The 53,794-nt window shown below is 41.5% G+C and overlaps 3 protein-coding genes across 5 annotated transcripts; all 3 read right to left on the bottom strand.

Annotated features, from left to right (window-relative positions):
* Positions 1–11,644: 11,644 nt before the first annotated feature.
* On the bottom strand, positions 11,645–22,377 carry impdh2 (IMP (inosine 5'-monophosphate) dehydrogenase 2). 2 transcript variants are annotated; one of them, XM_079273401.1, is made up of 15 exons: positions 21,897–22,377; positions 20,605–20,653; positions 19,927–20,028; positions 19,728–19,802; positions 19,037–19,243; positions 17,622–17,709; positions 17,288–17,487; positions 17,086–17,176; positions 16,604–16,699; positions 15,722–15,793; positions 14,287–14,430; positions 13,880–14,024; positions 13,199–13,342; positions 12,099–12,182; positions 11,645–12,014 (listed from the first exon to the last, which is right to left on the bottom strand). In XM_079273401.1, exons 1-15 carry the CDS (start codon positions 21,992–21,994, stop codon positions 11,993–11,995), a joined length of 1,617 nt encoding a protein of 538 aa, XP_079129527.1. In that variant the 5' UTR covers positions 21,995–22,377; the 3' UTR covers positions 11,645–11,992. The 2 variants fall into 2 exon arrangements, with proteins under 2 accessions (XP_079129527.1, XP_079129528.1); XM_079273402.1 differs by lacking the exon at positions 15,722–15,793.
* A 1,233-nt stretch (positions 22,378–23,610) lies between these two features.
* arih2 (ariadne homolog 2) lies at positions 23,611–38,536 on the bottom strand. 2 transcript variants are annotated; one of them, XM_079274224.1, is made up of 15 exons: positions 38,420–38,536; positions 34,044–34,561; positions 32,014–32,081; positions 31,744–31,816; positions 31,232–31,373; positions 29,799–29,920; positions 29,199–29,308; positions 27,907–28,024; positions 27,690–27,740; positions 27,332–27,353; positions 26,774–26,925; positions 26,454–26,597; positions 25,662–25,730; positions 25,346–25,480; positions 23,611–24,853 (listed from the first exon to the last, which is right to left on the bottom strand). In XM_079274224.1, exons 2-15 carry the CDS (start codon positions 34,308–34,310, stop codon positions 24,782–24,784), a joined length of 1,545 nt encoding a protein of 514 aa, XP_079130350.1. In that variant the 5' UTR covers positions 34,311–34,561; positions 38,420–38,536; the 3' UTR covers positions 23,611–24,781. The 2 variants fall into 2 exon arrangements, with proteins under 2 accessions (XP_079130350.1, XP_079130351.1); XM_079274225.1 differs by having other exon boundaries at positions 25,355–25,480.
* Positions 38,537–39,548: 1,012 nt separating this feature from the next.
* xpc (xeroderma pigmentosum, complementation group C) lies at positions 39,549–51,988 on the bottom strand. Its single transcript, XM_079272927.1, has 14 exons — positions 51,740–51,988; positions 48,255–48,566; positions 47,972–48,068; positions 47,335–47,419; positions 47,080–47,237; positions 46,792–46,912; positions 46,579–46,668; positions 44,940–45,818; positions 44,638–44,798; positions 43,657–43,738; positions 42,638–42,769; positions 42,303–42,472; positions 41,694–41,787; positions 39,549–41,523 (listed from the first exon to the last, which is right to left on the bottom strand). Exons 1-14 carry the CDS (start codon positions 51,849–51,851, stop codon positions 41,203–41,205), a joined length of 2,814 nt encoding a protein of 937 aa, XP_079129053.1. The 5' UTR covers positions 51,852–51,988; the 3' UTR covers positions 39,549–41,202.
* Between the last annotated feature and the right edge of the window lie 1,806 nt (positions 51,989–53,794).

Genomic DNA, 53,794 nt, shown 5'->3' with positions numbered 1-53,794 from the left:
TCTATCATGGTAAACTAGTAAATGTATAACTTTTGGTGGCATAATAATGTGTAATGAATGCAAACACCTTTCAGCTGAAAGTCGGCTCTTTCACCTCATTGTCGTTTAATTTCAAGTCCAGTGTTTTGAAGCACTGAGACGAAGCTCAAAAAACAGGAAAGTGTCCCTAACTGGCTGCACCGTCTCTTTTTGTTTTCTAGCGTAAAAGACTCCATCGAAGAAAACGAGCGTGATGGAGCAAGTCTCTACGTTGGTGTCGGCGACGGTCACCCAGCTCAGAGAGATGGGACGCGTCCATGCGGGCGCAGGAGGACGCCCGGCTACAGAGGTTGATGGACCATGAGACGGAGGTTGCTGGACCATGAGAAGGAAAGGCAGAACAATCGAATGAGTCAGCTGCTGAGAAAACCACGAGACACCTCGAACTCGTGGACAGCATACTGTCTGGGTTCCTTCAGGTCGCTGACTGACACGTCCTGTGAGTGACGATGGCGTACGACCGGGTTATTCAGGTGTTATTCACCTCTGACACGCTCCTCCACCAGCTGACTTGTGCCTCTTCCACATTCCTTTATTTCCACTTTATTTATCAACAATGTACAGAACAATGACTGAGATAATCTTGCCTTTAACCTCGACTCTGCTCACTTGTATCTAATACAAATCCAGGTTAAATAAGACAGATCAGATTCAAGTGATTTAGGAGAACTTGCCACATTCACCAATTTTCTGGAATTTTCAATTTTCTCTCAAGAACAAACGCATAATAAAAGCAGCAACGAAATCGTATGTAAATTACATTTAATATATATTTCAAAATTGGATATTGGTGCTGTTGTATAACACTGCAATATCTCAAGCTCAAAATATATTAAATAATGCACTCATTGAAATTCAATTTATCTCGATATATATATATATATATATATATATATATATATATATATATATATATATATATATATATATATATATATATATATTTGTGCCATTTTCATGAATGAACACTTACGGGGCAGGTAGGTAACCTTACGTTTTATTATTTGGGCGTTAATTATGCAAATTAACAATTCTCCTGAACACGTTGCTCATTTACGCACAGCTGGCATTGGTCATGTTTAGGCCGGTCGTTTACTCAGTTTGCTGAATCTGACGTGGCTCACTCGTACGAAAAAAAAGTAAGAGTTGAGATAAGAATGCAAATGTTATTGCATGAGACCCATAATTATTACCACACATACATTTTCTGACTCAAAATTTGCTTAAAAATCTCTGAATGTGTGAATCAGAACATCAGATCTGTGTCATGAGTTTGGAGAATTGTCACCTGCAGTGTGAACTTGGCTTTCTGTTGACATGAAAGTCGCCAAAAGAGTGAAAACTATTTAGTAGTCTCATGTTTGGATGGAAGTACCGAACTTCTTCTGCCACCTGAGCTTCAGCAAAAGCTAAACCAATCATACCGGCAACATGCCTTTTGTTGTAGGGCACTTTAACAAAGCATTTGTTTTCATTTGGGATTTTTATATATGCGCTATTACAATGTGTGACTTCATTAAATGATAACGGTTACTGGTAACCTTGTTTTTATATTTGGCGTTTAGAGAAAGTGTTGCTTTGTCAAGCAATGGTGTAAAAATAATCACGTTTCAGTCGTGTCACCTAGCAGTGCTCCCCAGAGGGAGAGGAATGTATAACCGTATGTATTGTATATTCCTCTCCCTTTGAGAGAAGCTGCTCTTCATTTGAATGGTAGTCTATTTGTAGCACAGGTCGTAAATGATGTGTGGTGATGATATTGTAAGAAAACTGTACACAGTGACTGATAGTTTAACATTCTGAGATTTATCTTGAGTATCCATTTAGACATACTGTACAGAAAACCGACAATTACATTGTACAAAGATCTGAAATGATTTGCATTGGGCGCTCATGTCGTGGTTTGAGGTGTCATTCTTGGCTGACACGGAAATCCCGGTTGCGTTTACTGTTGCCGGCAATCCGGGAGAAAACGTGTCATTGAGGAAAAACGCCATCAGACAAATCCATTCAGTCATTACACTCTAATCTATTCTGTTCAAAATGGCAACACAGCGTTCAACATAGGCCATACTGTTAGTTTCACTTTCCTAGGTTTTCATTTTGAAAGAAACAACACTCATCGACTGGTTCAATGATAAACTAGAGACTTTGGTTTTACAGGTGTGGCTCTGTCAGCTGATACGTTTACTTCAACTGTAGCGACGTCTCTACTGATCCACGTGTTTTTAATTGTAATGTTTGTTTCTTCCTTTTTAAGGATCAATACAGTTTTCAAGTGAAATTATATTTGGCAATCTATTTTTAAACAGAGGCTGACTTAAGAAATGCATAGTAATGTGATATGATTCATGGTTTGCATCATGTTTAAGGAGAAGTGCTCGACCTCAGCTCGTCTGCTCAGGATGTCCTGTGCATTGTGGGATGGAAACGGACCTCATAACCAGCTGGAGCCAAGAATCACAGCTGCATTATGGGTTCCGTTACAATCCCACCCACCAAAACAAGCTCCAGGTCCAAACTCTGGTCTGGTCAGGTTAACGCAGCTAAAAGAAAATGAAAAAGGTTAACAGTGAGGGAAAAGGTGACTTTACATTGACTGAATCTGACTTCAGTTCTTTTAGTTGCAGCTTTTTATATCTTTGTTTGTGTACCGTCTTGATAAACCGGTTTATCATCTGTTGAGCCACGGAAAGAAAAATAGCAAGAATGGGCACAAGAGGTGAGCCTGACAAGGAAGAACTGGTAGAAGGAAGGAGAAAAAACTTGAAGACATTTACATCATTGGACTCTTCTTGTCGAGCTAAAAATAGCTTTTCGACCCGGATTTAGAGCCGCATTAATTTCTCATGTCCTCAAAGGCTTGAAGACAAAAAAAAAAAACTAAAGAGAACGAAACCTTGAAGTAAAAAATAGAGGACTTACAGACACTTTCAGTTTGTCCCCTATAGGCTACTTGAACTCTTTATAAGGGCACCTGAAGGCTCCTTCCAACAATAAAAGGAATAAAGGGACAACCACAGACAGTTTTACAAGCAGTGAAACAAGATTGTATGAGACGAATGTGAGGACAAAGTTTAAGAAGGCAAAGCAGGAGACAGAGAAGAGGTTGAATGAGGATTTGGCACTCAGAGCCAATAGAGTGAAAGTACAAAAAGACACCAGTATAAAGTATTGTCATGATTATGAAGTTTGAAGAACAGTGTCTAAAAGTTTTCCGGCTCACCGACATCTCAGAGCAGCTCGTCGTCCTCTGTAGTCCCGTCTGCCAACATCTCTGAGAGTTCAAACTTCCTCTTTAAATACTGGAGAGATTCATTTCACTTTCACTTCTCTTCATCAGACAAAACTCCTCCTTTCCTCTCTTTGTCCACTCCCTCCCCCGTCGCCGCTCCCTGCTGGAGAGACACACCTACTGCTATCTATTACTCTGTCAACAATGCTCGTTTTTGTAAGGTGGATTACTTCTTTACATGAAAACTGAGTGCTTTCAGGTTGTTTATCCAACCTGTATTGATTAGGTATAATTCAAATTTCATATATTATGAGTATCCGGACATTTATATATTTTTGGACACACAGATGAAGTATGTGTTCGTTCAGCAAACTGATTGCCGCTTGTCTTTATGGTTTTGTGTTGTGACTAAATGCATTTATTTTAGAAGGTGTATTTACCGTATGTGAACCGTGACTGACTGATTTAATGGTTTATTCTGATCTTTTACCTTTTTGCCAGTTCTTGCATGTTCTTGGGAATTTCATAGTGAATCAGGTTCTAATAGTATTCATGTCATTTTGGTCCAATTCCACGTTTAGTGTTTTTTTTGTCTGTGATGTTACTTTATTTGCTAGGACTGCCTTGAAACTACACACATCTATGCTAAATTATTATATTTTTGCATTCCTTGTTTTTAATTGTTCAACTATGGTTGATATGGTGGTTAAAGTTATTGTCAGTGGAGGAAGAAGTACTCTGATAAAAGTAGCAAAACCAGAAGGTAAAAAAAACAGTTTCAAGTAAACATCCGGTCAATTGTAACACTCTCTTGCATTACATTTAGTATTCTAGTCCTGAAGGTAAAAGTAAAAAATGGAACAATTGCCCGCAGTCTCCCCTAAATGTACTTAGTAACTTTCCACCACTGGTAATTCTAATACATTAGTACTGTTCATAGTAGTGGCAGCAGTAAGACTGGTAGTAACAAAGGTTTCCAGTCAGCTTTAATTTGGTGATTTGCATGTCAAAAGTAATCTAGTAGTTTAGGTATAAAATGGGCTAAATTAGGTTGAAAGGTGAGGTTGTTTTTATTTTTCGACATGCTGCATATTGTAAGTCACCATGGCTTCAACTGCATTTCAATAACTCAAGTCAGTGGCTTTTCAGCAACTTCTTAACAAAAGCTAGTTTTATAAATGTCATTGAAAGTTATATACAACCTAGACATTTGAAAAAAGCAGGGGTTATTTCAATGGTAGTATTATAATCATTGTTTTATTTCCCATGCAAAACACTGATCTTAAAGTGGTGCTAATTGAGGCCTGTAAACTGACTCTTTCCATGTGCGTCAATTAGCATGTGACATGATGGACGATGTGAGACAGGTGTGACCAGCGGCGTGTGACCGGAGGACTCCCACCGGTCCGTCTGGGTTTCACCCTGGAAAGTCCGGTGGATTTGGCGGAGTACCTGATCCACCCTGGAGACCTCCAGCATGAAGATGGAAGGTGAGGTAGAGGGAAGGTGGCTGCTTGTTCTTTGATGGAGGAAACCTGGGCATCACGCCCACGTTTTGAACTTAGTTCAGTTATTCTATGTTGGTATATTATCTGATTGGATGCATGCAGTGCTTGAAGTGGGCTGGTAGTGCCCGGAAGGCTACGCAGTACCGGCACTTCTCTTGGTATCAGGTTCTCTGGGCAAACCCTGCTGTCATCTGGTGCAGCTGCACCTGAAGCAGTATGAACATAAAAACAAAATAATATGTGGAGGGCAACTACACTGTGACATTTGTATGATGTTTTATGGTTTCCTGTACCAAGACATTTAATATACTGCTTTTTAACATAACATTGTTGGGACTTTTATTGATGGCTTAGCCTACTATACCATGACTTTAAGTCCTTTTTTTCATGGCATACTATGCAATGGCATTGTGACATTTTTAATGCAACTGTACTGTGACATTTGCATGCATGACTTTATGTAACATTTTTTATGGCGTAATATACCATGAATTTAACAGCATACAATTAAATATATGACATTTTAATTACTTTTTCGAAGTACTATACATTGACTTTTTAATTACTTAAAAAAATACAATATTATACTTTTTGTCTTTTATGACATATTACTTTTTAATCTAATATACTGTGACTGTACTATGAATGTATTACTGTTTTTTTACGTATGATACAATGATTTGTTTTACATACTATACTATGAATGTTTTACTTTTAACATATTCTATGATTTTTTTAATATCCTGTGACTTCAAATCTTTTTTTCGACATACTATACTACTGCCTTTTTCTTACATTTCTTTGGCTTGCTATATTATGCCTTTTTAGATTTTTTTAAAATACAGTTTCACATATACGATGGCTTTTTACACATACTACAACGTGCCTTATGTTTTAATGCTTTTAATGGTTTTATGTGAAGCACTTTGAATTGCCTTGTTGAAATGTGCTATACAAATAAACTTGCCTAGCCTTAGTATAATATGGCAATTCTTTGGACATACTATACTATTTATATAAAATATAATAATATTTTTCTATTATCGGATTATTATTATTAGGGCCCAAGCACCGAAAACGTCGGGCCGAAGCCCCCATTAAAATTCATCGGATTATTATTATTATTTTTGTACATTGGGCGCATTTTTAGGGTGTTTGCCATGCTCCAAAACTTTCACACACACTTACATTCATAACGTGTAAGCCACGAGACGTCTTATCACCATGATTTACTTTACTTAAATCAAAACAGGAGAACCTGGACAAAGAGTACATCAACTTCCCTGGAGAGGTGTTGATGCAGATGTTGCAGCTGATCACCATTCCTCTCTTCCTGTCAGGTCTGATATTTGCCACTCTGTCAACTGTTACGTTAGCTTATACATGTTACACACATAGGAATTCATAACAATATATATGATAATAATTGACATTTACAAAATGACATCATTTCTCACAATTAACTTTCCATGACATTAATGTACCACTCAGATTATTTTGCTGACGCTCTAACTTCAGTCTTAAGACCTCAGCTCGTGTTTTTATTTTATTTTTATAGAAATTTGTCATCCGAGTGTTAACCTCTCCAGAAAGATCACCATGCGTTCAACAGTGTACTTTGTTGAAACCACTTTACTGGCTGTTGCTATAGGTAAGAGAACTACAAAACATACAATGTACTCCCAGTCGCCAGTTTATTAGGTACACAGTCTAATACAGTCCTGCAGTCAATCCTACCTTCATGTAGGTTATTATGTTCAGTTTTTATTTGATCTATTTTAGAGAGGTGTCGATTCAACAATTATTTTGTATTAAGTACATTGCATTGCTGGGTGGACAAAATAATAGAAATACATTCATAACTTGATGGAAGTACGGTCTATTGCAGGAATGCGGTATTAGACTGCCTTCATTTAGTGTACCTAATAAAGTGATTGTAGTTTATTTTCAACGTTTTTATATACAGTTAATTATACAAACACAATTAGTTAACAGGTATGAGCCAAAGCGTCTTTTTATGCTTCAAGTCAGAATCATACGGTTTAGATTTTCTACATCAAATTTTTGCAGTAAGGCTGTAAAGTATTTCAACATTTCTGGAGTTGTACTATAGAAACAACAGTTTAAAGGGATTACTAGTTTAGCTGTTGTGTCATTCCCGAGTCAGCCCAGTATGATATTTGAATCTAGCGATTGGATAGTGTTGTATTCAGTCCCTATGGAAGAGTTATAGAATACACTGTTTTGGTTCCTGAGTTCAACTGGATTGTGTGTTGTAGGGTTAGTATTGGTAGTGTGGGTCCAGCCTGGGGTCGGTCACAATGCTAGTAAAACCGATGAGGATGAATTCTTCTCCTCATTTGATGCGTTGGTGCAGGGGTCAGCAACCTTTACTGTCCAAAGAGCCATTTTGCTCTATTTTCCACCAAATAAAATGTGTCTGGAGCCGCAAAAGCTATTCGATATCACAGCTTATATACGTTTTATATATAGTTATATTATATATACAAAAACTATAGTTTGTTGTATTTATGAAATAATAGAACAAGAATAAAGACAATTATTGACATTTTATTGCTATTTTAACTTTCATGAAGAGGAGAAAAAATACACTGGCATGTGTAGGCCTATTGAGGTCACAGAACTAAACACAGAACTATGCAGGCCTTGATATCTTAAAATGAGTGAAGATAAAAAATAGGCAGTTTGTATTTAAGTAAGACTAAAGTCCATTTCAGTGCGATGTCATCCTCTTCTTTCCTCAGACACGTACAGCCATCAACCGTCGCGCCTGAACATAAAAACACAACTACATCAGTTCAGGAACTGTTCTCACTGAGTTTCTTATTTAGTTTTAGACTACAACAGAAACGTGTTGGGAGGCTGAATATATTTACGGGGTCAATGTTTTGGGCCTTCTTGTCTGGACTCCTGTTTTGGCATTGGCCCTGAGGAAATTGGGAAAAGATGGGGAAGGACTTGTGGACATCCTTCTGTCCGTAAACAAGGCCATCAAACTTGTGATCAAACTTGTGGTAAAGTGAGGTAACACAGCACTCTGTGAAGTGGAACATAATCCTGAACTTTGTGTGTAGCACTTTTCTTAACAAAGAAAACAAAGAGCTTCACAACAGTAAAACAATAGATGAATAAATAAAATACTATCTAGGTGAATAAATGGAAGTTTAACATTTTTCTATGGTATGGCTGCTTTTAAAATAAAATGTCCTCATTTAGGGATTAATAAAGATACTTCTTCATTAATCCCTTCCTTCCATTAACAAATCACTGAAGTATTCCTGACATCTTTTATTCTGTTACCTTTCCAGCTACTTGCCAATCGCAGTGTTGTTCATGACTGCAAGCGTTGTTGTTGTGTACGACATTGAGGCTCTCGTCCAAATCGGAAAGCTCATGGGAGTGTATTTTCTTGGGTATGTTCTCTTTTGCACTTTTATTTCAGTCGCATTGTGTGTGCAAACCGTGTTTATTGTTGTCCGGTATGGTAAGTCTTCACTGAGTTATGTCTGCTCTTTTTCATCCACGGAGCAGTAGTCCTGCCACTGATCTATCTCCTGTGTGTGACGCGCAACCCCTTACCAGTCATTCAGAAGGGGTTTCCTGCCATGATGAAGGCCATGCGCAGGTAAGACTATTTCATCTTTGTGTGAGTCTTTAACAATGTAGGATTGAGATTGATTGATAGATAATAGACATTTATGAACTAACAAGAGGTGCACCGTGTCCAAGCTTTGCGGTCACGACGACTGAGACAGTAAACATGTTTGACAGTAGAATCACTCGCTGCCGATGGGGAACAAAGTCAACATGAGCGGAACAGTTCTTTATGAAGTGGTGGTGGCAGTTTTCATCGCCCATCTCAACGACATCGATCGGCGCTGGACCCCCCTATTCATGCTTTGGTAAGTCACAATCAAATATTATTTTCTCACTCCCTTTCTTCTGTTTCTTGTTATGACCGTTATGAAGAGCTGGGTTTAAATTCTATGCATGTTGAACACTGAAAGTAGTAATGTTAGACTGATGTGTTATACTTACTGTATTTGACAGTGGCCCAATCATTCAAGTACATAGTTCCTTACATATTGTAATAAAAAGTAGTATAGTATACAATATCAGATCTGTAAGAGCTGGTATATAAAATGAAATTCAAAAAATCCTATTCTATCATCTTGAACAGTCCACTCTGGTGTTTTCTCAGTAGTGTGACAGTAGCAGTGTCCAGCCTCGGAGAAGACGGGATCCCAGCCACAGGAACAGCCACCACTCTCTTCATTTTGAAAGTCACTGAGATTCCTGTGAGGGGCGTTTGCCTTTTGTTTGCTGTCGAATGGCTGCTGTAAGTGCAACCTGTGTTTTGGCAGGGATTACTACACCAGACATCAAAAAGCACAGCGCATATCCCACTCAGCCCCTCGTCTGCGGTTTGTGTCTTTCAGAGATCGCTGCAACGCTGCTGTCGGCGTCCTGGGAGACTGCATCGGTGTGTTGCTTGTTGACCATTTGTCAGGAAATAAACTGGAAGAAAGAACGGGGAATGGGAAGGTGAATTTTAGTAGGTCAGTGGTGTACAGTAACGAAGTAGAAATACTTCGTTACTGTACTTAAGTCGTTTTTTTGGATGTCTGTACTTTACTATTAATATTTCTGTTGACTTTTACTTCACTACATTTTGCAAAGAAAACTGCTGAAAATTGCGAGCATAGAAACGACTCAGACAAGAGACTTTATTAATATACAGTATCAAAAACATTAAGTAACAATTTGAAAGTGTTTGCATTTCGACATAATACAATTAATACAATCACCGTTCCTTGTGTTGAACAGGTTCTTAATCTGTCCGAGTCCGTGTACCCTGAATTTAGTTTCCATTTTCTGATACGATTTCCTATCTGTCTATAATGCATTAATCTGTCCTGTATAGTCATGGTTATAAGCACTCATAAATATTCACAATGCTTTATAACAATATTCATAACACATTATAAAGCTATTTCTAATGCCTAAAGGTCAAGTATCATAATATAAATGATTGTTTTCTTTTATTAAAGTGAATAAATATCATTACATCTATGTAGGAACACAAGATTATTCCTCCTATATATGAAGCAAACAATGGCCACTTAGTTACGTTCTAACCACATAATAAATTATAACAGTGATTATAGAGGCATTATAATGTATGTATAAAATGCTTTATAATGTAATTTGATTGTTGTAAAGCGTTGTGAATATTTATGAGTGGTTGTAACAATAATTATCCAGTGCTATAAGATTATAAGTGTGTTTATAATGCATTATAGACATGCGCTTCATAGAAAGTGTTTCCCCCTTTTATCTTGAAATATGATAAGCGATGGCTCGTCATCCATGGAGCAGTAGTCCTGCCACTGATCTATCTCCTGTGTGTGAGGTGCAACCCCTTACCTTTCCCCCTTTTATCTTGAAATATGATAAGAGATGGCCCGACAAGATTACATTAAAAAAAGACATTAAAGCCACTGCATCAAACGCATTCCAGCATGAACTTATTTCAAATTATGACTCTTTTAAAATACAATCAGAACAATGTTCTCAACAGTCTGTATAAAACGTACAGACCTTACTTCATGTATCGTGCCTACAAGATCCATTTCACATTAGTATTTGAAATCTGGAAGTGCACAATTGAGACAACTATGGAACCGAACTGAACACAATTCTGAGACTTGTTACCTTAAAATGTCAACAGGCACATCTGGTTGCAGCGTGGGCTGCGTGAGCTCCTGTGAGGTGATGTGGGCTTCTTAACGCCCCAATCAAAGTCCAGGAGTTCTTTATGAAGGTGACAACATGGGGATTCACAGCTGCCCTGTCTTCTCCCCTCTCAGGGTTGAGACCAATGAAGCGCCTAAAAAATGTAATAACAGAGAAAGCTTGTAAGATATTAGATGTAATAAGTTAAGATTGTTTGTGCTTAACACAGAGTCCGGGTGGATTCAACAAATAAAAAATTGTAAGTTCTCAATGACCTCTGTCTTCTAATTATGAGAGAATAATCTTATTTAGAGAAACAATTTCATCCTTTCAAGAAAAGAAACACTTGCTTATGTGACACTTATGTGACGCCCAGCAGTACGAGTCATGGACGGGCTGGGAGGGTCACGGTGCAGTGGCAGACATCTGTAGAACACAGACAATGGTATCAAAACTACAAAGGAAATTGTGTGTATAGTGATAGACATTAAAAATCAGTCCCTTAATCAAAGTGGTGTTTTACTTGATATAACACTAGCCCCACCATAAGTGGTAAAGTATACAGCCTCAGCACTTAACCTGCAAAGATTTTACAACACATCAATATGGGATCCCATTGGACCTTTAATTTAACATGAATTAAATGTAAATTAAACCAACACAGCCTTTATCTGGCAATAGAAATCACAAAGTGACAGAGCTGGGTTATGAAGTTATAACGCTAGCTTTGATAACATCCAACTTAACCACAGGAGTAAGATGTTTCTGGATATATTATACTGTGGCTCTTTCATGACTTGCCAACATACTATGGCTATTTTAATACTTTTTTGAGATACTGCATTATTGCTTTTTCCCCACATGCTATATACTATGACACATTTTACTATTACCGGTACTTTATGACTTGTCTCAACTATACAATTACTTTTTCAAATGTACTTAACTATGGCTTTTGGTAGACATGGTATATTTAGCCATTTTGGATATACTAGATTATGACTTGGACCAATGTGTCGATGAAAGTACATTTTGTTACATTGTCTCAAAGTACTAGATATTCACAAATATAAAAGCAGAGGTGACAAATACGAAGACAGCAGCGTGTGGAAAAACATACGTTTTATTATTGGACAACTTTTCTTTTTGCCTTAACATGGACATTCCAGACATCTACTTGAAAGGCATTGAGGGACTCAATCACACGTGCACTGATTGATAAATGCTTCATCCCCATTCTTCATACACACAAAACACAGACAATGCATAGATGACACTGGCAGGAAGACTTGGTGGATCCTTGGAAGAGTAGAGAGGGAGCAAGAGCTCATCTTTAAAGACTGAATTGTATGAAAAGTTAAGTGTGTGGGTGTGGCCATGAATGAAAGAGGGTCTGGCTTGAAGTGTGTTTGCATAATGTGTCTGTTGGAAGGATTCTCTGTCTGGCGTCTTCTCAAAACAGCCGTTTCTCATAACTGTGGGGAGAAAGAGGAAGATGTTGAAATATGAAACCAAATTACAACAAAGCTGAAGTCTACTTAGGTGAGTTGTGTGTGTACCTGTGCAGGCTGTGGACTCCACCCTCCGCTTGAGCCGAAGTTGTTCTCTTTTCAAATTTTAGATCTCCAGAATACATCATGGCTCTGCAAAGAGGAAAGAAATGCTGTTACCCACATCAGACTGCAAGGGAGAGAATACAGTGCAGCATAGGCGCTGGGCAAGTATGTCTAAAGTGTCCCAAATCATTCTAATTCTATTCAGAATGTGTTTCATAATTGTCATCATAGATAAAGTCTTAGCAGTTGTGGCCTGCTATACTATTACTACTACATTATGGCTTATTTATGACTAGCATTCTATACTATTTAGATTTACACTATTCTTTATGTATTTTTTCACCATACTAATCCTTTTTCTTTAACCTATTCTGTGACTTTTGACATGTACTGCAGCTTTTTCCAGACACTATAGTATGACTTTTACTTTCTTCGACAAACTATTGTTAAAGATATTATACTATGACTTGTTTTGCTTCTTTGACACAATATACTAGGACTTTCGACACACTATACTACGACCTTTTAAGGGCATAGGAATAGCTCTATACTTAATGTCAAGTATACTCTATTCAGCAAACCAGATATTTAAAGCACCCTGTGGCCACTTAGGTCTATATTTACAATACCTATAATGTTCACTTGTTTGTGATGTTTTCTTTGCAGGTGAATAAATGCGACAACTCCTCAAAACTCGTGAGACCCGAGTTTGCTCGTCAGCCAGCTGTTGATTTAAGTGAAGGGCGGTTAGCCCTGAAGTTAACAGCTTGGGTGGACCAGCCCCTCCTATGCTTTACTCAGCACGGTTAATAACATCCCTACTGCAAACTATGTTGAAATTTGAACAGCATAATGGCGTTTCATTTTCACAGGCAGAAAGAGAGGAACATTTGATTTAAATAAAACAAGATATTCAAGCCATTGTTAGAACCATAGTGGTATTGCCAAGTACTCTGTATGGAAAAGTGCATGGTCTGATAAAAGTGGTGTCAGTGCATCTTGTAATGGTAGAATTTATGGCCGTTGTGTTGAAATGCAATTGATAGCACAGGTGTACCTTGTATTTCATTACCCTGAGTGCATCCGGTTCTATGTGTCTTTACCTGAGCTGTGTGAGGCTCTTGGCTCCGATGTCCTGACAGGAGTGCTGGATGCCAGCCAGCAGGTAGGGAACAAACTTGTGGATGGAGCCTTTGTCCTGCACCGCTCCAGAGACACCCTGAGCAACTTTAATCTTATCACACTCACTGAGGGAAGAGGAGCAAAACAATGTGTGAGCGACATGATGGGGTCAGTGACATTTAAAGCAGATGATCGGGTACAACATGTGTACTGCCACCTTGTGGCTAAAGATCCATAATAAGGGGATTCAATTAAAAGCAGTTTTTCTTTTGAATACTCTCCTTTTTGAGAATGTTGTGATGTTTACTTTAAAAAATAAAGATTTAATTGAAGCATCATTGGGTTGAATGTCTGACTCAGTCCTTTTTTAGTGGGCTCATCATTCTTTACCACAAGGTATGTGGTAATGTCTAATGTTCTGAAAACCACAGAAGATTGTGGGAGGAAGAACTTTTAAAGAACGGTCTAATGGCATGTTAGTGAGACTGCGTTGAAGGGAACAGTGCACTTTCATGTTATTCTCTTTCGGGGTAAGAGTTTGAGCATTGCTTTGTTGTAATTTGACCTGCAGATATACAGTCACTACTATGTGCCGTCGACTGTCAACTCTGATCGACTTGAATGATACATTCCGTTCGGCCAGTTTTAGTTTTTTTTTGTACCTGAAGTATCTGGTCTGGGAGCCCAGGTTTTTATCCATGGCATCCAGGGAGCCCATGCCGCGGTATTTCTTTAGCCTGATGCCGTCAGAGAAGAAATATTCACCAGGAGCTTCACTGGTGGCAGCCAGCAAAGAGCCCATCATCACTGGACACACGGAGACAAAGAGAGCGAGAGAATGAAAACGAAAGACGACGACTGAAAGGAAAAAAGGCTGGGTGCTTTTTTCCAGCATAAATCTGGATTCACACGGAGTCAACGACGTAATCCAAATCTGAAAATCTGCCTTCCAAATTATAATCCTCTCTGTAACATGAATTTGAAAGAAACAATGGTTTTATTTTGTGCTTATCTCACCGATCATCTAAATTATAAACCCGTGCACTCTGAAACACCAATCCCTCCATACCTGTGGATGCTCCCAGTGCCAAAGCTTTGGCAATGTGCCCAACCGTCTGGATGCCGCCATCAGCGATGACCGGCACACCGAAACGCCTGGCGTACTCCGACACCTTATAGACAGCTGTGGCCTGGGGTCTGCCGCACGCCAGCACTGAAGAGGGAAAGAAGAGATGCAACGGGATTAAATGATGCGAGGAAGAAGTGTACCGCTGTTGAATTAAATCATTTTAAACATGTTGCTCGTCTCCTGATGACTGTAAAGCTCACCAAAGGCTACCTCACCAGACAAAGCTTTACAGATTCATGTTGGAAATTGGAATAAAATGCGGACATTTTCCATCTTTGCCAGCAAATTATCCTTCCATATCAGCATAAGTTTACAAAAACACTGCTTCCACATAAATACAAAGAGGTTTGGAACCTGGAGCCGTCCCCACTGTGTTAAAGAGTTCAACTACATTTTGATAAGCATGGTGGAAACTTTCAGTGATCCAAGTGACGTTAAAAAACACAAATAAAGAAAGTCTCACACACAGTGTGGGAACGGATCTCTTTCTGTTGTCATGCTAGTTAAAGAAAAGTGAGAATGGGGAAGTTATACTTGTCACATCAGCAGATAAATCTCACACCGCACGGAGACTCCAAACCCGCCTCTCATAATATATCCTGCCGCTATGAGGGACACAGACGATCACATTGACAACGAGCCGCCAAAGATGAACATCCCAATTCCTGTTTTGCCAGTAGAGTGGTTTTCTTTCCTGTGAACTCAGGGCTGCACGGTACTTACCAACCGAACTGGTAGTCCTAATTATCCTGCTGTGTATTGATGACCATGATCTCAGAGAGGAAATGTTGCAAATGGCAACATGTTACAAGTTATCTGCATCTTTAAAGCTCGAACAACAAACAGGTACCAGTGGTCTGGGACCTGTAGTATTTAACACCTGTAGTATTACACTGCACACACAGAAGGTGCAGTCTGAAACACAACCCGCCCGGCTCCGCCCACTTCAGCACGTTCACCACCTCTGCTGGACAGGGACACCCTGTGGCTGCCAACGGGCATTACTGTAACTTTCAAATACCAAATGTTAGGAATGGATGGGCGCTGTGGCCTACAACTGATCCAGTCACCATCTGACCAATGCTGTCCTTGGGCAGCCAAGGGACACCAATGGAAAGGTCAGTGAAGTGGGTGGACGAAGAGCAACATTCACTCACGATGATTGACAGATTAGTGAGGACGCGGGAACAAGCAACACCCCAAAACCTCAAAACACCCACGGTCAGCTCTCAATACAAAACAAAAACAACCTATGACCACTACCTCTAGTACTTCTACCGATGCAAAGCTGTTAACCAATCAATGCAGCAGGCTGTGAGGTTGGGAGGGCGGGCACACTGTGATAGTGGAGCCAATGGGGGACGGGTAAACTTACTGCAGTATCCCGTAACAGTGGTTGGGGTTTTGGGGCTGTGGAGATATATTGCTGGTGGTACACTGAGGGGAGCTGGGCATGGACAAGTACACGCACAAACAAACACAAGGGTGGGATGTCAGATAGAGAATTAAAGAGGGAATAAACAGAGAGAGAAGAGAAAGAGGGGGAGGTGGCAGGTTAGAGGACAAGAAAATGACAGACAAAAGCAAAGAAAACTGTAAGTAAAAGAATATTAACAAATATTGCGAATGACTTGAGAGGAAAGATGGAGAGACAACAAGAAATACAGACTTACAATATCTACTGTAAACTTCTTGGCTATGCCCGACAAAGCACAGCTAAAAGCCTCCCAGTGACAACTTAGATTTGGAATCCATACTTAGCTGGAACAGCCCTATCTGCACAATTTAACCAGCCGCAGTTCATCTTTGCAGGCGGTCACGACGACAGAGGAGGCGATCATCGCGCCTGACGTGACTTGGTTGAGAGTAAAGATAATGTGGCAGGACGCGTCAGAGACGGACTCAGAAATGCCAACACACAGCGCACCTGAAGCACATGTGGTGGACTATACGAACGAAGACACAACAACTCCAACACGCCCATCTTCCCACGTGAGGAGTCTTGGACGAGCAATCTGTTGTCTTCCGCTAAGACACGTATACCATAAAAATTGTTGAACCAAACGATCATTGTCGCGCCAGTTAACAAGCAAACCGGACACTTGGCATCCCGCGTATTTCTGACAAACCAAAGTCGAATCAACAAGATGACAAACTGCACATCATTTCACGAAGATTGTCCTTTCTTGATTGGCACTTTAAATAACCACATTGAAGCAGTTAGCGAGGCCGATGGTGTTTGTTCAGTGCCACTTACCTTCCTGTGTTATGCAGATGGAGCCGCTGCCCATCCCCACCCTCAGCCCGTCAACTCCTGCGTCTATCAGGTTCTTGGCCTGAGCGGCAGTCACCACTGCAGCAGGGAGGGGGAGACAGAACGGCTGTTAGAGCTGGACTAGGGTTCAATACCAATTCTTAAAATCCAGCGATCGCTCTTTTACTACATGCTGTGAATGCGTGAAGCGTTAAACTGACTGGAGAACCTTAATTGAATCAAAACCTGCCAGGAGATGCTTCACTGCAACGCCAAGTATTCATTTTTTAAATATCTCTGCTCCATTCCATACTGAATCAAATTGGAAATCGAACCCTTGTGAATCGGAATCAATTCGGAAAATCCGCGTCGATACCAATGACAGATACGTGCACCTCTAACTGTAAGCAATGTGATCGGGACGGGTAGCTGGGGTCAATGGAAATACCTTCTCTGGTTATAAAGGTGAAGAAACGCGTACTTACCATTGCCTCCAATGACCTGTACATTGTGATACTTTTCTTTGATGTATTTGATCATGTTGATCTGGAAGATTGAGTTGCCTTGAGATGAGTCCTGGAGACACAGAAGAAGCACACGGCACTGTTATTTACAGAGCATCGTCACGTTGAATCACAGCTTGGAGACTTAATTCTCCCCATTCTTCATGGGAAACCACCTCCGTACCAGAACAACCACGTCCACCCCGCTCTGCACAAGCAGGTCCAGTCGATACTTGTCGTCATTGTGGGTGCCGATGGCAGCGCCACACAGCAGCTGTTTGCGAGAGTCTTTGGCGGCCAGAGGGAAGTCTCTGTTCTTCTTCAAGTCTGTGCGGGCAATGATGGACACCAGGGAGCCCTCCTCATTCACTATGGGCAGCTTACCTGCAGGACGAAGCAGAGAGGTCAAACGCGTACAGACGCTCAACACCTGGATGCACGATCATCCCTTTTATGTTTCAACTGAAACGTTAAGTAAGAATCATGCGAGTCATGACCGATAACTGGAACAGCCTCACCTTTCTTACTCCTCTGGAGGATTTCGTTGGCTTCTTTCAGCATCACTCCAGCAGGGGCAACCACTAGATCCTCGAGTGTCGTCATCACCTGTCAAAGGCATTTACACACGCGGAGTATAAAGAAAGGAAGCGGCCACACTCGATGCAGAGGTTTCAGAGAATGCAGGAACGTTCAGTATTTCTGGGGGTTTTAGTACTTTAAAGATATGACGCTTTAACACAGAAAAACAGATCTATATATATATATATATATATATATATATATATATATATACACACACACACACACACACACACACCGGTATATATATATATATTTAAAAAATCTTTCACACAAATTCATGCTTTGTTATTAATGTATAATTTAGACACAGCCTGAGGTGATTCATTCATAACGCTTGTTTTATTTGACCAAATGTCCCAAATAAATAAATAAATAAATAAATAATAGCATGCATTTACGTCATCATTTCATTATTATGTTAACCTTAATATACTGTTATATTTTGTCATTTATAGCTATTTAAAGTATTTTCCAGTAAAGTTTGTAAAAAGTAAGATTATATTTAATGTCATCTTTGCCGCTCAAAGGTTTGGGGTCACTTGTTCTACTGATGGTCGATGACATCACAGTGTCACATCATCACGGTGCAGTTGGACCTCTAAATATTTAGGAAAGCCCTTTTCTTTGGGCCTGCTGCAGTCTATTTAGTGGTTGTATTGAACAGGTTTAAACAGTGATTTGTTAGTCTGTAGTATGTTCAACTGATATTCTGTGACCCAATTCCAATAGTGCTAATCCAAGACTAACCTATTTCTATTGTGTCTTTTTAAGAATAGCTCTTTAACGCACCCGACAGTGTGACCGCTTGTTATCGGGATTAATGTGCAATTGACCCTGTTCCTATTTAAACCTGCACACATTTTGATGTTAACCTTCCAGTTTATTTGACCAAAGACTGTTGATTTCATCTGTTCATATTCAACTGTTGCTCAGAGAGATCTTTGTCTCTTCCTGCTTTTTCAGTTGTCAGTCTTGTTGAACCATTTGTGCAGCATTTGTCCAAAACATGACTCTCTTTTTTGCAACCTCATCATACAAAAAATGTGTAAAAAGGACTCTCTATGACCTAAAAGCATGTAAGACCATTCAACAATATAGAGTCGTCCTCTCAGCCATCTGACTGCAACAAATCAAGCTTTTGTGGCAGCAGTGTAGTTTATTACTCGGCTGTAAACTATCCCTATATCACTCTCAAAAATGAATATGGACCAGGCTCTGAATTAAATGTATTGAATGCAGCTATTAAATATGTCTACTGTTTTCCATTAAAATATCACTTTGTGTAACCATTTTTTTCCATCCAACATCATAGTAGTTTTAGTTACTAATGGCTAATCTAACCTCCACCCACCTCGCTCAGCGGCAGGTTGTGCTCCTCCTCCTTCAGGAAGTCGATGTCTCTCGAAGAGATGATGCCCACCAGCTTGCCGCCCATCTTTCCGTTGTCTGTGATCGGGATTCCACAGAAGCCGTGGCGAGCCTTGGCCTGGAAGACGTCCCGAACGCTCTCGTTGGGGCTCATCACCACCGGGTCTGTGATGAAGCCCTGCTCATAACGCTGGTGGGGGAGGGAAGGAAGAAGATGAGGAAGAGGGCGGGTGAGGAAGAACACAGAGGGGCAGGAGGAGGAGGATGGTGTGGAACAAAAAAGAAACACAAAAGGGAAGTGGATTTAGGAGCCAGCATTGCAGAGAGAAGGAGGGTAATATTAGGGGGAAAGGAGGTAAGGGATTCAATAAGGAGGCTTGGATAAAGAACATTTGAGCGCTTTCACTGCCTACACTCTAGAGCAGAGGAGCAAGGGATGCAGGGAAATAACTCGGCTACGTATTTCAAAATGAGACCAGCAAATAAAAACAGAGAAAGACAAAAAGATGGTGACGTGAGATGACAGAAAAGATAAACGTCAAAACATGTAATAAATGAAACGTAATATCATGTGAGGGAAAAGCCTTAAATAACAGAAGAGACAAGATGAGCAGGTGAACAAGATAAAAGAGTAAAATAAAAGATGAAACCATACAGAGAGTCATCGTCACTACCTTGACTTTGCGAACTTCATTGGCCTGGAACTCTGGCGTGCAGTTGTGGTGGATGAAGCCGATGCCGCCCGTTAGCTGCGAGGAGACAACACATCAGTGCGTTAGTGAGTGAGTCTCACGGCGTGCCAACGCGACAGCAGGAGCAATAAACAATCGAGTGATCGAATGAAACCGTGCGCTCGCGTCTTGTGCTACTCACCGCCATAGCGATGGCCAAGTTGGCCTCTGTGACGGTGTCCATGGGAGAGGAGACGAAGGGCGTTTTCATGGTGATCTGTTTGGTGAGCGCTGAGGTCAAGTCCTGGACAAAAGATGTCACGTTAACGCGCCGAGAAGCTACTCCTGAGTAACACGACTGTTAGGACACTCAAAGTACAACGTGCTAGAGCAGATGAATCCGTGTAAACCACCTCAAAGACAGGACATCGTTTACACTGTAATATTAGTTTATAATTAAGCTTTATATCCATGTATCCTTTTTTTACAGAAAACATTTTGACATGTCACATTAGGAGAACACACGTGTAAGAAAAGGATGGTTTAATCCTCGATTTCAGGGCCCTGGTATTGTGCATGATATTGGTTGTGGTTAAGTTCTCTCACTTAAGGAGTCTTGTGCTACTTAATTTAACAACGAACCATCATCCCATCAATGCCACAGTGGGCGGCCATGATTTACTGCTCTGGTTCGTTGAGGCATCGTTTGCCTAAATCAGGGAATATTTGTGCTGAGAGGCACACAGCCGATAATCCACACTCTCGCCCCACACGCTCCAATCCCGGACATCATCCCACATTCAGATTAGTTTAATACCACAGCAGCCGCATTAAACCGATGTTGTGCATTGGCAAATATGTGTCCTTCCTCGCGACTCACCACTTGTTCTGATGAGAAGTCAATGTAGCCTGGCAGAATCAGAAAGTCACTGGAGAGAGAGAGAGAGACGAGAAAGATGAGGTTAAGAGCAGCTTCTTACAAGACCTGTCCGTCCTCACGGCTTTGAATCCGCCTCAGCCGGTCAAACACGAGGACATGACAGATTTAATTCACAAAGCTGAGAAATAAAACCTAAAGAGTAACACTAAACCATTACTGTTTGACCCACCGCGTGCTTCACTGTACCATTAAGAGAACTGAGATTGTAAAAATCAAATGTGATGCACATTTAATCACTAATACTATACTTTAATAAACTTTAAATAGCATTCAAAGCAATCAATTAAGTCAGGGGTTCAGTGGGTCATCAATACACATTGTTTTAATGCTACTGTAGTTTCCTATTCTTTAAACTTACTTTGCTTTACAAACGCAACAAGTAACCAGTTCTGATTTATCGATTAATCGCCTGGTCTAGTAAACGGTAAAAATAATTGGTAACCTTAAGATCTCATTTTGCGTAACTGGTAGATATATTGATGTCAAGTACATTATTTGGGACTTGACATTGTCAGCATCTAGTCAGTGCATGGCTCTACTACTTATTCTTTGTTGTACAGGTATAGCCTGGGTCCACACAGGGCTGTGTCAGTCAGGACCTAAATATGGAACCCGTGTGTGTCCAGAAGGAATGTGTCCCGTGTTCCCCCCCCCCCCTTCAGTTCCAAGAAGGTGTTATTCAGACTGCACAAGTGTGTTCACTTTTGCAAGACAGACAGTACTTTACTCATCAGCAATCTTCTTGGCCTGGCAACATGTAATTTATTAAATTTGAGACACAACTTCCTGAGACACCATATTGGGCTGTGGTGACTTCTAATGTTCGTGTGGCATACCTGTCACTTACTCACTCAAGCTGTAAGAACAGTTGTATACTGTCTTCTGTGGCTCTGGAGCAGCTTTCTAATGTCGGTCCATATGAAACATGCTACTGGTTGCAACAAGGGAAATGTAGTGTTTTGATAGTTTTGAGAGACTGTTGCTTTAAAAAGGGGCGGTAAGTGATCTATTATTGAGTAATTCAACTGTCACAGACTGTCCCCAAAAAGATGGCTGACTTTCGCAACACCAGATCCAGTTGCTGGACAGCTGAGCCACATTCTGCACCAGTGAGTTAAACCAGTGAACACACGCGCTAGTCTACTGTTAGCACACACAGCTACGTTACATCACAGAGCTAGACGGAGTGTGTTGCCATGCTCGGTTAGTGGGAGTGATCGTGGGGTCTTTACTTGTATGTGAGCCCGTCTCCTCCGTTGAACAGCTGCAGTCCCGACAGCCCATCATCGGGGACGTAACCGGTTTGACCGCTGATCAGGTAGTCCGCCATGATGTCCGTATAAACCCTCAGCAGTCCTTCAGTGTTACAACTAATAACAATAACTTTTAAAAAACCGGTCAAGGCAACGAGAAGACACACAAACAGACAACAAACACAGGCCGGGAACAGAGACCGAGAACTTTCTTCCTTCTCCCCCGTGTGTGTTGCTCTTCTTCTTGGTCACTTAACGGTCCAACCGGGGTCCTGGTCCGCGCGCCTGTGAGCAGCCGGGAAGAGTCCTGAGTTTCTGGTTGTCTGTTAGCGGCTGTACATTGAACATTAGATGTCGGTGTGAACGCGCGTGTGTCTTCACTCGGGCCTCTCTACCAGCCAGAGCTGCGCGCTCATGTTCTTTCTGCAGCTCCCTCAGACACGTGCATTATTTCCTTGGCGTCGGTTTCCAACACTGACGTCACTTCCGGTTGCCAGGCCCCCTTATTTTTTTTTCTTATCATAGAGAGAATAGCTTTTGCTATTATATAGCTTATTGAGAATGCGAGTTATTATTTTAGTGTCATAACTGAATAAGAGTCAGCTCAGTGGAACATATAGAACTCAAGATCAATGCTAATATTCGGCTTTAAAATCTACTACTCAATCTGTTACTCAAGTCCTGCATTCAAAATGTCCCTTAATCACAACAGTATTGGCATCAAAATATACTTTGTACAGGTCTCAAAATTGTAATTAAGTACAGCACTTATGTGTATGTACTTAGATACTCTTCATTGCTCTTAAAAGCAAACATTTGATGAGAAGTTGGATCATTTAACAAGTCAGAAATACAATTATTGTTCCACTTTATCTGAACACATTTTCCATTTAACCAAACATCCTGCAGCCCATACAGTTGTTTTATAATGGGATGTGCCTGCCTGTCCCGCTTTGGAATAAACACTTGAGGGTGCTATCCTCCCCACACTCCATGTTACTGTATTGAAGTTGAAACTGGGTCACACTTGAGAGGCCGAGTCGTTACACCATCTTGGCAAGCAATTACGCTTGCCTATATTAGGCCAACAGCAGACACCCTGGGCCCTGGAAGTAAATAGGAGCCACTCTCATAATGTCAGAGGTGGCCGGGGTTTCTTCAGCAACAACGCAGGGACTGTCGAGAAAAACATGAACTATTTTAAACGTGTAGAATGGCATTTCCCCTATCCCACATGACAGATCATTGACAGATCATCCCAATAAAATCATTGAGCGGCACATTGACTAATTATGTTAGAGGGCTGGGCAGTACGATGGAAAACATGGCTCTGCCACCGACTGCAAAAACAAGGTTGTACTTATTCATCTCAGCTGCATTTTTATCTTCAAATGTTATCGGTATTTTCTGAAAAAATCAGTTTCCAGGTGGTATTACTGTTGAAAGATGCACCTAAAGTTTAGGGGTTGAAACTCTTCTTGCATCAAATGGCGAAGTGGTTAAGTGGGTAAGAAATACATATTGTTACCTCATCAAATTTCATCTTGTAATGGGGTAGAAACTACCACTTATGACAAACACCCTACTTACTTTTTGTAACATACTACCTTCACTTTGAGTCAAAGGTTTTGATCTTCTTTTGTGTGTGTGTGTGTGTGTGTGTGTGTGTGTAATAAACACACGAGAGACAGGGTCTGGTTTTTAAAAGTCTCAGTAACTAGTTCTGTATTAATGTACAACTGTTGAAAATTACAACCATTTTTTTTTATTTTTCCTTTTTTAAACGATCTATCAACAGCCATTTTCCAGAAGAAACGTGAACAATGTGAGCAAGAGGAAACAATAAAGAGCAAAATAAAGTGAGGGGGTGAATGTGATGAAAGAAGCTAGCACAAGATGGGGGGGGGGGGGGGGGGGGAGATGACAAATTAACCGTAAACGTTTATTTTCTGCAGAGGGGTGTTTGAGCATGTGTCAATGTGAGCATGGTATGTGTGTGCACGTTATGTCGGTGGGCGGGTGCTGTAGTGTGCATGAACGGCTGAGATTACACTCGGGTTCATCATCTGATCGGTGGAGGTGCAAATGTTGGATTTTTAAGGAGGTGGTCTGGCTCACACAGGTCTGGGTCTACACTGAACACAAGAAGCAACAACGTCAGTATGTAGAGTAGTGGTACTTGGCCAAAAATGACTAGCAACTATTTGCTGGCAGTAGTAGTTCAGGTACTAACACAAACAAAAGGGGAAGGTGTGTTTATTGTGGCAAAAAAACAACTTGTAATTTACATCCATCTTATTCTTACGTACTTTGTTTACGTGAACATGCATGATACGTTGGACAATGCTGTATTTAAAGGAGTATGTGGGACTGAAGTCACCATTTGTCCACAGTAAACACACCATATACACGTTTATGGCAGAATATTAAAAATAAAACACCTACACAATGAAAGGTCTTCATAGTCTGCCATTGTGGAGTTGCACCTGTCCTGGTACATCGGCGAAGACACGTTTCATTTAGAAAAATCACACTTCAACAGCTACTCAATCATATTTACTGTTATCAATTTCATTTTTACATAAGTCAATTCAACTTTTGCAGCTTAGGAGAGGGCAACTGAAATTTAAATGTGCTCAGAAAAGGAACTTTCATGTGTTCTGGCCTATTTTTATTATATGGTTCAGGCCAATCCAATAAGTACTACAGGTACAACTGCCAGCAAGTACCCCCTAGTCATTATGGTGTACTTGAAACCACCAAATACAGATCAACAATCAGCACCGAGGGATAGTCATGGAAGGAGGCAGGGAGGACAGGAAGTAAGGAGGGAGATGCTGGTGCTTTGCAGTTGCGATGGAGCTTCAGGTGTCTTGGAAACCGTTCAGCAGCGTGCGTCGCTTCTTCTCAGCAATGTGCATCTGATTCTCCAGATCCTGTAAAAAAAAAAAAAAAAAAGAGACAAAACAACAGTGATTATTGTTGAAGCCTCTTCCAAAAGAAAACATGGACCAAATAAAAAGTAGAGTCAGAAGTGATTCCTTTGCTCTTTTCTCAAATCATTTATTTTTAAAACTAAACTGAGTCTACAGCCAGGTACAGTAGTGCTTAGAGCTAAATGCTAATTTCAACATGCTAACACACTCACAATGACGATGTTAACCTGTTGATAACTAGCTGGTTTAATATAGGCCATGTTCACCATCTTAGTTTAGTGTATTGGCATGATATCATTAGCTAATCAGCACTAAACACAAAGAAGCAGCTGATGGAAACATCAGCAGTTTTGCATGTAATAAATCATAACCTAAAATATCGGACAAGTTAAATGTTTGACCTGATGATGGCGTTGATGAAAAGTCAGAGGATCACCAAAGTTATTACAAATCATTCTTAGATAATAATAATAATAATATATCCAGTATTACCCCTCTTACCCCTCTGTCGCTGGCGCTGATGTCCCCCTCGCCTCCCAACACTCCCCTCTCGTAGGTGTCGGCACGCTCCACCTTCCACGACAAGTTTTCTATTTCTGCCTCCAGCTGGGCCTGCTGGTACTCAAACTGCAGGGAAGGACAGATGAACTGGAGTTACCTCCTCGCGATAGTATGCCTCTTCTGTCCACCAGTCAAGATGTCGTTTACATCCATGTCGGTCAAACTCATTTTAGACTTACATTATTCTACAATGCGTGTTGTACAATGCCTGCAATAACGGACGGACGTTAAGAGGTTTGTTTCTCACCAGTTTCTTGCGTGGGCCGGACTCCATGTAATAGGCATAAGGGTACGTATACTGCAGCGTGTAGCGACACTGGAAACAAACAGGTAGGAAAAGGTTCACTCAAAGTCAGACTGGGACAAAATAAAGAAAGGCACAGTGATCATCTATCAACATGGTCTTCCACTGACTCTAAGACATCACTGGTACACATCTACAAGAGTCGAGGTGGATAATGGATTATTCTAAACCTTAGAAGAGGGTAAGTCCTAGTGTAAGTCATGACACACGCACGACAGATTTTCACATTTGAAATAAACCAATCATGAAAAAAGTCAATCAGGTGACTTGTCTTTTTTCCAGAACATTCCACAACACAGACGAAGCGTGACAAGGTTGATAAACAAAACTTTTCATTCCAGTGATCCAAACCCCTAAAAGACTGCTGCTGTAACACTTTGTTATGAGTATATGTCAGCTGACACGGTTCTCACTGTGGTTGAGCAGCTAGAAGTTAGCCAGCAGACTCACTGCTCTCGTCCTTTCCACAGAGAGACGTTGTTTTAAGTCCTTCATTTCTTTTGAACCAACGTGCCAGGTAACCTTTGTAAACAGACTTTATAGCTCAATTGTATTCAGTTTCCTGAATAAATCCTAAACCAAAAACTCATGATTTAATATTTTTGGTGTCTTCTATCTCTCTCCCTCTCCCCAACTTACTACCTCTGCATTTAGCGCGCGCACACACACACACACACACACACACACACACACACACACACACACACACGCACACGCACACGCACACGCACACACCTTCGCCAGCAGCCGTGAAGCGTTATGCAGGTACTGCCAGTCGATCCAGGTTCCCAGGTTGTTCATCACTCTCTCCTGGATCTTCTCCTGGATCCTCTGGTATGTCTGAGCCTCCAGCTGCAGAGACTTGTTGTGATTCTCCCACTGGAGGGGTAAAAGATTTGAAAATGAAAAAGAAGAAAATACGGAACAAATATTTGTGCTGTAGATCAAGAGAGCTATGATGGACTGAATTTGTCAGTGCTTCAGGGTGTGGTGCTGTGATATTTTTGTCCTGAGAATGGCTTTGGACACAAATGTCCCTAAAAAAAACCCCTCACCCTCTCAAAGTAGAAGAGGTATTTCTTGAGGGCCTCTCTGGCCTGAGCCTGCTGGCTCTGGTTGACTATATCAGGGTTTTCTTTGTAGCGGCTGCACTCGTAGTATTCACTGCCGTGAGTCTTCCAGTCACCAAGACACATCCAGCAGAAGTCTTTCAGGACACAAAACACACATTTTTGGACTCCCCACGACATACATGCATTGCATTACACATTATGTACTGCGTGACACATTTGAATCACAGCCTAAAAAAGGTCAGCTCTGTTCTTAAAGGGCCAGTGTGCGGCATTTAGGGTATCTATTGGCAGAAATGCAATTTAATATTCTTAGGTATATTGAATGTATAATCACCTGAAAATGAGAATTGTTGTGTGTGTTCTAAGGATAACACTAATACTTTCTTGGAAGTTTAGCCAATTTTGTGTCGTAATTACGTTTGCTGGCTTGTTTTTTGTGTGCGGTATGATGCCACTAGGTGGATCTAAAGGGCCCAGAACAGAGAGTTCATGGTCACTGGATCAGACTGGAGGTATGAAACGATTAGGCAAACTACTTACCGTGTTTGCACTTGGAGCATTGCTAAAATAAACACAGAGACATGAGGAAGTCAAATGAGTGAACTGGAAACATGACAAAACAACCACGGAAGCCACAATGTTAATGAATCTGATCAAATCAGCAGCTGAATGTTTTCATACAAAACCATTTAGTGCTCAACGTAAAGCAAATGCATCGTCATACAAGCAGCTTTGAAACTGTACGATAAAAGAAGCACATACCAGTTAACATATCTGACTATCAGTGATCTAACCACATGTCAAACTATTGAAGTCGCAGACTTCAGCGCTCAAAATCCAAATATATTTTTAGCATTTCCTGTGTTCTGGGAAAGAGTGATCTTCATCTCCGACTCACCATGTGATTGCACCCTCCGTTCTTCTCAATGCAAATATTGCATTTAGGACACTAGAGGAGAAATAAACACAAAATATTATCCAACTAGGTTATAGCACTGCATTACAGATAATAAGTAATATGCACGTTTATGCGTTTTTAAAACAGTCTGTGTCAAACGTGATCGTGTCCATGTGTACAAAACGACAGTATGTGCCGGTATAGAGATCCATCATACATCTTTAGTGTGTGCGCTGATGTAGTTGGCCGTCTCCGAGTCATCGGCACATTTTGTCAGCCACTTCCGGACCGTTGCACAGTCTGTGGGTGCGTGGTACATCTGACGGCATTTAAAACTGAGACAGAGAAAGAGACAAGAACACAGCGTTCAGGACAATTCTGGACCGATTCAGAAATCACATAATTTCTGAGTAATGGTTAAACCACACAGATAAGTTACAGAGTTTAAATAAAAAGGCACAATGTGGTAATAAGCATTTCATTTACTTAAAAAGGAAAATGCGGCACAGTTTATGCAGATGACCAATAAATGTTGATGGTAACTGGTGTCCATTGAATCACTAATGTCCTCAGTGCCTGCTATATAGACTATAGCCGAGTGCTCATGCTACATGTACATGCTGCAGCACAATGATTATGTTGGCATCGGAGCGCAATTTGAGCAAAGGCACCGCTGGTCATGTTTGTTCCCGGCAGCCCAGCTTCTGGAGGGTCCCCGTCGGTCATTTACTCCCGGCTGCTTCCACAGCTCCGGTCTCTCTCCACGGTATACTCTGGCTTCAGTAAAAGGCTAAACATCCGAGTCAGCCGTAAAGAATGTATCCTCATCCATAACTTCCTCAGCACTCATGTTTTGGGATGTGATTTTTCTTGTTTTGTTGGTGTTTTACATAACAGAGCTTACAACAGGTTTAGGAAGTTCTGTTTCTGCTGGCCATGAGAAATACAAGCTGAGGTACCGGTAGTTCTTCCTTGCATCCAACTGTGTAATAACGCAGGAACAGCAACAGATTGTGCAGCAGGGGAATTCAGCTCTCTCATTCAACACAGCAGGCACTGTGACATGTATTGCTTCAGTCATCTACGTTTACCATCAACACTGATAAGCGACATGAAAAGTGGCTGATTTCTCTTTTAACACACCATCAGCTGTGCTCATCTGTCAAATGGACTGACTTATATTCAACTTTTGTGAATTCGTTTTCATCTCAAGCTTGGATTGTATTTTCCTCTTTCTCGCACTGCGTCCAAGAATGTAATCTTATTCTTGGACTTGATCAAAATGTTACAGGACGTAACATTACTTTTGCTTTAGGATAAAAAATAAACTTCAAAATTCAGAGTCAGTGAGGTAAATGAATACCAGCTGTTATAAAGCTGGCAGGCAAAAAAAAAATAAAAAATAAAAAACATCGCACAATTTTAGAATAAATTCAGTTTTATTAAGTTGAATTGCTTCGTTAAAGATGAAATCAGTATGCTCTTTCTGTGTGTACATGTGTGTCCTACCAGAAGACTTCACTGCAGCGGCTACACTGGACCCTGCGCGCCCGGGGCTCCTGCACCTTGATGACAATGGGACAGTCGGCACCGGGACATAACTGCAATTGGAAGTGACTCTGCGAGACGAGAGAGAGAGACAAAGCTTTAGTGATACATTAACAAAAGGAACAGATGCATCATGATATTGTGATGAACATTGTGTTCTGTGGATTCTCCAGAGCACCAGGGATATTGTTTCTGGAGAGAGTTGTGTATGTCATTTTCCAATATGATTAGCCCCGCAAAAAATTACCATTCACATCAATGGTTGGCAGAAATCTCAAGACAGTTATCTCAACACCTGGAAATAATGATCTTTAAACAAACACTAATGTCTAATTTGAGAAATCACAAATATATTTAGACGATAACCTGGTAAGACAGACAGTGAAGCATTCAGATTTAATCTCACACACACACGCGGGTTCACTGAGTTTTTCTCCCCTCGCTCACTTTCCACATGCCTCTGACGTCTCATTTGCTGTAAATTCAGACCTTCGTGCGGCATCTGAGAAAACAGATTCAGCGCACACACGCACACAAAAACAAACAGACACATATACACACCTCGACATAGTCTCTGAAGAGGTAGCGTCTGTATTTGTCCTTCAGCTCCTCTCCTGGCAGCAACGGCAGGACAAAGTCTTCTGGCATCTGCAGGCAACATTCCTGAGCCATACACGAGATACCTGAACACACACACACAAATTAACTACAAAGGGTCAACATGTACACACACGTCCCTACAAAGTCTGCAACTGCTGTTTGTGCGTTTCTTTACGAATGCACCACAAAACTACCCCCTTTATTTTTAACTTCCTCCAGTTGTGTTTGATTTACGCTGGCTGGTTTCTAGAGTTACAGTGACCCAGAAACTGGTTCTTTCATCGTTCGTACAGCTGATGGAGAAACACTCATCAGAAGGACTCCGTTATCGGCCTTATCAGAGACTGTTAGAAAGTAGCGCGCGCGCACACACACACACACACACACACACACACACACACACACACACACACACACACACACACACACACACACACACACACACACACACACACACACACACACACACACACACACACACACACACACACACACACACACACACACACACCTCCAAACTGTTCCGTGTACACACCCACACTTCCATCTGCTCTCCTGCTGACACAAGCACACTTTCAGACACTCAGACACACGCGATGCGAGTCATCCAAACCTCTTACACTGTGGTCGATTGGTTGAACACTTTATTCTGACCAGCTGTCAATTTATTCCCGATAATGGACACCTACTAAGTAGTTCCAGTTAAACTCTGTTTACTAAATCAATGCGTTGGCTACATTCATTGAGGAAACAATTATAATAAATTTGAACATCTTATTTACAACGAGTGTAGTCCTTCAGTGCCTCATCCTCTGAACACCACGGGGTGACTGAGCTGTTCAACCCGCTAGCTCAGGCTGCGGCCGACAGTACACATGACCTCACATTTGTTCATAAAAATATTGACTTGGGCACAATGGCTTTGCTGGATAGCTAAGCTTGTCTTGTTGTTAAACATACTGTCAAATGATATAATAATATGCTTGTTTTTTTGTCAACTGTACGCAATGTTTACTTACAAAACCCTCAGGGTTACCAGGAAGATGGGTTGAATGGAGTTTTTCAAAAGCTCTTTTTTAAGTGATCTAAAATGCTGTTTAGTTGTGTACGAAAGCCAAAAGCGCAAAGAGAAAGCTATGTTTTCAAAAGGACCTGCGTACATGTTTGATAAAGCTTGCCTTGTTAAACTAAATGCCAGACTGCAAACCCTGCTGGTTGGGCAGGAAAGCATAGGCTGACATCCAAAGGACAAACACACACACGAACAGAACTACAGAAACACAAACAGACACTTAGAAGCTCACATCAAACAAAGCTTGACTCACCCACTCTAATACAAGCTTTGATGACTACACAGAAGCACACGCACACACACACTCTCTCTCTCTGCTCACCGACTCCCATGCCATCTTTGACCAGCACAGTGCAGTGCTGCTCCCAGCATGCTTTGCAGAAGGAGTGCTGGCAGGGCAGTGCCAGCAGGGAGTCTCTCCGCACGACCTGTAGACACACACCACACTGGAGGGACGGAGGAGCCTGAAACACAGAAATCATGAACATAAGCGTAAACCCATGACTGCACTGGAGAGCTAGAGAGCCACATACAAACATAAATAAAATCAACCAGAACAAAACCCCACAGATTTGTTTGATAAAACAGGACACCAGATGACAAAATTAATTTGTGGCTACAAGAAACAACTTAATATTGATAATAGGTTCAAAACACTGATTTTATCTACAGTGAACAATGTTGTCAAGGATTATATTTCATTATAGTAGCTATTACACATTATTTACCAGTGCAGGCGTAAGGCCTGTTAGTTTTTACTCAAAGTTGTGCTCACATAAAAAGGAAAACAGCGTGCTGTACGTTCTCCTTTATTGCATGGGGTCTGTTACTCACAGGGACTGATCTGCAGGTGATGCTGGGCTGCACCAGAGCGTCTGACAACAGCAGAGACGAGTTGGACTTAAATCTGTGGGGAACGTGGACAGAACCAAGGGTCACACAAAGACCAGAGATTGAACAATATCAAACTGCAGTGCAAATAATGAGGTAGAGAGAGAAAGAAAACGAGGGAAATCATAGAGAAATAATAAGGTAAGGAGAGAGAGGAGGAAAAAGTAATTAAAGTAGATGAAAAGGCGCGTGGAAGCCGCAGAAGACACATACCTGTCCAGTATTTGTGTAATATGCCAGTGCAAATGCACCAGGATCAGCTTTGCTACCGCTGGTAAAACCTGTGAGTGAGAGTGAGAGAGTGAGTGAGAGGGAGATAGAGATCAATCAGTCTAAAATGTTGCTTCAGTGACACGTGAGTGACTTGGCTGCCTCGTCTTTTCACTGTAATGGAAAGTAAGCAGACTCTTTCCTTCATGATTCTGACCGTACTGTGAACACTAATAACCAACGCACGGTTTCCTTTTACTTCTATTTTTGTTAAAGAACAAGCTTCTTCCCAACTAAATACAACCAAACATGTAAGACTCTTATAACCCAGTAGAACTGAAGCAATGATATGATTATGTCACCAAAAGAAAATGCATCAATGACATTTTCAAACTAAACAAAAACCGTGTTTGATAAATACAGCTTCTCAAATGTAAACAGCAACTTTGCTTGTGTCCCACACTGATGTCAATTATATAGTTGTCAAAAATATAGTTTTGCTTTGTTGATTACTGGCAAGACAAAATAAGCTATTTGATGGCATCACTCTGGACTGCAATATTGTTATATAGACCGTAAGATTCAACAATCAATGAAATAAAGAAACTAATGTATTCTGTACCTCCAAAACAAAAAGCGGCACCGACTCCATTAACACCACGTTGGTATTGATTAATTAGCAGCCTAGAAAAGTGAAATGCGCTGCAGTTCAGGGACTAACTAAGGCTGATGACTTGATGTGCTCTCTCAGCTGTTACTGTACAGTGACTATGAGATGAAGCAGGAAGATAACTCTGTAAGGAGGCTATCTAGGGTTGCTTTAGCATATCACCTACGGGCCAGACATCTATGGCTCGTATTAGTCAATGATTCAAAATCAGCAAAAATTACTGAGAATTGTTCCCTTCTCTCACCACCTGCCACCAAGAAACAACGGCTCAACTCTGCCAACAGAAGACTGTAGTTGTGCTATGCAGTTAACATGTTTTACCGCAAAACAGCATGCACAGACAAAGACATTTTGACATGCCTTGGCAGGAAAAGCAGTGTTATTGATAACATTAATGATGATTCTGCCATATTCATGTGCCTCAGGACAGTGTGACAGTGAGTCAGCATACACCCTGAAATTGAAGCAGCTAAAATGAATTCACTCATCGTTCATTATATTATTTATACCTGTGCTTTTCCTGCTGTGACCAGTCAACATGTCTTCTGTGAAAGGGGCCTATTCCAAAGCATGAAAGGCCATGTTCAACATGATACAACCTCATGAGCACTGTTAGTCCGCCTCCTTCTGTCTTGCTTTAAAAATGTATTAATGTGTGCACTCGGAACAATGCAAACGGTCAAGACTGAGGGTACAATCCGGTATGTTTTCCCACAACAACAGTGAATGGCCTCACAGACACACATATATAAATGTTATGAAACCAATTTCTTCTGTGATCACTTATTCAAATTAAGGAGAGGGATCCCTCCTCTATTGCTCTCCCACAGGTTTCTTCCTCTTTCCTCCCGGTTAAAGGGGTTTTTTTGGGGAGTTTTTCCTGTTCTGATGTGAGGGTCCCGGGACAAGAGGATGTCAAATGTGTACATATTGTAAAGCCCTCTGAGACAAATTAGTCATTTGTGATTTTGGGCTATACAAAAATAAATTGAATTAATTAATAATTAATTAATTAATTTATAAACATGTCTCAGTGCATGAATAACTGTTTTATAACAATTAGTGAGCTTTAATGAACTCATTACAAAAACTCGTGCAATCTTCTTGTGACAGAAGCAGCAAAATATGTCAATGAGAACAACTAAAATGTGTGTTCTACCAAACAGTTTCCCTAATCATGGACAGTAGGAGCCTGATGACGCCAATCAGAGTAACCAGACTCTGTCTGTTTAACTCTTTGTGACATTTTAAGTGTGGTTCTTATTCCTGTTTCGTGCAATACATATCCTCAAGCCTTAATTTGCTTTACACGTGCTCATAAGTGTACGGTGACCCTACAACCCAGCTACAGACAGACGCTCACCTTCAGTGCAGCAGCCACAGTGTTAACCTCCTCTATCAACACCCTCTGACTCTCTTTGTAGGTCAGACAGGTGAACAGGTACTCCTCCGGGTCGAAGTAGTCAGCGCCCTGTTGCTCCACGTCACTGGCCACCCCATCATAGTAGGTCGCAATGTCGCCCTGATCCTCCTCGTCTCCTCCATCGTCATCATCGTCCTCCTCTTCAGAGTTCACCCCAAAGTCTTCCTCGTTGCTGTCCGACGCCTGGCTGTTCATGTCCACAGACATCCAGTCGATTGAATCAACCACCCGGCCGGGTAGACGGCCCGCCCACCTGTCGGATCCAAGGGCTGAAGCAGGTTGTTTGAAGCAACACCTCGCTGTGTCTCCCTGCGCTCCTTTCCACCTGCTTGCGTCACTGTTCGGAGACACGCTGCCTTCCTGTCTGCCTCAGCAGCAGCGGCAGAAGCAGAAGAAGTCACACTCCCCGTCACTCATTTGGAAAGCTGGTTACGGGTTGATCTGAGGAGAAAGAAAGGCTGAACAGAAGGAAAGGAGAAAAGGAATGATTAAGTAAGAGAAGAAGAAACAGAGGAAAAGAAAGAAGTGGAGTAACAAAGAAGGAAAAGTGGGAAGAAAAGACATGCATACGTGATCAAAGTTGTTGATTGTAGCTTATTGTAATTCTAAAATAAAATGCTTAATCTAAACAAGTGGAAGATTAAACTATACGTCAAATTGGGGCTGACAAAAATGTTTTCCCCAACACTATGCCTATATTTTCTGTAAATTTCCCCAACTTTTCAAACATATTTTTATACTTTTGCAAACATGTAGGATTCATATTCAAGGTGGGAACTTTCCATGACTGGAATCTAATGGCAATATAGGGTTTATTTGCTCGGGCTGTTTAACATTTCAATGTCTGCAGATGTCTATGAACTATTGGTCAGTCAGGGGAATCTCCAAATAATTGTACAGTCTCCAAAGAGAAAAAAAAGAAACAGTCACAGGCTCCATCATTGACAGGAAGCCCAACTCTCTGCATCATCACTACCGGGGATGTTAATTGGATCTGCTGGACAAAGATACTTTATTCTTGCTTGCGCGCACACACACACACACACACGCACGCGCGCACACACACACACACGCACGCACGCACGCACGCACGCACGCACGCACGCACGCACGCACGCACGCACGCACGCACGCACGCACGCACGCACGCACGCACGCACGCACGCACGCACGCACGCACGCACGCACGCACGCACGCACGCACGCACGCACGCACGCACGCACGCACGCACGCACGCACGCACGCACACGGCTCTATCCAAAAGGTCAGCATACACGGTCTGTGTTGTATTTCTTACAGTACCAACTAAGAGTTTCTCCAGAACACTTACACACACTACACAATGGAATTAAGTCCTAATCTCATTACTACTTCTTTGGGCCATGCCCACAGCTCAGCATCTCGCTGTGTTGTGTCTCCACTTAACACAATTGGGAGCACACTTTGGGAGCTGCATTATTTTAACACTGACAGGTAGGTTACTAGCTTGTGGACTTTAATATTACATTTTCCATGTGGCATATGGATGAAATGATATATTGACTAAAGCCATGCAGAACAACAGAGCTGGTGTTTTACATTCTTTGGAGAGTCTTTGATGACAATATCCCCCGAGTACTTTGGGTCCCAATTTCTGAAAATAAGTGTTTGTCTCACTCCGTTCACAGAGCAGGCTAAATTTACTTTGAAATAGTCGGTCATCACTCTTACTTATGGCCAAATCTTCCCAACCAACGTTCAATCAGCTCCCTTAAATTGATCCTTAGGACAGATTAAGCAGGGTGGCTATCAGTGTCACCTTTGGACGTATTTGAAAAAGCTACTAGTTCCAACACATCAGGTACGGGTAGACACATGTCTGAACTGTCTCTAATTTTCACAAATAATACATGCCTATTGATGAAGACAACTTCGCCAGTGGTGCTCAAAAACCACCAGTCACTCTGTGAAGGGTGACAACATTTCTTTCCTGTTGTGTCCACAGATTACACACCCCTGAGAGGAAACGAAAATCCACCATGCAATAGATTCTGTAGCAATTTTTGCAGCATTTCAAAACTGGACTGTTCTTACAGATAATTTCTTTGAATAATATATTCTGCAGCAGACCAACACAAGCTAGTAAGTAACCCGTCAGTTGCTGCTAAACACTTGCAATTTCTACTTAGCAGTTTACCAATTATTACAGATTGTCACATTACAATCTGCTTACGGTAATTGGCCAAGCATGTGTGAACAAACAAGGAGTTTGATTTATGTATTCACACAGTTGGAATAACTACTTACAGGAAGATAAAATACTCCATAATTCAGTTAGAATGTATTCTTAGTGTTAACAGTAAAATAGCTCCTGGATTTGGTTTATTCATTATATGTTAATATTATATATTTATACTAGACAGTGTGGCCTGTTGACAACCTGTTAATTGTCTTTTCGAGCTAGAAGACAAGCTAGCCATCATCTGAAGGCCATAGGTTGTTACTGGATTAGGGTCATGGTCCCTCCCAGCCTGCACAGTTGATCAGATCTCAGCTAGACCTACCACACTCACCATTTGACTCACTGTTCTTTTAGGCTATGAACCTTTAAAATCATCCTCCTTACTTCCTTTCCAAATGATCTACAATTTATTGTCTGGTTGCATCTCTTTCTGTGGCCCCACTTCTGTCTCTAGTTTTGGATTTAAATTCACAAAGAGAAGATTTTACATCAGCACGCCTCTTGCTCACATATCCTGTATTTATTTTTAAATGAACTGTAGATCTGATAAACATGCGCGGGAGACAAGGCATGGGTTTAAGCCTTAAGAAACGATTTAAGAGGATTAGCTGATGATGCTTTAGGGATGAGGGAAACAAGACAAACCTCAATTGCAGTTAACCTGGTGACAACAGGAAAGTCATATTGTGGACACACAACAGGACAGGAAAGCCTTAATTGGAATTAAAACCAAGAGAACTGCAAGCACACAACAGCAAAGACTAGATTGATGATATAAATGGTGGCATAGGGTAGGCAACTAGTCCCAATTTTTTTGGGGATCTCTTTCATAGAGCCCCAGAATCTTTTACACAGATTTCTCCTATGATTACTTCCAAAATGCTTGAATAGGTCAGTTAAAAATGACAGTACATAACATCACATTGGCAACTGGACATGGGATTTTACATACCTAACGCAGATTGGGTGATATGTATTGCCTTGTTCCACCCTAACATTACTTAGCCCTTTGACAGACTAATCAAAGTCCTTTGAATGTATCCAACATGGCTAGAGTTGCACTAGTATCATGCCCAAATGTGACGTTATGTCCTGGTCAGGATGGTGTTCCCCTTCCAGTGTTATCACTGCTCTATTGTGCTTTCTGAATGTGGATGGGTAGCTTGTGTTTTCTCCTTGCCAAAACGTGTCCTTGCAACATATAATAAGAGTTAAAAAGTCCAATGACTTTGAAAGTAAAGTAACAGTTAACAGCTATACTCGACGATACAAATGTTGACACCACAGATGCACTTTAGGCTTATTTTGACATGTGATGTCCATCCACTATGGTCAAGAGACATCGGATCAAGACCGTTTGCTGGCACAGTCAATCAAAATGTGACTTTGCAAAACATCCAGCTGGATATAAAACAAGGTTAGCCGGGAAAGCCTGGCAGCCGGCCCCGGTGCCAGCCCAGCGGCAGACGAGTGCTCGCATTCCACCCGGTCCAGGCTAAAAATAGGCAGCCAACTGGGTGACACACATCTAGCTAGGCTAATGTATCACGGCGACTCAGCAGCGCAGGTTTTGGTAACCAGTCTTGGGGGATGGGGAAGAGATTAAGCGACGTAAAAACCGGCTTGGTTGTTGGACATCGGCATGTTGGTACAATTTCGGTGCAGTCATAAAACACGGGAGGAGGAGAGGAGAGGGGGGGGTGAAGTCAAATACACAGCACACTGAACCGCTGGGAAATTTACCATTAGCCGGATTAGCTTCCTGGCTAGCGTGCAGGCAGTATACGTTGTATTCAGCAGCGAAGAAACCGCATGCCCAACTCACGAGTCTGACGTGTTAAACTGTTGAGTACTTGCAGAGCAAACTAGCAACATCGTTTGATAAAAGGTAATTTTTTTTGGCTCTAGAATTTAACGTTACATAACATAAGAGCCAACTCCGTTAGCCACCCCCTTATCGTTGTCTCGCTGTGCCGCCACCTCTCACCTACTCTAGCCCGGGGATTGAGATGTAAACAAGGCCCTCTGGAGCAAATCGACACATTTGCACAACTGCTGCATTCATTTCCGCAGGTTAAAGGCGGAGCTATTTACCTCTCAGAGAAGCGTCGGTTCTGTCCGCGTTGACAACCAGGAGTGAGGTTTTTTTGTGTGGGGAAATCGGAGCGACTCTGTCCGCTTGGCTGGTAGGCGGAAGATCGACAGTTAGAGGTACTTATCAATAACGTCACTTCCGCGTTTCGCGTGCCTATCTCCTCTCTCCTCTTGGACCGAGGACATGCAGCAGTTTCAACTTATGCATTAGTGCTGCCCATTAATACTTCAGCACGTATTACAAGAATGAAGTAACTGCAACATCTTACAAATGAACAACCACGCAGGCTATATTACAGGAGTGTCAGCGGTTCCTTTCATATGAATAGCCATGCATCCAAACAACTTGGATTCATCTTTAGTTAATGGCAGGATTTCCTTTTTTTACGACTTTATAAAAAATCTTATTTTCCAGTGTATCTTAAGTGTACACATATCTACATGACAAAAATCAAATGAAAAACCTCTGCTTTCCCAATGTTGTTTCCCCATACTTTTGTTCTTCATAATTAGGTGAATATTGCAAAAAAACACATATTTATATTAATGAAATGACACACCTTAATTCCTTAAATACACACAGCCTCATCTTAAATCAAATACAATTGACTGTATTGATATCTTTGATATTCAAATGATATCACATCCCCATCATTCCCCATATTGGTGATGTATTTGTACATTTACTCAAACTGTTCCTTTATAATACACTGTTCAATTATTACCTCGCATGTACAGCAACTTAATTATTATCGTAACTTTAACATATATCTGAATATTTTAAAGTTTAGACATTATTATATAAAAACATGTGCAGTGCAAAGTGCTCTTGTTGCCCTGCAGGTGCTGCTGCTCTGCAACCGGATGGAAACATTGCACTCAAAGTGTTTTCGCTCTAAAGGTATGGGACCGGTGGCTGTATAAACAATGCATTACCCTCTGCGCTGCTCCTCAGCAGCGCCTGAGTGACACAGAGGGTTGGGCCACCGGGTTTAATGCTTTGATAATTGGTCTTGGATGGCTGAGAAGGAACATACATCAGAATCCAAGCGGAAGTTTGGTGTTTATGCACACAAAATGTCATTCATTAGAGTTCAGTCAGTCATTACTGGTGTACAATTACACACATATTACCACAAAATGTTCTTTGGAGTACACTGTGATTTTTGTGAATGTTCACTGTAAGGAATTGTCCAAATTTCTTGAAAAATATTTAAATCTTGTCAGGAAGCACGATTAGCAATATTTTTTAGTCCTACGTCATTTGTTTCATCACAGAATTTGTCATGGTTTTTTATGCTAGACGTGATCATTTTAAGTTCAAACTTTGTTTTAAAAACATCCAATAAATGAAACAAAAGCAAACCGGGTCAACAAAATCTTTTTCATTTAGTTTGTTTTGCTTTTAACTAGTGTTATTATATCTTAGAAAAATACTTTTCATACAAAAAACGGTTTACCATTTTAAATACAGCCCGCTGTATACAAAACACAAGGTGAGAAACAGTGACAAAACTGTGACGCGATGAGTAAGAGGCTGAATGTGAGAGCTGATCCAGAATACAGCAGGAACTAGTGAACCTCCAGGGATGTAGCAGCCTAACAGGGAAAGAGAGGTGCAGTACAGTATTTGTGAGAAAAAGCGTGAGCTAAGAAATCATTTACCAACTTCTTAACTGCAATGTTCACGCTTAAACCTCAAATGACGAGTTACATGGTCCACATGTGCTTCTGTCTGTCTATCTGTCATAAAATGTGGATCCAACAACCCCAAAATAGTGTGACTAGTTCCTGAAAACGTGACAACCAGGAGATAAAATGTTTTCACTTTCCAACAACAATACAAGTTCCTGTTTTCATTGATTCAAGCTACACAGAGTACAAGTCAGTAACAGTGGCTGTGGTCCAGTTGGTCGTCACAGGGGAAACATGCTTTTTTGGGAATTAGATGAAATGAATCAGTAGCAGGTAGTGGATCCACTAGGTCCATTAGCCTGTAGTGTTTGTAGTGTTGTTGGCACACAGGGTTGTTTGTGTTTACTTGCCACACAAGCCGTTAATTCAAGTCGGCATGAGCTGTATTTGCCGTTTTGTGTGCTGAACTGAAAGGGAAACCATCACCACGGGGCTCAAACCAGCGCAGTACTGATCAAGTTTTGGAGCACTGAATACTAGCAAGATGGCTGAGTGTATCACAGCAGTCGGGGTGAAATGAAGCGCAGTGCATCTTTAGCCCATGTTTAACACACATCTGAAATTGTAAAGACACCCGTTTTCACATTCATGTTGAGTTTGTTCTCTCCCAGGAAACCTGATAACACTCTTCGTAACAACAGCATACGTGACAATTTGTCAGATTTGATATTCAAGTTCTGTTTTTTTGCTCCATGGCGACTTGGCATGTACTGTATTTCTACTAAGCTCTCATATAAGAAGCTAACAACAGAGTACATGAGCTCAGGGGAGGATGCACAGTGATGGTGGAGAAAGAGCAGGTTAAATTCATGTATTACCACCACTGGAAGAAACAGATCAGTTCACCGTAAAACATTCCTCTCCTTCTTCCTCTCTTTCTTATAATGTTACAGCCAAAGGTTCCAAAGTTGACTGAACTTGTAAAAAGTGATTTTAAAAATGTGTTACACCTGAGGCACACTTTATCCTGCCTTCAAGGAATGTGACCGTCTCCCAAAGTAAATATCAGGAGCAGTCAGTCAAGTTCTTATTTGAGAGTAATTATCCTTGATTCAACTAAACTTAAGAAGGTTTTTGGCTCCCTGACATCACACTTTCTCAAAGGGGAACAAATGTTTCTCTTGTCCTCTCTTCTCTCGTTTTGTCGTCGTCTTCTTCTTCAGTCCGCTGATGCTCCCTCCGTCCTCCTCTGCTTGTCTGTTCTGGGGCCAGGACATGGCCAGAGTCTCAGACGCCATCTTAGCTGAAGGACTTCCAGCCTCAACCTCCTCATCTGACGAAAGCCCGCCGGCCCCCTCAAGGATCCCCAGTCGCTGGTCCTTCTTTCCGTAGCGCTGTTTGAGTCTCTCTCTGATCAGGAGCCCCTTCACCAGCAGAGTCCAGTTGGAGATCACCCTCTTTTCTTTTTTCTGGAACGTGAAAGGGAGGAAAAGTTAAGGTGGTGTTTCGATGCCAAGCAGGTTTTAAACAACGGCTTTTGCTTGAAAGTAAGCTGGTTCTTCTTTACAGAAGTTCTCCCCTCAACTGCACAATCACCATAACTGCACACACACACACACACACACACACACACACACACCTCTTTCTCCTTCTGTTTCTGAATCTCTTGGTCTTCCGCCCAGGCCGCTCTGAGAATCTCCTCATGCTCCTCACACACGATGTAACCATCAGTCCTGAAGCACACACATTTAACCACACACTGTATATCAGAAGCATTTCATACGTTTTCATGACATCTGCTTCTTTGGTCTTTCCGTTTTCCAGCAGTAGAGGAAACTACTAAGGTTGTGCGGGTAGATATATCATTTGCAGACTTTGGAGTGTTTGTGTGATTATTTTAAATATTCAATCCATATCATGCAAATGCAAAGTAGTAGTTTTAGTGGAAACCTCCCTGAGCATGCAACAGAACTAACAGCAGCAGTGTTTACAAAGCGTGTGCCTCAAATTCACACATCTAATTGAGAACAATACATTTCTTTTGACACACTTAATATAAATATTGTGTCAGAGATCACGATTAAAGTACTTTCTTAGGATGTTTAACATGAAATGATGATGTATGTAATGATTTTCTGTGTTCTTACAGGTGTTAGAAAACTATCCTACACGTGATAAAAGCAACTGTTAAACTGTCTAGCACGAAAGAAAAAAAGAAATACAAGAAAACCGTCCAGTGTTGTCTTACACAGCATGCGAGTATCCTCCATGGAAGTCGAAGCCCATGACCGCAGGGGCGGCGTCCATGTTCAGCTTCTTGGCCACGCGGTGCAGGTTGGGCAGCTTGAGGTGAACACAGCCCACCGGTAACATGCAGGGCTTGAACAGGTAGACGTTACCATAGTCGTTACGGGGAACCTGGAGACACGGTCACAGGAAACATGTAAACAACACTGCACACATTTGACTTCCTCTGAATATATTGGTTTCTCGTTCAAATTAAATTAATATTTAATATCATCTGCTGCTACAGTGACCGCATTTCCTCCCAGTAATCATTCTAGTCCACACAAAGGCGGTTACCTTCCCATCCACTGCTAGAGGCGGCTGGTACTCTTCAGTCTGCCATTCTCCAAACAGAGCCAGGTCATTCTCCTCCTTCTGCTCAGACGCCATCCTGGCTTTGCGGGAACGATTAGAGAAGCCCCTCACCATCTGAACGAGAGTGAGACAGTGGAGCCTTTCATACACATTGTCTCGTTATCTTCTCAGTTCAGTCATACAGCAAACAAACAGTTTGAGTCCTACATCAGTGTCAAAGACAGCTGAGGCTGAATAGCTAATATGTCCTACTGTGTCACCGCAGTAAGGTCAGTCTACTAAAACGGTCTGAGTGTAGATGAACATGTAAATTGTAACATGATGGTCTGCAGGGTTTTTTCTTCTGCAAAGCACTATTTTACATGTTTGCATTAGCATCGTGTCTAAGCAGTGGCCACTGGCTGAACTATTTATTCATTCAGTTTGCTGCCAAAACACTTGTCACCATCATCAGTTCATTGTTACAATTTAGACAAACAGAGGTATAACAGCATCATTGCTCCCCAAAGTATTCAATAAATATGTAGATTTGCATAACTGTCTCTGACAAGATCTTAGCTTTGCAAATTCACAAATTTAACTTTGTTGAATGTGTTTTGCTTTACATGCTTTTTCTTAAATCATAAAGTAGTCATGCATTGATGAGGCATTACTTCCTGAGCCCTGCATTACAGTTCATCTCAGTATAATCTGTCGAAAAACCATCGTGACTTTTGTCTACACAGCAGAAAAACAAATACGTTTCCTCTAGAAACTGAATATTATGCGACGCAGTAACCTTGCTCTTTTATTTTGGGTGATTGTACCATATTTGGTAACATCAGCCAAATAAAAGACTGCTGGACTGATTTCGCAAGAGTGGAATTAAGTAAGAGAGGAACAGAAATGACAGAGAAACAAACACACACAGAAACAAACTGAAAGAAGGGAAGTGATGGATGGAAGAGAAAAAAAAGAGAAACAAATAAGAAGAAGAAGAAGAAGAAAATATTCCCACTCACCTTAGATGGTTCCTCTCCTAGTCTGACAGTCCGTGCCTCTTTCAGCCAAGTGTCTTTGGAGTGGAGCGTGTGCACACAATCCCTAAAGACAAAGAGGATTCTAATGTCAATGTTGTGAAATATTATAATTTGGACTGAATTTGCCTCAAGAATTGAAAGTTTTTGCTCTTGGCTTCAGCCCAATGCACACACAATTTATTTCGGTTGTATCTGTAAATGAATCTGTATGAACAGTGCCCAACAAACAACAACAGTCAGCAGCAGATATAATTTACTGCTGTCAGATCACTTGAACATTTGAACTCCACAGGTTAACTAATCAAACAGCACCACCAGGTGGACACCGATGCTCACAGCCACAATTAATTCAGACACGCAGGTCATCAACAGCCGTGTCTCAATTCAGCTGATCTTCCAACGCACCCGGCCAATGAAGGTGGGTCCCACACACAGAAACTCTAGTCCTACCAGAACAAGATGGTCTAACCTCCCAGACGCCAAAACTCATGCTGCATTCAGGTGCTTCCTATTTTAAAGTGTTATGACCAGGACCACTGTCAACTGGGACAACTTCCGCGATGCCCTACGGTGCGAGTGGTGATGTTTTAGTTCAACACACGGTGACCGTCTCGCAAACCTTCTACCAGAGGCTGGTCTGTGTATCCGTACACACCCCGTGATTCACAACGAAAAACAAACTGGGTATTTTATTCCTGGGTTTTAAAGGAGGCGTTTGCCTTATTTCTTCTTGGTATTCTTCATTCTAGTTCAAGCGGTAAATCAACCACCGACTGATGACCACGTGTGCAAAAACCTAGAAAATAATAAGCGGTCACATGTAGTTTTCCCACTTTAAGGGGACTTGTGTGAACATCTGATTAGTGTACAAATGTACTGAGGGCTGAAAAGTATACATGTCAAATTCAACCCAAATAAGACCGCACTGCACTGCACTGCACTGCTGACTGTTTTGCCACTGACCTGGAGTACACCGGCTCTCCCCTGCAGTATCCCAGTACAGTGGCAGTTGACGGGTAGATAGCTTCATATTTCAGCATGTGTCTCTTTAAGGCGTACATCGGGTGGTTCTTGTACTCCGCTATTGAGATGGGCAGGGGTTTGTTCAGCAGTTTGTTCTGGAGCTGGACGGCCAACATGGGGACAAAACAGAGAGAAGATCGTCTCAATGAGTACAAATGAGTGTGAAAAATAAGATGGAGGTTGTTTGTGTATAAGATAAATCACTGGATCTGTCTGAATGTCTACACGTCTCTCTGTCTCACCTCCTTTTCCTCCTTTATGTCCCTCTCGTCCTCGGGTCCAATGAACGGCTCAAGCGTCTCTTCCCACCAATCTTCAGCCACCCGCCTCTTCCTGGAAGATGTCAACGTGGTGGGGTCGTACTTCCTTCCCAAGTCCTTCACAAAGCCGTCTCCGTCCACCGACACCACGTACGTGATCGGCGCCGTTGCATTCTGGGAGCAGAGGTGAGGCATCCCGACACCGTGCTCCACGTCTACGCAGACCCAGGAGGAGGTTTTCACCAGATACACCTCCAACCACTCGTCCGCTCCGGGCCCCTCATTCTTCCTCCTTCGCTTTGTTCTGTTGTGCATGGTTCCTTCTTCATCATCATCTTCCTCTTCTCCCTCCCACTCTTTGCCCTCCTCGTCTTTGATCTGTTGTTTCCCTCCACGACTCCTTCTCTTCGGAGCTGCAGTGTTCTTGCTGTTTGTCACTTTGGCTTTGCTCTTTCCTTTCCCCTCCTTCCACTTTGTGGATTTAGCGCCTCCCTCTGAATCCTCACTGTTCTCCTCACTGGTCGCCTGAAATTCCTCCTCTTCGCTAAGCCCCTCCTCCTCCTTTTCCCCTCCGCTGTCACTTTCTTCCTTGTAGCTGACTTTAGAGGCGATCCTGCGACGTTTTGAGTTCTTTGGCCTCTGCCCTCCCGATGTTTTAGTCTTCTCCTTTACCTCGTCACGCTCCTCCTTTATTTCTTTCATCTTTGCTTTCTTTCCTCCCCATCCTCCTGTGATCTTTCCCCCTCCAGCTGGTCTCTTGGTGCCAGGTGAGACCTTCTGCTCAGGGGAGGTGGTCTTGGAGGTTTGCTGGCATGTGTTGCTCTTTCCTGGGGCACCGGTAGAACTTCTTGCCCCTTTGCCCTGCAGAAAGGACATTTAGATGATGTGTAGAAGAGCAGAAGACTCTAAAAGTAATAGATAAACATTTAACAGAACCATAAAAGTAAGTTAATGAATAAATGATTGAAACATCAAGTTTCTGCTAACTTACTATAGGTATGAATGCAAACTTGACCATAACGACCTAAACATTGACAGTTCCAACAGTATGAAAAACAACAACTGTAACCACATACAATTCGATATCATTCACGGTGATAAACAAAAAAATGATTTCCCAATGAACTTAAGTTCATCAGTAAGGCGCTGGAAAGGTCGGGAACCACTGGTACAGACTATCAGCAGGTTAACTGGTGAACAGAATGATTGCTTCTGATATTTCTGTCTGATATATCCCTAATTCTAATGATACAGTTAACTCACAGAGATTTTTCTTACATTCTCAACTACAAAAGGGAGTACCAGGCTTACATATCAAATCATACAAACATCAGTGAATCATCTGTTTTCTATCTAATGATTTCAAAGACCTTGTACTAAAAATGTACACGATACATTTTAACAGAAAGGTTTCAGCAATTTTATTGATGAAATCCTGTTTCATGAATAAGCAATGCTGAATGTGTCAGTATTTAAGGGGAACAGATTTCAAAATCTGTATTTAGTTGTCGGCCATCGTACTGAAAACGTGAGCATAAAGGCTGAGGACAGAGTTCTCCGTACATTAAAATGAAGCTAATGGCTGAGTGTGGTCGCTGTAGCTACGTCAGTACGGACGTACCTTGGCTGATGGGGGTTTGAGAGGAATCGGCTGCAAAGAAAGAACCAATCGGCAGAAGAGCTGCAGGGACCTCAGGACCAACAGGAAGAGCTGCAGGAAACACAAAACACATATGAGCATAATTATTGAACCGGATTATTCTACCTTTGAATGTTCACTCAAAGGCTGAACTTCACTTCTTTAATTGGACTAATCGTGTTCCAAAACACCAACATATGTCATCTCCTGGTGGTTTCTGGCAGACAGGCTGGCCAGCCGCCGCTCCAGCAGAGCGCGGAGGTTCTGACGCTCCTCACAGGGAAGACAGGGGTTGAGGGTGAACGTTGCGCTAAACCTGAAAGGGACGAGAGAGAAAATATAAATGGAAATGGAAGATACAGTGGTTATTACACCAAGGTAATGGTGACTGATAACGTGACGTTGAGGACTCTGTTTTACACATTCAGACATGAAAAGTTGCTTCAGGCACCACGACACACGTCATCTTTGACGAGCACACACCATTTGTGCAGTCCAGAGAGGTAGTTTTGGTCGATGCGTTCCTTGGCGACCACGCTGAAGTGGGTGGGCAGCAGCGACAGAGTGATGGCCAGCAAGTCCGGCTCACAGCACAGACGGCCGCGGAAGATCCCACTGGCTATCAGGCACATCACGTGGACCTGAGAGACCAATCAGAGGTTTGCAACGACCCAAAAAAACAATTCCAGACACAGAATAAGGAGACAGCGATTAAGAAGAACACGTCGGTGTTTTCACCTTGTGCGTGTCGATCAGCACGTCCTTCTTGTATCGGTTCACCATCCGCCTCATATAAGTCTCAAACTCTGCCTTCCTCTTTTGCCTGGCCAATGAGAAATGATGATTATTATTGGAGTAAAACAGACATTTCTCCACAGTGTATACTGACACACAAATCTATATATAAATATATATACAAACTTGCACCCGTTGGCTGTTGAAATGCATACGCTGCATGATTGTAATCAGACAAATTTGCAATGGATTTGTACAAAGATGCAGTGAGTCAGCAGGTTTGAAATGGATCAATTCAGGGTTAAGATGAATGAGAAAATAATCACTTTCACATGGAGTTAGTCCACGGAGCCTTAAGGAGCTCTCGACAATCGAACAACTGGTCATAGAATGGAAAACGTTCTTTAGGCACTCTATGGCAGAACAGGAAGAAAAGGTAACTTTCAAGACTAAAGATGTTTGTTGACGCTACTTGGAACTGTATTTAAGATGAGAATAAATATATATATATATATATATATATACATACATACATGTAGACATGTAGTAGATCATAAACAGAATACTGACACAGATCACTATTTAAGAAACAAAGCTGTCATTCATCTTTTCTTACACTACTACACAAATGTCCGCTTACTTCTTCCTGACTTCTGGAGTCTCGATCTCTATCTCAACGGGCTGGGAGGGCAGGACGGGTTCTGGTGGTTCAACTGGACCCAGCGGCTCAGAAAGCTCTGGTGAACACAGACACACTCAATTATTTTGTCACTTCTGTTTCCTACTTTCTCCCCAACATGCTACAATATATCAGTGAAAACAATATTCTCCAACTTTCTTCTCACCTTTTTATATCAAATGAAAAAGAGTTGGAAATGTGTTATCAGACACAACGAGCAGGTTTCTGCTGCTCCCTCACTTACCTTCCACTTCCTCCCAATCATCCTCGTCTTCGTCACTATCCTCCTCCTCCTCCTCCTCCTCCTCTTCTTCTTTCCTGGCTTCCTTGGCGTTCACTTTAATCGCAGGCGCTGCTGAGGTCACCATGTCAAAGTCCTCTTCACTGTCACTCCCCTCCTCCTTCTCTGGCGACTGGAAGTATTTACTGGTTTTGACAGCAGTTGCGGTCGTAGATGTGGTGGAAGACGTGTTCCTTGGTGCTCGTTTTGTGGAGCCACGTGGTTTGGGTTTGACCTTCCTCTCCAGCTTCTCCTCTTCATCTGTGATGACATTACCTGGAAGGACAGACAGAACGAGATAGGTTTACGCGACAGGATTTGAGTAATGATTAAGACAGAGTCGTTTAAAAGGATACGGTTTGGTTTTCAGTCTTCTACTTCTCACTTTTTCTGTCCTTCTATAGTTGGAATCTTTGTGATGTAAAGCTGCTATATTTAGCATCAATGAATCTCAACCACATTAATGCAAAACTGAAGTATGATCCTGTACGAACAAGATCACCATTGCCTCTGCATTGCATTTTATGTTGTGAGAAAGTTAACATTTAAAAGCAAATGTGTTTAAATGATTAGTTTAGATCAGCGGTTCCCAAACTTTTTAGGCCGCGCACCCCCTTCTACATCCCGACCGGGTTCGCGCACCCCCCCCCCCCCCCTTAATAAAAAAAAAAAAAAAAAGAAGCAACAGAGCCTTTTAAGCCTTCATAGCCGCATAAGAATCGGACCAATGAGAGAACAGTTTGCTCGCGCGTGGCATTTGTTTACAAGATTTAGTCCGCTGTTAAATGTTGCAGTGTGAACACAAACCGAACAAAGGAGCAACTGCAACAAAGCAAACGAACTGAAGGTGTGAAAACGCCCTGAAACACTGCAACAAAGTTTCAATAACTTTCAGTGACACAAGGCGTCACTTTTAAAGAGCAATACGGATGTGAGCACACACGCACAGGCTCAGAGGCAGATTATCACATTTAATTTACAATTAATGACCGACTAATGCAGCCAGGATGTCTTCGGACAAAGCATCGATGCGGCGCGACACAGTGTCGTTGGACACCGGGATCATGTCCAACTTTTTTGCTTCTTTCTCCCCAATCATACATTCCACCATCTCTCTGGCAGCTGGCAAGCACACGTCTTCGGCGATTGTGTGCGGTAGCCCCTTTCTCGCTATTCTGTAACCAGATATGAAGCCCGTAGTGCGTCATTTATAGACCAACACATGAATGAGACTGCAGTTGTTTTTGGCTGTTTTGTAACTCCTCCAATTTCGATATAAACAATGTAAGGGGCTTTTGACTTGCACTGGCATGCTTGGTGTTCAGGTGGCGACGTAAATAAGAGCTTCAGACTGTTAGCCAGAACCTCACTGCACACCACGCACTGTGGCTTTGGGGAATCTGCGTTGCCAATCCAAGTGAAGCCCAGACACAGATACTTTTCATCATGTTTCCTCTTTTTTTCCCAGTCTGATGCTCTCTCTCGTTTCCTCTTTTTTCACCTTGACTCCGCGATGGGCCGATGTGCTCCCGATTTGTCTGTGCTATCCCTTCCTCCTTTTGGTCTCCTCCGTCTCATCTTCCTCCCGTTAGATTTCTTCTCCCGGTCTCTCCCCAACGCACCTCTCCGTTCCCCTCGCCTCCGATTCCTCTCTCTCTCTGTCCCTCTCCTCTTTTACGACTGATAGCTTCAGATGTCCCACCTGACAGTTTTTAAATTAAAATTACATTTTTTTTTTATATTTAATATTATTACACCATCAGACCGCCATTACACTTTTCCTCTCGCGCACCCCCTAGAGGCAGCTCGCGCACCCCCAGGGGTGCGAGCACCCCACTTTGGGAATCCCTGGTTTAGATTAAAAGCTAAATGTGAATAAACATGTATCAATAGAAATCAAACAGTTCAATGTTGGTGGTGGTTGAGTCCTCACAGCAGGAAGCAGAAAGGCTCATGGGAGTTACGGTTGCAGTTTTATGAGTCACTTGTCATAAAACATGAAAGTCATAAAAATGCAAGAAAAACAAGCTGCCAATCATCTCAACCAAAGCCTCATTTGTAAATAGTAAATACAGTCTGGTATCAATGCTGCTGCTGTTCAAGAACTCTACACAGAGAACATTTGAGAGCACGCTGCTGCTGCTGCACTTATTGTGTGTTTTTATTATACAGGAATGCCTAAATGTGCATTTTAAACTGTGACAAGAGCAGAGAGACACGCTTGAATTACTTGAATTAAGATGCAAAACATACAAATTAGACCTCACTGAGAATGATGCATCTTCTCAATGCTTATTTAAAAACAAAATGCATGCAAAACATCTGCATCTGTATGGTGCATGCTTTACACTCAGGACAGAATTGGTCCCCATGTTCATTTCTTTTCATTCACTTCTATACTTTATATTTGTCTGTTTTGTTGTGTATTTTGTGTTGTTTGATATGGCGTCTTGACAATTAATACATTTCAAATAATAATGTATACGACAGATGTGGTCCCTTACTTCCACACTTACAAAAACAAGCTTCATGTTTTGATGAAGTGGAGCACAGATGTGTATCTGGGTTAACAGATCCACTCAACTAACCATCCATATCACCCGCACATGCACCTGCACTCCGGCTGCTTAATAACAAAACAGCCATAAGTAGGAATCATCAAACACTGAATAGGGGCTTTTAAACTGTTGAAGACCCCCTTAAAGATAACGTTGACAGCACTTACAAAAGATAAACATCACTTGTTGAGGTCTTTATAAGTTGGTGAATTCTCTACAAATTCTGTGAATCATCTCTCTCCAGGTCTGGGCAGTAATTCGATATTATTTGTCAACTTTCAGTGTAATCATATTGTCATGATATATATATATATATATATATATATATATATATATATATATATATATATATATATATATATATATATATATATATATATATATAGTTTATTTTGTCTGATCTGATGTATGACAAGTGACAGCATAATTGTATTTATTTATTTATTGATTGCATTACACATCTTTAACATTACGACATATTTCCGATATCACACTTCATGATGATAATGGCAAAGTATCGCAGTTTATTATATCTGATGTGTCAGTCATTGACATGTGTCACTGAACCTACTTCAACAAGACTGTCATGCAGTGATACCTTTAGTCTGCAATGACAACCAGCTATAACTCATATCCTACAACCATATAAAACAGGATGCATGCTTAACTTCTCAAATGAATGTATTGTATGCATACGCTTATAGTGGGAATGAACAAACTGCCCCCTCTTACTTTACAATCTGAGTTATTCTCACGCAGACAAACACAAGTAGTTAGCAGGCAGAATGTGGTTTCCGATTCATTTTTCTGGATGCAGACTTCACACATCCTGTGCAGCAAACAGGGAGGATGAGAAGTTAGGCTCGATACATAACTCCTGGCTTTTCATACCTGCATCTTTCTTCTTCGCTCTGGCTTTGGCTCCGCCGCTCTCTGCCTTCGGCACCTGCTTCGGTTTCTTTGTATCGGCCTCTGTCTCTGCGCACCCTCTCCGCTTTGCCATTCTCTCTTTCTGTCCTTCCTCAAACTTGTACCAATAAAAATCACTTTCTTTGAATCCAAGCGTCTTTCGGCAAAACTAGACCGGCGGAAGTCGCTCAGCTCTGCACATGATGTTGTGTAAGAGAAGGGGAACAGCAGTTATCCAACATTTCCATCTGCTGATTTCATAAGTCAAGAAAGAGCACTCCGTTTGTTTTGGAGGCAGAATTCAGACGTCACTTCCGCTCCTTCTTCTTCGCTGTTAATATTGCACCTGCACAAAGTCGCCCAACTTGCCTTCTCCACTTAACCCCCCCACCCCGCCCCAAAACAAATCTCCTATCAGCTGTTGAGACTGACGCACATCCCTGCTGCTATCTTGACAGTTTAATATGTAGTTTGTGTTTTTTTAAGCGACGTAGGCTAATTCCACTTCATGGACACTGAGGGGCGATGTTGTGCCGTATATGAGGTTTAACTGCAGCAAGTCACAGATGAGGTGTTCATCCTCCTGATGTTAAAGTGTCATCTTGAGATTTGACAGTTTTGCAGTGACACATATATAACGACTACATCCGTGGGGTTTTATAAAAGAGACACTCGTGCCAGGTGGCTACACAACCGTCTGTCAACAATAGCATCTGTTCATTTTTTTCGATTTAAAATTTGTCCAGAGGGATATAATGCGTTCAAAAGTAGAATAATTCAGTCTGTAGATCCCCAGCTGACCTTAAAGGGCCATACCAGATTTTGAAAAATGGTGCTATATGGTGTAATATACAAACGTTACATCAAATAATGTAAAACCACCAAAGCCATTTACAGAGCTCTCAATGTCAGAGCCGCAGTTCCATGACATGTTTACTCTAACAAAGTGACGGAATATAATTTATGAAGACCTCACTACTGATCTCTTCAAATTTCTCACACATCAGTAATTTATGTCACTTTCTCTCGTGATATGAATATTTATACCACATATTTAGTGAGCCTAGAGTGGTAATAATGCAATTTTCAGACATATAAGAAAATAACATAATTGATGGATTCTTGTGCACATTTTATTTCAGTATGATGGTGAATAAATTCTACAGTGTGCACAGAACTAATGGCTAATGGTCTCATGTTGGGCAAAATCCCCAGGCTTTAGTAGCCAGCTCTGAAATAGTCACAGGCAGAAACGGTACTTTTATGTTTGCTTGCGTACAATTTCAAGTCTTCTGACGCAAAAGCAGATGTGGCAGATTTACATCTCTATTTAATTCTATTCTATTTTACTTATAAGTGAATGTGTCGTATAGGTAAAAGTGCAATGTTTCACGTATCTGCATTTTCCTCTGGGATATGTGTCCTATGATTCTGTGACAAGGTTTTCTGATTTTGTTTTGTATAATTTAAATGGAACAGAGCATCACGTCTCACTTCATCAACAAAAATATCTTAATTTTGATTTGCATTGGTTTCCTACCAACTGTGTCAGGAGGACCTCAGACTCGCTCTCATTTACTGGCTCAAGAAATGACAATATTGTGGATATAGTCTCTCTGTTTCAGCCATTTCCTGTGAGTTTCAAAGCCTTTCATTTCAGTTCAATTTAATTTCCATTCTGCTCTGTTGTGACCCGTATCGATCGTGTTGTGATTCTGTAGCAGATGTATGTGTTTCACTTCAGAGAGCCGTCTGTCAGCTGATGCAGTCTGACAGCTTCAGACTGACTCACTGCAGTATAGGGCTTGATGGGACCAGGGGACCATTTCTGTCCTGCAATGTGTGGATGCATAAAGCACGCACAATACATATGCATACTGCATATATGCATAAATGAATGCAAGTTTATGTGTGGAGTGCGTGTGCCTCCATATTTCTGTGACAGGTTTTCACTTCATGTCCTCCTGGATGTGTGCATGCATTTATTGCCTCCCTTGAGCATGGAGGCTCTTGAGAATGTGCTTGTACATATAGTTG

This window comes from Melanostigma gelatinosum (genome assembly GCF_949748355.1).
Source record: "Melanostigma gelatinosum genome assembly, chromosome: 8".
Lineage (NCBI taxonomy): Eukaryota > Metazoa > Chordata > Actinopteri > Perciformes > Zoarcidae > Melanostigma > Melanostigma gelatinosum.
Note: the sequence above shows the minus strand (reverse complement) of the source record. Positions and strands in the feature narration are given on the sequence as shown.

Bases quoted from the DNA above. Each gene is read 5' to 3' on its own strand.
- impdh2 (XM_079273401.1), bottom strand. From the start codon at position 21,994: ATGGCGGACTACCTGATCAGCGGTCAAACCGGTTACGTCCCCGATGAT. The intron at 20,654-21,896 runs GTAAAGACCCCA...CTCTCTCTCCAG, and splicing joins GGAGACGGGCTCACATACAA to TGACTTTCTGATTCTGCCAG. The intron at 13,343-13,879 runs GTACAAAAAAAA...CTCTTCCCTCAG, and splicing joins TCCCAGACCAGATACTTCAG to TGAGTGTGATAAGATTAAAG.
- arih2 (XM_079274224.1), bottom strand. From the start codon at position 34,310: ATGTCTGTGGACATGAACAGCCAGGCGTCGGACAGCAACGAGGAAGAC. The intron at 26,598-26,773 runs GTGAGGGGTTTT...TTACCCCTCCAG, and splicing joins ACCTCTTCTACTTTGAGAGG to TGGGAGAATCACAACAAGTC. The intron at 25,731-26,453 runs GTGTGTGCGTGT...GTTTGTTTCCAG, and splicing joins CTTCACGGCTGCTGGCGAAG to TGTCGCTACACGCTGCAGTA.
- xpc (XM_079272927.1), bottom strand. From the start codon at position 51,851: ATGGCAAAGCGGAGAGGGTGCGCAGAGACAGAGGCCGATACAAAGAAA. The intron at 47,238-47,334 runs GTGAAAACACCG...TTGGTCTCTCAG, and splicing joins TGCTGATCGACACGCACAAG to GTCCACGTGATGTGCCTGAT. The intron at 42,473-42,637 runs GTAACCGCCTTT...CCGTGTCTCCAG, and splicing joins CTCTAGCAGTGGATGGGAAG to GTTCCCCGTAACGACTATGG.